The sequence below is a fragment of the Onychomys torridus genome, chromosome 15, assembly GCF_903995425.1.
Source record: "Onychomys torridus chromosome 15, mOncTor1.1, whole genome shotgun sequence".
Classification (NCBI taxonomy): domain Eukaryota; kingdom Metazoa; phylum Chordata; class Mammalia; order Rodentia; family Cricetidae; genus Onychomys; species Onychomys torridus.
The window spans coordinates 77,959,905-78,031,993 of record NC_050457.1 but is presented as its reverse complement, the minus strand read 5'-3'; the positions used below and the strand labels follow the sequence as shown (position 1 = coordinate 78,031,993).

Genomic DNA, 72,089 nt, shown 5'->3' with positions numbered 1-72,089 from the left:
TCAAATGTTGTGAGGCTGTAGGTAGAGAAAGGCATTCTGGGAAATGAAGTCCATATGTACTAATGTTCTAGAGAAAGGCATTCTGAGAATTGAAGTCCAGAATGTTGGGATGCTCTAGAGAATGTGAGAAATGAAGTTAAATAATGTAGTGATGCTATAGAGAAATGCATTCTGGGAAATGAAGTCCATACATATTGATGCTCTAGAAAAATGCATCCTAGAAAATGGCCTCTAAATGTAGTGATGGTAAAGAGAAAGGCATGCTGGCAAATGGTGTCAGAAATATAGTGATGCTGTAGAAAAAGGAATCCTGGGAAATGAAGTCCAAGATATAATGATGCTCTAAAGAAAGTCATTTTGGGAAATAAGTTCCACATTAAGTGATGCTGTAGAGAAACGCATAAGGGGAAATGAAGTCCAAATGTACTGATGCTGTAGAAAAAAGTGTCCTTGAAAATGAAGTCCAGAATGGACACATGCTATAAAGAAAGGCATCCTGGGAAATGAAGTCCAGAAAGTACTGATGCTGTAGAGAAAGTCATCCTGGGAAAAGAAGTCCAGAATGTACTGGTGCAGTAGAGAAAGACATCCTGGGAAATAAAGTCCAAATGTACTGATGCTAAAAAAATAAATAAATCAAAATAAAGAGGCATCCAGGGAAATGAAGTCCAGAATTTGTTGATGCTGTAGAGGAAGATATCCTGAAAAATTAAGTCCCACATGTAGTGACAGTGTAGAGAAACAAATCTTAGAAAATGAAGTCCTACATGTAGTGATGCTGTCAAGAAAGGCAATCTAGGAAATAAAGTTGAAATGTAATGATGATGATGTAGAGAAAGGCATCCTGGGAAATGAAGTGCTTATGTAGTGATGCTGTAGAGAAAAGCATCTTGGGAAATGAAGTCCATATGTACTGATGCTATAGAAAAAGGCATCTTGGAAAATTAAGTCCATAATGCAGTGGTGCTATGAAGAAAGACATCCTGGGAAATGAGGTCTATATGTAATGATGCTATAAACAAAAGGCAATCTGAGAAATCAAGATAGAGTGTACTCATGCGATAGAGGAAGGCATCATCAGAAATGACGTCCAGGATGTCCTGGTGCTGTAGAGAAAGGATTCCTGGGAATTGAAATCCAGAATGTAATGCTGGTCTAGAGAAAGTCATCCTCAGAATTAAAGTTGAAATACATTGATGCCATAGAGAAAGGCATCCTGGGAAATGAAGTCCAGCATGAAAGATGCTGTTGAGAAAGTTTTCCTGGAAAATAAAGTCCAAATGTACTGAGGCTGTAGAGAAAGGCATTCTGGAAAATCCACTCCTGAATGGACTGATGCTCTAGAGAAAGGCAACCTGGAAATGAAGTCCTACATGTAGTGATGCTGTGAGAAAAAGGCATCCTGGGAAATGGATTCCAGAAGGTACTGATGCTCAGAGAAAGGCATCCTGAAAAATGAAGTCCAGAGTGTACTGATCCTATTCTATTGCCATGATGTGTATGTAGCAGTGAGAGGACAACTTAGGTGTCTGCTATCTATTCATCCTATGTGAGTTCTAGAGATGAAAGCCAGGGAATCACTTGGTTGCCAGTTACTTCAATGGCACTTTTTTATGTTTGAAATTATTTATGTATGTGCTGGCATGTGAGTGGCCATATGCCACACCAGAGGTGTAGAAATAAGAGAAAAATTAGTAGTAGTGATATGTGTTTCTAGAGCATGAACTCAGAACACTAGGATTAGCAGCAACCACTTTTACTGACAGAATCTACTCTCTGACATTCATTTGTTGTTTGTAGAAAGTGTTATGAAACTAACTCATTCAACATGCAAGAAAAAGACAAAAAGATATCAATATATCATTTTAATAGTATTCATTAGTCAGTGTCTACTTTCCATTATCTTTAAAAGAAAATATGTTTTCAATCAGAAAAAAAACTGTTTTAATATTTCAGCTAATCTTATTTCAACATCAATGAGACAGCTCTGTTAGAAATGTCTGTGTTGCACAAGGCTGTGACCTCATCTTAATCACCATATGAAGATGGACACAAGTAGACCCCACAAAGTTGTCTTCTATTCTTCACATTTCTGTAATTGCCTAAAACCCCATAGTCACATTACACACATACACGGAGAGTGTGTGCACGCACACAAACACACATACACACAGAGACACACCAGAATATATTTAAAGTAAATGTCACTACTATTACATTATCTGGTATCTCTATTGTAAAGGCTCCATTTTAGGCTCTATCCCAGTAGAGAAATGTATTTCTGCTTAGTGGAAAAATATTCCTGCTTAGCTCGTACAGAAGGCTTCCACGTTGTAAAGCTAGCTCGCAGCTCTTGGAAAAACAAGCCGGATGGCTGAACTCTGAGAGACCCTCACTCCCCAATCCATGTGAAACAAGCCAGATGGCTGAACTCTGAGAGACCCTCACTCCCCAATCCATGTGAGCCAGCCGGATGGCTGAACTCTGAGAGACCCTCACTCCCCAAGCCACGTGAGCCAGCCGGATGGCTGAACTCCGAGCGACCCTCAACTCCCCAATCCATGTGAGCCAGCTGGATGGCTGAACTCTGAGCGACCCCACTCCCCAACCCATGCGAAACTGCCCTATAACAAGCCTGCGAGCTTGAGCTTCGGGGTCTTCAGTCCTAAGCTTGACTGATTGACCCGTGCGCAAGTAAAAAAGAAATAAACTGTTTCTGTGTGACCCGATATCGGAGTGAAGCTTCTGGTTTCAGTGCCGACTCTAACATTGGAGGTCCCACCGAGATTGTCTTCACGTCTGGTGGTGAGTCGGCTTGGGAGGGTGAGCAGCTGTCCAGGCTGCCCGTGAGGACTCCTGGACGGTGGGGGACAGACGTGTCCGGAACCCACAGGCTGCAACTCTGGAGGACGCTCTAGAGTGTGGGGATCCTGTAAGAAGGACCCCTTCGGACACCCTCCTGCCTAGGAGATTTTTTAGAAGGCCCGGGCCGCTAGATACTCTTTTGGTTTCGTTTTCTGTACCAATTTGCCGGCTTGTCCTGTCTCTGTGTGTTGTGATTTCGTTTGTGTCCTTCGGTGTCTTACTCTATCTGTTCGGTATGGGACAAACTGCCTCTACACCACTTTCTCTCACTCTCTCTCATTGGTCAGAAGTGACGGCTCGTGCATCGAACCTGGCAGTTCGAGTGAAAAAAGGAAAGTGGCAGACTTCCTGCTCATCTGAATGGCCCACCTTCGGTGTGGGGTGGCCCGCTGATGGCACTTTCGATCTGAACCTTATTAGGGCAGTTAAACAAAAAATCTTCATTCCAGGTTCACATGGGCATCCGGACCAACAAGCCTATATTTGGATTTGGGAAGATTTGGTACTGGACCCGCCTAAGTGGGTCCGGTCATTTCAGGTCGGCCCGTCTGCACCACCTACTGATCATACCTCTCTCCTTCTAACCAAAACCTCTGATTCGCCTAAATCTTCCCCTCCCTCATTGATCCCGACACCTGCACCCCTGCCAGAGTCTCAGGCTGATCTCATTTCTCTTGACCTAGACCCCCCACCACCTTACAGATCGCCGCCGCCGCCGCCGCCGCCAGCGGGGGCAGGATCCGGACCGGTCACAGTCTCCCCTTCGGGCCCCGCACAGGGCACCCGCCAGAGAAGGGCACGCCCTCATGATGAGGCCCCACCGGCAGTCACACTGCCCCTACGGCCCGTTGGGGGAACTATTGATGATGGGGCTGGAGGAGACATGCCTGCCCTCCAATACTGGCCATTTTCTTCCTCAGATTTATATAACTGGAAGAACAATAACCCACCCTTTTCTGAAGACCCCTCCCGCCTAACTGGACTCCTAGAGTCCATCATGTTTTCCCACCAGCCTACGTGGGATGATTGCCAGCAGCTTCTGGGGGTCCTTTTCACCACAGAAGAAAGGGAACGCATCCTCCTGGAAGCTAGGAAGTTGGTCCCTGGACCGGACGGGCGGCCAACTCAGCTCCCCAATCTCATTGATGAGAACTTTCCCCTGCGGCGCCCAACGTGGAATCCGAACACTCCGGAAGGTAGGGAGCATCTGTCCCTCTATCGCCAGACTCTAATGGCAGGTCTCCGTGCAGCGGCCAGAAGGCCCATTAATTTGGCTAAGGTAGGCGAGGTTCTTCAAGGGTCTGAAGAGACCCCCTCTGCCTTTCTTGAGAGACTCATGGAAGCATATAGAAGGTATACACCCTTTGACCCACAGTCAGAGGAATTGAGGGGGGCAGTGAGCATGGCCTTTATAGGGCAGTCTGCCACAGATATACGGCGGAAGCTGCAAAGATTGGAGGGGTTACAAAGGATGAGCCTGAGGGACCTGGTTAAAGAGGCAGAAAAAGTCTATTATAAGCGGGAGACCGCGGAAGAAAAAGAGGCTCGGTTAGAAAAACAAAGAGAGGAAAAAGAAAAAGAGCAGCGGAAACGCCAAAACCGGGATCTAACACGGATTCTTGCAGCCGCGGTAAGAGACGGGCCGGGGCCGCGGGGGCGAGGAGGAGGAGGTCGGGGAGGCCGTCCTCCTTTGGGACCAAATCAATGCGCCTACTGCAAAGAGGAGGGTCATTGGATCAGAGAATGCCCGAAGAAGCAGAAAGGGCGGGGCCGGCAGGTCCTCGCCCTTGGGGACTGAGGGAGTCAGGGTTCGGACCCCCTCCCCGAACTCCGGGTAATGTTTGAAGTGGAGGGGACCCCAGTGGACTTTGAGGTGGACACGGGGGCAGTCTATTCAGCCATCAAGCATCCACTAGGCCCTCTGTCTACCCGAAAGTCACTGGTCCGAGGAGCAAATGGAAGCAGAGAGAGACCCTGGACCACCCAGAGAACAGTCAACTTGGGAAAAGGTACTGTGCAGCATTCTTTTCTGGTCTTACCTGACTGTCCGGCACCCCTATTAGGTAGAGACCTCCTGACAAAACTGGGAGCTCAGATCTCCTTTACCTCTCGGGGCCCGGAATTAAAATTTGCCCACCCGAAAGTAGGGGACCTCCATCTCCTCACGCTAGAACTTCCAGCTGCTGAGGAATACCGTCTGTATGGAGCAGTGGCAAAAGCCTCTGTAGCCACTGTTTCACCGTACAACGAGGAATGGATTCATAGGTTCCCTAATGCGTGGGCAGAGACGGGGGGCCTCGGACTGGCTAAGGAGCAACCCCCGGTGGTGGTCACCCTCAAACCCACTGCGGTACCCGTGCGAGTAAGACAATACCCGCTTAGTCGAGAAGCCCGAGAAGGCATAAAACCCCACATCAAGAGGTTTCTGGAACTGGGCATACTGAAACCATGTCAATCAGAGTGGAATACTCCGCTCTTGCCGGTAAGAAAGCCAGGAACAGATGACTACAGACCAGTCCAGGACCTGAGAGAAGTAAACTCCCGGGTAATGGACATTCACCCTACCGTGCCCAATCCTCATAATTTCTTGAGTACCTTACCGCCAGGGCGCAACTGGTATACTGTTCTGGATTTAAAGGATGCTTTTTTTGCCTCCCCCTCCACCCTGATTCTCAAAAGCTCTTTGCCTTTGAATGGTCAGACCCTGAGGGAGGGGGGACAGGGCAACTGACATGGACCAGACTTCCGCAAGGATTTAAGAACTCTCCAACTATCTTTGATGAGGCTCTACACCGAGACCTTCGGGAGTATTGAGAGACCACCCCTGATGTCACCCTCCTCCAGTATGTAGATGATCTACTCCTGGCAGCTGAGACTCGGGACGCTTGCAAACAAGGGACTGAGAAACTTCTGGATACCCTGGCCAGCCTGGGGTACAGGGCGTCCGCCAAGAAGGCGCAGATCTGCCAAAACAAAGTCATCTTCCTCGGCTACTCCTTGGAGGGAGGCAGGAGGTGGCTCACCGATGCTCGTAAGCGAACCGTAGCCAGCATACCTGCTCCAACGGACCGCTGGCGGTTACGTGAATTCCTGGGTGCAGCTGGGTTCTGTCGGCTCTGGATTCCAGGGTTTGCTGCCATCACAGAGCCTTTTCTTCCCTTGTTAAAAGAAAAGACCCCCTTTGTCTGGCAGGAAAAACACCAGGCTGCATTTGAAAAGTTAAAGAAGGCACTCTTATCTGCTCCAGCACTCGCTCTCCCGGATGTGAGGAAGCCATTCACTTTGTACTTGCATGAAAAGGGTGGGGTGGCGGTCGGCGTCCTAGTACAAGCCCTCGGTCCATGGAAAAGACCAACTGCTTACCTATCCAAGCGGCTAGATCCTGTGGCCAGGGGATGGCCAATCTGCCTAAGGGCGGTGGCCGCGGCAGCCATGCTGGTGCGGGACGCGGACAAATTAACTTTGGGACAGCATCTGACTGTTATAGCTCCCCATGCATTGGAGAGCATTGTCCGCCAGCCGCCTGACCAATGGCTTAGCAATGCTCGGGCCACATATTATCAGGTAACTCTGCTGGGCCGGGACCGCATCACCTTTGGGCCCCCAGCTATCTTAAACCCGGCCACCCTCCTCCCAATTGCTGAACAAGGAGAGGAGGGAGTGCCGGTTCATGACTGTGGTGCCATTCTGGCGGAAGAAACAGAGGTCCGGACAGATTTAACGGACCAACCGCTGGCCAACCCTGACCTGATATGGTATACAGATGGCAGCAGTTTCCTAAATGAGGGCCAGCGGAGAGCGGGAGCGGCAGTAGTGGACAAAAATAAGGTCATCTGGTCTAGCAGCCTCCCAGAGGGAACCTCGGCTCAAAAAGCCGAATTGATTGCACTCACCCGAGCACTTACCATGGCAGCCGGAAAACGGGCTACCATCTACACAGACAGCCGGTACGCATTTGCAACCGCGCATGTGCATGGGGCCATATACAGGGAGAGGGGACTGTTAACTTCAGCCGGAAAAGAAATTAAAAATAAACAAGAAATCAAGGCATTATTAGACGCTGTCATGCTGCCTCACGCACTGGCCATCGTGCACTGCCCAGGGCACCAGAAAGGTGACTCCCCAATTGCGGTCGGAAACCGGAGGGCTGACCAGGAAGCGAGGGAAGCAGCTCTCCGAGGCACCAGGCACCTGGTAGTCCACCTATCACCCCCTGAAAGCCCGGTCTCTGAAGAACCCCCGTCCCCCGAATCCCTGAAGGACACGCTGGAGCGAATCCACAAGCTGACCCATCTGGGTAGCCGAAAGTTAGTTCAACTCACTGAAGAAAATAAAACTCACTCCCCGTCTGAAAGGAAGCGGATGGCGGAGAAAGTGATAGCGGACTGCCAAGCCTGCCAACAGGTTAATGCCTACCCTAGTCGGTTGGCTCCTGGAAAAAGGCTACGAGGAAGTCGGCCTGGCCAACATTGGGAAATAGATTTCACTGAAATACAGCCGGCTAAATATGGCCTAAGGTATTTACTAGTGTTTGTAGACACCTTTACAGGATGGGTAGAAGCCTACCCCACCAAAAAGGAGACTGCAGCGATAGTCGCTAAGAAAATCCTGGAAGAAATCTTCCCAAGATTTGGACTGCCTCAGGTAATTGGGTCAGATAATGGCCCAGCATTCGTGGCTCAGGTAAGTCAGGGACTGGCAAAAATATTGGGGATCGATTGGAAGCTGCATTGTTCATACAGACCCCAAAGTTCTGGACAGGTAGAAAGAACCAACAGAACCATTAAGGAGACCTTAACAAAATTGACCATGGAGACTGGCTCTAGAGATTGGACGATGCTCCTACCGTATGCCCTCTTTAGAGCTAGGAATACCCCTTCCCTTAAGGGCCTTACCCCTTTTGAACTACTCTTTGGTTGTGCTCCCCCAGTTAAGGACCTAGCTTTCCAGAAAGGGAAAATCATGCCTTCCTTCCTATCTGACAGACTGCGAGCCTTGGCGGTGGTCCAGCACACCCTGTGGAAACAGTTGTCTGCTGCGTACCAGCCCAGTGGAGATGGTCCTGCCCACCGGTTCCATGTAGGGGACTTCGTGTACGTCTGCCGGCACCAGCATCAGACCCTAGAACCTCGGTGGAAGGGTCCCTATCAAGTCCTGTTGACCACCCCGACGGCAGTTAAAGTTGACGGAGTTGCTGCATGGATTCATGGCTCCCACCTTAAGCCCGCGCCTGCTCCAGATGTGGATTTGGACTGGACTGTGGAACGGACTGACAATCCCCTCAAGCTTCGGATCCGATGTGGAAATCAGCCGAACTAATCCGCACCAACCTGTGAGCCAAACATGGCAAGTACTGTCGGGGGCAGGGGATGTGGTTTGGGAGAAAACCGGTAGGCACCCTCTTTGGACATGGTGGCCTGCCCTGGAACCCGACCTCTGCCACATGCTGGCAGGAGCAGAAGACTTTGACATCCCAACCACTGACCCGGCAAACCCAGGTGAACCAGAAGTGTGCACCCAAAGTGGACGCTGCCCCTGTTCGCGTTACCCGGCAGGGTGCCGAGACCCGAGGGCCCGGGCGGCCCTGACAAAGAGACCGTTTTATGTGTGTCCGAGGGACGGGAGAAGCAGGTCGCTAGCGCGCTCTTGTGGGCAGCATGAAAGTTACTATTGTAAGTCATGGGGATGTGAAACTACAGGAGACGCTTGGTGGAAGCCGAGCTCATCCTGGGATCTGATCCAGGTAAAGAGGGAGACAGGTGGGAATGAACCCCCACTCTCTCAAGATTACTGCCGGAGCACACCTAGGACAGTCACGACCCTATGGTACGGGTCGGGACCTTGTACAGAGTTTGCCTGCAACCCCTTGAACATCACTTTCACCCAGGCAGGAAAAGCATCAAGGGATTGGATCAAAGGTAGACTGTGGGGCCTGAGGGTGTATCACCAGACGGCCTATGATCCAGGAGTCCTATTCAAAATCAAGTTAATAATAAACGCCAACCCCCAGCCGATAGGCCCTAATAAAGTATTACAGGACCAGAAAGCTCCTCCTCCTAAAACAAATAATAAACGGGTACCCCCAAGGCAAATACCCCCATCTAACTCAACCCGCCAGAACCCCTCCATCCTCCCGCTGACCACACCGGCTGTCACGAATCCCACTCTCCCAGGGTCAGGAAAACGGTTGATAGACCTAATCGAAGGGGGATACCAAGCCCTCAACTCTACTCAGCCCAACCTTACTGAATCCTGCTGGATTTGCCTCCAAGCAAGCCCCCCATACTATGAAGGGATAGCTGTTAATGGGAGTTTCACCTATAACACCTCCAAGAGCTGCGACTGGGGAACAAAGCATATGCTAACCTTACCTGAAGTGACCGGTTTAGGAACATGCCTAGGACACTCCCAAGTGCTGGGAAGCAAGCTCTGTGCACGTACAGTGAGTGTGTCCTCTTCTGACACATCCCAGTACATAATCCCCTCATCAGGTTTATACTGGGCATGCAATACTGGGATCACACCGTGTGTCTCAATTGCTAGCTTTAGCCAATCTAAGGATTTTTGTGTGTTAGTCCGAATTTACCCAAGGTTAGTTTATTATTCAACAGAAGAATTTGAAGGACATTTTCTGGGCAGAACTCGGTTCACACGAGAACCTGTCAGTGTCACCCTGGCTGTTCTATTAGGAGCAGGTATATTGGCGGGGGTCGGGACTGGAACTACAGCTTTGATTGAGGGCCCTAGACAGCTAGGGATTTTAGAAGCCGCAATACAGCAAGATCTAAGGGCAATAGAAACATCCATAACTGCTCTGGAAAGGTCCTTAACCTCCCTGTCAGAGGTAGTCTTGCAGAACAGACGCGGCCTAGACTTACTATTTTTAAAAGAAGGAGGACTTTGTGCCGCCCTAAAAGAAAACTGTTGTTTCTATACTGACCACACAGGGGTGGTAAGGGAATCCATGACAAAACTCAGAGAGAGACTAGATGCAAGGGAAAGGTCCATACGCGGCTCCCAGAGCTGGTTTGAGGAATGGTATGAAAAATCACCCTGGATGACTGCCCTGCTCTCAGCCCTCACGGGGCCCCTGATTGTCCTGCTCCTAGTACTAATGATTGGACCATGTGTCCTGAATCGGATTTTAGGCTTTGTTCGGTCCCAAGTAGATGGGGTTAAAATGATGGTCCTGAGACAAAGATATCAGCCTATACCAGAGACCGACCTTTAGGATTAAAGGTCAGTACAAGGAGAGGAGGGAATGTAAAGGCTCCATTTTAGGCTCTATCCCAGTAGAGAAATGTATTTCTGCTTAGTGGAAAAATATTCCTGCTTAGCTCGTACAGAAGGCTTCCACGTTGTAAAGCTAGCTCGCAGCTCTTGGAAAAACAAGCCGGATGGCTGAACTCTGAGAGACCCTCACTCCCCAATCCATGTGAAACAAGCCAGATGGCTGAACTCTGAGAGACCCTCAACTCCCCAATCCATGTGAGCCAGCTGGATGGCTGAACTCTGAGCGACCCCACTCCCCAACCCATGCGAAACTGCCCTATAACAAGCCTGCGAGCTTGAGCTTCGGGGTCTTCAGTCCTAAGCTTGACTGATTGACCCGTGCGCACGTAAAAAAGAAATAAACTGTTTCTGTGTGACCCGATATCGGAGTGAAGCTTCTGGTTTCAGCGCCGACTCTAACACTATAATTCCCTTAGCAGGCAATACTTCAACATAGTATGCCAAATGGATACCTGTTGAGGACCTGAAGATGCATGGAACATCAAATTATATATATATATATATACTTATACAAAGTACATCAAGTTCTATTGTGAAATATTCAGTTGAATACTGATTAACTTAAATTATTAAATCTCTTCCAAATAGATGAAAATATTTCTTTGGATACACACAAAAGTACTTAACATTTTTATATTCTCTATTAGGTATTTTAACATTGACATTGTTAAAATATTTTGAGAAAAGAATTACTCTTGGAAGTAAATCATCTACCCTTTGACTTATACTCAGGAGACTGACACATGAAGATCATGAATTCATATATATATCCATAACTAATAACTAACATTCAAGATATTCTTTCATATTCATTTATTGATCTTAGCAACTGCTATGAACAAAAGTTTGGTCCTCAGAGTAAACTAAATAATTTTACACAAAATAAAAGTAAAAACAAAAGAGATAGCAATATATCATTTTCACTTGCAGATAGGATTTATCATTCTATTTCTCATAATTTGCTTTATCTTTCAATGAAAATATGTTTACAATCTGAAAAGACAGTATTTTATTGATTCAATATTGATGTTAGGGTCGGCGTACAAAACAGAGAGCTTCACTCCGATATCGGGTCACAAATGAAGCTTTATTTTTTTAGGCACGAGGCTCATGGGACACCAGCGCGAGGAGTAGCTGGTGACCCCGAGTTTAAGGCTCACAGGCCTTTTATGAGGCAGTTCTACCAGGTCAGGGGAGTGGGGTCCCTCAGAGTGCAGACACCTCGACGCCAGATGTCTTCACGGTCTTTTCTCAAAGTCTGGGTAGGTAAACGAATTCCAAGCTTATCTAGCAAGGGGTTATTTGGCAAGCATTCTTCTTAAGCAATTCATCTTGCAAACACAACCCCAGGGGTTATTTGGCAAGCATTCTTCCCAAGCAATTTATCTTGCAAACACAACCCCAGGGGTTAATTGGCAAGCATCCTGTTAGCACAGCATGGTGGGCTAACTTTTCTGATATGGGGCGTGGGGGCAGAGTGCAGTATTTCCCACTGAATCTGCAATTAGCAGAGCTAGTGGAGGGGGGGCTTATTTCCCTTACAATGGCCTTTCATTACAACTAATCTTATTTGAGCATCAATGAGACAGGTGTATTGGAAATGCCTTTCTTTGTTTATGTGGAGCTGAGGATCGAACCCAGGGCCTTGTGCTTGCTAGGCAAGTGCTCTACCACTGAACTAAATCCCCAACCCGGAAATGCCTTTCTTGTACAAGGCTGTAATGTTATTTTGATGACCATATCAAGTTGGACAAAAGTAGACCTCACAAAGTAAATCTCTTTGCTATTACATTATCTGGTATCTCTGGACAATTGCCTTAGAAGACAACACTTCAGGATGAAGTGCCAAATGCATAACAGATGATGACATTAAGATGTATGTAACTTTAAATAAGGTATACATATTCCTAGCACATCAAATTTTATAGTGAAATATACAGTTGATTACTAACTTAAATTTCTATATCTCTTTCAGATAGATGAAAATGTTTCTTTGGATACATACATGAAGTATTTAATGATTTTTATATTCTCTATTAAGTATTTTAATGTTAACATCCTAAAAATGTATTTTGGACGTAAATTGGTTGCAACAACTCTGGGATTGGTCCAAGACTATGGCACAAAATCATGAGTTTTGCAACTCCAGGGAAAGATGTTTTGACTACTTGGGGAGTCAGGCAACACCTTCAGCTGCTTAGGACAGCTCTGACAGCTGGAACTGCAATAAGACAGTTCAGCACTTGAGGGCGAGTTATCCTGGAGACCTTGAGCTGCTTTGCCCTAAAGGTGTCCTGGAAACCTGGAGATGTTTAGCCCACCTATGATGGCTTTAACTGCAAGGAGACAGTTCAGTCCTGGAGGGCATGTTAATCCAGATACCTCAAATTGCTCAAAACATCTCTTCCCTGAAGGTGTCCTAAATGCCTGGAGCTGTTTAGCCCAACCATAGAGGGAAGTGTAGATGTAACCAGCTTGTTAAATAAGAAACACAGAACCAATTGCAGAGTTAAAAACCACAAGGTCAGAGCAAGAGCGGAAAACCTTACCCTTCACTGCTTCTGCTGTTCTTCCTCTCCACAAGAGAGCTACCACTGTGTGTCCTATCTTTTTTTTTTTTTTATAGATTTTCTGTTCTGTTTTCTCATTGGTTCTCAACCCAGCCACATGACCTCCTCATCACTGCCTGTTTGTACAGACCTCCAGGTACTCTATGGTTGAGATTAAAGGCATGTGTCACCATGCTGGCTGTGTCCTTGAACACACAGAGATCTACCTAGCTCTGCCTCCCAAGTGCTGGGATTAAAGGTGTGCACCACTACCGCCCAGCTTCTGCTCTGGCTTGCTCTGACCTCAAGGCAACTTTATTAACATACAAATAAAATCACATTTCAATACAAATAAAACATTACTATATTTCCCCTTTTCTATTTTAATAAAAAGAAAAACAAGGAAAAAGTTATAACTAATAAAAGAAAAACTATATACAAAAGTACAATAACTATATATACCATATATACAAACAATAAATACCTTAAAAATGTCTAGTCCATTTGCATTTGACAAATTCAGAGAAAATAATTCCATTATCTATCCTATTTTGGTAAGTCCAAAATGTACCTGATTCACTTTCTATCCTAACTTATATTGCTAACTGAACTGTCTTTCAAATTTATACACTTACAACTCTTAGTGAGTTTTTCTGAAATCCTTAACAAAGATAATTATAACTATAACTAACTGATATTCAACTCCCTTGGAGACCCAAGAAGGAAATAATACTACCTAATTAAAAATAAAAACAGGAAATGCATGCAAGTAACTTCAAAAAAAAAAAATGTGAGTTGAAACAGCCAGCTGCCTGGACAGTCACCTGAGGTTTCTCTGCAGTGTTGGGGCATCATCTTCAGCCTATAGGCTCAGCATACTCTTTTGTGAACTAGGATATATACAAGGTCAACAGTTTGACCTCACATTTGGTGAGAGCAGTCCATGTACCAGAAACACCTGAATTCCGTTAGTGTCATGTCATGATTCAGGATTTTAAATTCTGGAAATTATTGATGTTTTTTCAATTCAGCTGTCCATTTTTCTTGGCTGTGTATATGTGGCTTCATCTTGGCATCCTGTTCTTCTCCACATCCCTCTATTAAATGCCAGTCTACTATTGAGAGGGGTGAGCTTAGTTATTCTTCAAGAAAAACTGTTTCCTCTGCTGTTCCATTGCACATCAGATGCCATCGGCCCACTCCCTGTTCAGCTGCCTTCTAAGTAAAGGGCACGGTACCTTTTACAGATTGAAAAGGCCACTCACTTCAGGGATGGTTCCTTATTGTCCTGGCTTCAGAAAATGCCTTTTGTTAAAGCCACAACCACACTTGTTTTGGCAAGAATCGGTAGTCCTTTGTTTCATGTCCTGTCTGTCCTGTTTATCAGCAGTTGATTCGAGGATACTTTGTTGTCCAGTGGCTAACTTTTGCCACAATGAAAATTAACTCCATATGCAATTTCTTCAATGCCCATATTTTCTCTGAAGTAGATTGGTCCTGCCAGGAGCCGACATGTCTCATAGTCATAGCAAAAAAGAAAAATTCCCAAGTTATTAAAACATTTAAATGCCATATTCTGTAGATCTCTGAAGGGTTTGAAGATGACCTGTCTATCTAAAATATATCTGTTTGATCTTGAAAACACACTTAATATGACTACAAGTTCAATTGTAATGTCTAACGACTAACTTTCATTTCTATATATTCTAATAGTTGGTAATACTAACATTCAAGGATTAGCAAATTGCATTACATTGTTAAATGAATGGTATAAATACAATATCTTGAGCAAGATTAGAAATATGTATATGTCATATTCTAACAATCTCAATCTAAATAATAATAATAATAATTTGTATAAAATATAAAACAATCCAATCCAATGTAAAGTATTTAAAACTAGTAATTGTCTTTCTTTGTCTTTTCTTTTTTTTTTAATAAGCACCTTTTGCCTACCCCTTTTCCTAACCCTTAACAACTTGTAACCAACCCTCCTAAACAATGAAAACTATCCCAGACCCAAAACCCATAAAAAGACCAAAAAACCACCCACCCCACACCACCCCTTTGGGAAGGTGGGCGTCGTATTCTTAAAATTGCTTCCTGCTGGGTATGGGCAAAGTTATCTTTATTCTGAAAAGAAAAATTTTGGGTTAATTGACAAATTCTAGGAAAGGTAACTATATTCTTTGTTATCCATAATGCCAAAGTTCAGGGTTTATCTCAAGTCCTTATTCAAATAGTCTTTGAAACTGGATCATCTCAACTAGCCATCTCAGAATTGCTCTAAGCACTTTGTAGTCCAAAGCTGATTTGTAGATGATGTTTGTCAGCTTAGTGATATTATTTTCCATGTGGAATTGTCGTTGTGGGGCCCCATCTTCTTCCTGGAGATTTCAGTTGATGTTAGGCCTGGCCGTGATTTCCTGCAGAAAACTGAAAAGAGACTCAACACAAAGACATGTATAGGCAGCTAATCGAAAGCCTTTTTTCTAGAATTAATTAGTACTCTATATGATCATTATTATCTTAACAAAGTTTAAAATATATATATCTTGTAAATTTTGATATAAAATTCATACTTTAAGAAAAGTTTAAAGAATCAGAATAGAATCAAAGAATTGAGATTAGTAATAGAATAGTCCCTTCATTAATTTGGTTTTTGTCCTGTCCCATGTCAGAAGATGGCTCTTTCTTCTGGTATGATACAGGGAGTTTTCATTTTCCTTTTAACAACATGCTGGAGATTAAAGGACGAGAGAGCCATACTCCAACTCCAAAGGCAGCTTGAAACTTTAATTGAACTGGGACTACAAGAAGACCAATAGTATTAATTTTTTAGAGAAGAGCAGAAACAAACATTTAGGAAGATTTATGAAATTTTGTAGATGATATACCAATAGACCATTTTACTCTTTTTCGTGGGACAGATGATTTCTCCTTTTTCTTCAGTTGTCTCATTTGTCCAGTGTTCTTCATATCCCTTAGCCTTCATTCTCCTAAAAGACAAAAACAAAAACCTTTCCCCAAGATTAATTTTGGGGAGGTTCCCTTTTGGCAAGTTACATCTGATTAAATGAAAAGGCATGTATTAATGGTATAAGTGAGTTTAAACTGGATGGTCATGTTGGTTGATGAACTATCACCTCCTCTAATTAAGAGGTCTCTCTTGTTCAAATTGAACCTTTATCAATTTTGATGGTACCCACAGCTTATCTTTTCCTGCAGAAACAAAAGCAAAACCTCGTCCCCAATGTAACACATACCTTGGTTTCCATTCTGAGGTCAGCACATCCTTGAAGTATATAGGCTGATCTAATTCTGTAGTTTTTTCTATTAACCAATGTCTCTCTGCAGCTGTTGTTCCTTTCTCATTAGCACTCAGAAAATTCAAAGTTAATAGAGCATTGTGCAGTCTATTTCTGGGGGATTTTGTTACCCCTTTCTGTTTATTTATCATGTACTTTAGAGTTCTGTTGGATCTTAATATAACTGCTTGGCCTGTAGGATTATGTGGTATACCTGTAATATGCTTTATATTATAATAAGCAAAAAACTGTTTCATTTTAATGGAGACATATGATGGAGCATTGTCAGTTTTAATTTGTGCAGGTATACCCATGATGGCCATAACTTCTAGCAAATGAGCGATTACAGAATCAGCTTTTTCAGAACTCACAGCAGTCGCCCATTGAAAGCCTGAATAAGTATCGATAGTATGGTGTACATATTTCAATTTTCCAAATTCTGCAAAGTGAAACACATCCATCTGCCAGATTTCATTCCTCTGAGTACCCTTTGGGTTACATCCTGCTTTTAATGGTGTCTGATTGTGGAAGGAACAAGTAGGACATTTCTTTACAATTTCCTTGGCTTGTTGCCAGGTTATGGAAAAATCCTTTTTTAAACCATGATGTTTCTTATGACATTCTGAGGCATCCAGCACATTTCCTAACATTAACCATAACCATAACCCTAACCCTAACCCAAGCTAACCCTAACACTAACACTAACACTAACACTAACACTAACCCTAAAACCCTAACACTAACCCAAAACCTAAACCTAACCCTAACCCTAACGCTAACTCTAAGCCCTTGTCTAACGGTAACCCAAACCCTAACCCCCTAATGCTAACCCTAACCCTAACCATACCTCTACACCTAAACATAACCATAACCATACCCTACCCTACACCTAACCGTAACCCTAACCCTAACCCTATGCCTACCACTAACCCTAACACTAACACTATCCTACCCCTAACCCTAACCCTACACCTAACCCTAACCCTAACCCTACCTCTACCCCTACACTTAACCCTAACCAAAACCCTAACCTAACACTATCCCTAACCCTAAACCTAACCCTAATCCTAATTGCTAATCCTAACCCTATCCCTAACCCTAACCCTAACACTCTAACCCTAACCCTAACCCTAACTCTAACCCTAAAACCCTAAAACCACAACCACAACCCCTAACCCCTAACCCCAAACTCCAAACCCTAAACCCTAACAGCCACCCTAACCCTAACCAGGCTCTGCCGTCTTCCTGCACTCCATAGTCATTTCCCCTTTTTCCTCCTGGGCACGATGTAAGTAACTAGCTAGCTTGTATAGACCACTAAACTATGCTATGATTTCCTGTCCCACAGGTGGAAGGGTATCCAGAATATTAACAAGTAAAAAGAGATTTAAGGACACAAAAGGAAATATTTTTTCTGTGGTTTCACATTGAGATCAGATGAACTGTCAATACTTTTTTAACTGGTTGTCACAGGGACTTCATACAACCAGGAAAGATAATAGGTCTTTCTCCAATCAGAAGGCTGGGTGATGGCTCCATTGCTTTAGGAGTTTTTTTTCCTGAAATTCAGAACAAACTCTTGGCAAATGTATAATAATAAAAAGAGTAGGCTTTATAAAAGCTGAATACTTAGAGAATAATGGAGCTAGGAAAATGTCTTTACAAGCGCTACTGTATGCCAACATGTGAGCAGATTAAAAAAACAAAAACAAAAACCAGCTGCATTATTTAAGGTTCTCTTCATGAACAAGACTGGTAGAATGAGTCTTTCCATGTACGTAGAAAGTGAGTTTATTATAATGTCTCACAGGTACAGGTAGTCCAACAATGGCTGCTTACCAATGGAAATGTGAAGAATCCAGTAGTTGTTAAGTCTATGAGGCTGGATGTCTCAGCTAATCTTCAGTATACACTGGAATTCCAAAGAAGTAGGCTCTAATGCTAGTAAAGGAATGAGCTTGGTAGTCAGGGCTGGGGCAAGCAGGCAAAAAGAGAGAGCTTTCTTCTTCAATATTCTTTATTTATGCCAGCTGCTACCAGAAGGTGCAATCCAGATTAAAGGTGGATCTTATTCCTTGTTTGTTTGGGTTTTTGTTTGTTTGTTTGATTGGTTAGTTGGTTGTTGTTGTTGTTGTTGTTTTCCAGACAGGGTTGATCTGTATAGCCCTGGAACTCATTTTGCAGACCATACTGGCCTCAAACTCAGAAAATATGATTGCCCCTGCTTCCTGGGTGTTGTGATTAAAGGTGTGCACCAAGCAGCTAAAGATGGATCTGATCACCTCAAATGATTCAGATTAAAGATGAGTCTTTACCTTCAAAATCTTTAAGAAAGATCCTTCACAGGTGTACCCAATTCTTTGGGTTTTAGTTAATTACAGTCAGTTTGACTACCAAGAATAGTCATCAAACAGCTAAGACAGAAGAAATGAAAAACATTTCTTACCTGCAGGAGGCAAGGAAAGTATGGGAGTGATTTCCGAAACAATGCTTTTCCTGAATGAAACATAGGAAAACTTTCAGCTACACCAGGTCTTACTATATTGCCAAAGTTGACTCTAAATTTCTGGCCTCAAAGAATCCTTCGGCCCCACTCAGTTTCCCAAACATGGGACTTAAGGCTCCAATCTAAGTATCGCAATTTTAAATCTTATGTCTCAGAATGTCAGCACCAGGACAGCAGTTAGCAATTTTTACTCAAGTCCTTTCTATCTTGAGGGAAATTGAGATTACAAAGGGCTCCTCTGGAGATGTCAAAACTTTAAATCCCAAGATGTCACACCTTTCACTTTGTGCCTGGACTCTGGAACCTCAAAAATGACTCTACTTTAAGGCTGCAGAGATAGCTCAGAGGTTAAGAACACTTGCTACCCTAACCTTAGCCCAAACCCATCTCCTACCTATTGTATTTCAATGTACATACTAAAATTGTTTCTCTTCGTGTGTGTGTGTGTGTGTGTGTGTGTGTGTGAGAGAGAGAGTGTGTGTGCACGCGCACATGTTGTGGTATGTGTGTGTGTGTGGATGTTTTATTTGAATGCATGTCTGTGCAAAACTTTCTTAAAATGTCTGAGGAAGCAAGCAGGTGATTATAGTGATATTTTATTTTTATTGAAATGTGATTTTATACTATAGTGATATTTTATTTGTATTGAAATGTGATTTTATTTGTATGTTAATAAAGTTGCCTTGAGGTCAGAGCAAGCCAGAGCAGAAGCTGGGCGGTAGTGGTGCACGCCTTTAATCCCAGCACTTGGGAGGCAGAGCTAGGTAGATCTCTGTGTGTTCAAGGACACAGTCAGCATGGCAGACACATGCCTTTAATCTCGATACCAACCATAGAAGACCTGGAGGTCTGTACAAACAGGCAGTTACGAGGAGGTCATGTGGCTGGGTTTACAACCAATGAGAAAACAGAACAGAAAAACTATAAAAAAAAGATAGGACACACAGAGGTAGCTCTCTTATGGAGAGGAAGAACAGCAGAAACAGTGAAGGGTAAGGTTTTCCACTCTTGCTCTGACCTCGTGGTTTTTAACTCTGCAATTGGTTCTGTGTTTCTTATTTAACAAGCCAGTTACATCTACAATTGGTGCCCAATGTGGCAAGATTCACTAAAAAAACCGCTTGCCTTGGCAGTGGGTCCAGCTTCCCGCCTGGGCGGGGCCGGCTCCCTAGCTCTGGAGCTCCGGCCTAACCTGGGCCTAGCCCTGGCCTAACCCAGGCCTAGCTCACCTTAGGACTCAGGCCCAACCTACCTTAGCTGCAGAGAGACATTGGTTAATAGAAAAAACTACAGAATTAGATCAGCCTATATACTTCAAGGATGTGCTGACCTCAGAATGGAAACCAAGGTATGTGTTACATTGGGGACGAGGTTTTGCTTTTGTTTCTGCAGGAAAAGATAAGCTGTGGGTACCATCAAAATTGATAAAGGTTCAATTTGAACAAGAGAGACCTCTTAATTAGAGGAGGTGATAGTTCATCAACCAACATGACCATCCAGTTTAAACTCACTTATACCATTAATACATGCCTTTTCATTTAATCAGATGTAACTTGCCAAAAGGGAACCTCCCCAAAATTAATCTTGGGGAAAGGTTTTTGTTTTTGTCTTTTAGGAGAATGAAGGCTAAGGGATATGAAGAACACTGGACAAATGAGACAACTGAAGAAAAAGGAGAAATCATCTGTCCCACGAAAAAGAGTAAAATGGTCTATTGGTATATCATCTACAAAATTTCATAAATCTTCCTAAATGTTTGTTTCTGCTCTTCTCTAAAAAATTAATACTATTGGTCTTCTTGTAGTCCCAGTTCAATTAAAGTTTCAAGCTGCCTTTGGAGTTGGAGTATGGCTCTCTCGTCCTTTAATCTCCAGCATGTTGTTAAAAGGAAAATGAAAACTCCCTGTATCATACCAGAAGAAAGAGCCATCTTCTGACATGGGACAGGACAAAAACCAAATTAATGAAGGGACTATTCTATTACTAATCTCAATTCTTTGATTCTATTCTGATTCTTTAAACTTTTCTTAAAGTATGAATTTTATATCAAAATTTACAAGATATATATATTTTAAACTTTGTTAAGATAATAATGATCATATAGAGTACTAATTAATTCTAGAAAAAAGGCTTTCGATTAGCTGCCTATACATGTCTTTGTGTTGAGTCTCTTTTCAGTTTTCTGCAGGAAATCACGGCCAGGCCTAACATCAACTGAAATCTCCAGGAAGAAGATGGGGCCCCACAACGACAATTCCACGTGGAAAATAATATCACTAAGCTGACAAACATCATCTACAAATCAGCTTTGGACTACAAAGTGCTTAGAGCAATTCTGAGATGGCTAGTTGAGATGATCCAGTTTCAAAGACTATTTGAATAAGGACTTGAGATAAACCCTGAACTTTGGCATTATGGATAACAAAGAATATAGTTACCTTTCCTAGAATTTGTCAATTAACCCAAAATTTTTCTTTTCAGAATAAAGATAACTTTGCCCATACCCAGCAGGAAGCAATTTTAAGAATACGACGCCCACCTTCCCAAAGGGGTGGTGTGGGGTGGGTGGTTTTTTGGTCTTTTTATGGGTTTTGGGTCTGGGATAGTTTTCATTGTTTAGGAGGGTTGGTTACAAGTTGTTAAGGGTTAGGAAAAGGGGTAGGCAAAAGGTGCTTATTAAAAAAAAAAGAAAAGACAAAGAAAGACAATTACTAGTTTTAAATACTTTACATTGGATTGGATTGTTTTATATTTTATACAAATTATTATTATTATTATTTAGATTGAGATTGTTAGAATATGACATATACATATTTCTAATCTTGCTCAAGATATTGTATTTATACCATTCATTTAACAATGTAATGCAATTTGCTAATCCTTGAATGTTAGTATTACCAACTATTAGAATATATAGAAATGAAAGTTAGTCGTTAGACATTACAATTGAACTTGTAGTCATATTAAGTGTGTTTTCAAGATCAAACAGATATATTTTAGATAGACAGGTCATCTTCAAACCCTTCAGAGATCTACAGAATATGGCATTTAAATGTTTTAATAACTTGGGAATTTTTCTTTTTTGCTATGACTATGAGACATGTCGGCTCCTGGCAGGACCAATCTACTTCAGAGAAAATATGGGCATTGAAGAAATTGCATATGGAGTTAATTTTCATTGTGGCAAAAGTTAGCCACTGGACAACAAAGTATCCTCGAATCAACTGCTGATAAACAGGACAGACAGGACATGAAACAAAGGACTACCGATTCTTGCCAAAACAAGTGTGGTTGTGGCTTTAACAAAAGGCATTTTCTGAAGCCAGGACAATAAGGAACCATCCCTGAAGTGAGTGGCCTTTTCAATCTGTAAAAGGTACCGTGCCCTTTACTTAGAAGGCAGCTGAACAGGGAGTGGGCCGATGGCATCTGATGTGCAATGGAACAGCAGAGGAAACAGTTTTTCTTGAAGAATAACTAAGCTCACCCCTCTCAATAGTAGACTGGCATTTAATAGAGGGATGTGGAGAAGAACAGGATGCCAAGATGAAGCCACATATACACAGCCAAGAAAAATGGACAGCTGAATTGAAAAAACATCAATAATTTCCAGAATTTAAAATCCTGAATCATGACATGACACTAACGGAATTCAGGTGTTTCTGGTACATGGACTGCTCTCACCAAATGTGAGGTCAAACTGTTGACCTTGTATATATCCTAGTTCACAAAAGAGTACGCTGAGCCTATAGGCTGAAGATGATGCCCCAACACTGCAGAGAAACCTCAGGTGACTGTCCAGGCAGCTGGCTGTTTGTCAACTCACATTTTTTTTTTTGGAAGTTACTTGCATGCATTTCCTGTTTTTATTTTTAATTAGGTAGTATTATTTCCTTCTTGGGTCTCCAAGGGAGTTGAATATCAGTTAGTTATAGTTATAATTATCTTTGTTAAGGATTTCAGAAAAACTCACTAAGAGTTGTAAGTGTATAAATTTGAAAGACAGTTCAGTTAGCAATATAAGTTAGGATAGAAAGTGAATCAGGTACATTTTGGACTTACCAAAATAAGATAGATAATGGAATTATTTTCTCTGAATTTGTCAAATGCAAATGGACTAGACATTGTTTAGGTATTTATTGTTTGTATATATGGTATATATAGTTATTGTACTTTTGTATATAGTTTTTCTTATATTAGTTATAACTTTTTCCTTTTTTTCTTTTTATTAAAATAGAAAAGGAGAAATATAGTGATATTTTATTTGTATTGAAATGTGATTTTATTTGTATGTTAATAAAGTTGCCTTGAGGTCAGAGCAAGCCAGAGCACAAACTGAGCCTTTAATCCCAGCACTTGGGAGGCAGAGCTAGGTAGATCTCTGTGTGTTCAAGGACACAGCCAGCATGGCAGACACACGCCTTTAATCTGGATACCAACCATAGAAGACCTGGAGGTCATGTGGCTGGGTTTACAACCAATGAGAAAACAGAACAGAAAATCTATAAAAAAGAAAGGACACACAGAAGTAGGTCTCTTGTGGAGAGGAAGAACAGCAGAAGCAGTGAAGGGTAAGGTTTTCTGCTCTTGCTCTGACCTCATGTTTTTTAACTCTGCAATTGGTTCTATGTTTCTTATTTAACAAGCTGGTTACATCTACAGGTGATTGATACCCTGGAATTGGAATGAGCTGACATAAAGGTACTGTGACTGAAATACAGGTCCTTTGAAAGACAAGCCAGTACTCTTAATCACTGAACAATTTCCATTCTTAAAACTTTTCTAACCATAAAATATGACCCACTTATGGGCCACATATTTTACTAGATAAGATCAAGATTTGTTTATAATTTCATTCGATTTTATTTCTTTTAACCTTTTAAAAATTATTTATTGTATGTGTACAAATGTTTTGCCTGCATGTACATATGTGCCCCATGTGTGTGCCTAGTGCTTGCAGAGGTCAGAAGAGGACATTGGATACCTTGGAACTGGAGTCAAGAATATTGTAAGCCACAATGTAGGTGCTGGGAATCAAACTCTGGTCCTATGCAGAAGCAACAAATACTCTAAAGAGCTGAGTCACCTCTCTAGATGTATTTTTTTTTTTTTTTTTTTTTTTTGTACCTCCTGCATTGTAGGCAAGTGTCCTATCACTAAATTATCTTCCTATCACTTTGTACTTTTCACTGAGGGAAAAGTCTTACTAAATTGTCCAGCTAGGACTTGAAGGCGTGCCTTTGGCCGGCATTCTTGCTGCAGGCTCCTGTGTAGTTTGAGTGTACAGGCCTTCACCACCATGGCTGGCTTCAAAAATCATTTTTTAAAGGGTTAGGAGTGAATTCCCATATTTTTTATTGTTTACTTTCAAGAAAGATTGAGTTGATGTCAATTTTCCATGCTATAATAATCATATGTAAGTAGGCATATGGTTGTAAACCACAATAACCAGAAATAATAAGTAAAACGAATAAAACAATTATTGTCAAAGGTTTTAATCACATTCAAATATTTCAATCAGTTCATTTTGTCATTTGGGGAATTAAAAATAAACATGATATTTATCTGTAGTTATTCAGTGTGGGGAGACTGGTTGCTTGTATGACACCCTCAATCTCAAGAAGCAGAGCTAAAAACCCAGGAAATACTGAAATCTTTACAAGCATTTCCTGAAATTCACTCTCACAGACTTGTGGGAAATGTAGTCTTGCCTGGTGTGACGTCACAAGCAAGGGCCGCGGAAATCTTGCTTTGTATTCTTTGTGTTCGCGTAAGTCCCAAGGGTCTTTCCTCGAGTTCCGGCCTCTGGATGTACTGTTCGCTGTCCCACAAGCTTGGGTTTGATTATTTGACTTGAAGGTATCTGCCAGCGCGGAGAGGAGCTCTGCAAGCCGGAGGCACTCTGCAGGTCGGGGGAGGTTCCAATGCTTACAGAGAGCGGAAATGTGGGAGGATATAAGGCAGATAGAACCCGTTTGGGAGGTTTTTGCGGTGACCTAGGCTGAGTTACCCAGTCAGGAAGCACAGGTCAGGAGTGGGGAAGAGGATGTTTGGAACAGTGCTATCTTTCAGTAATCGCTCCGTTATAATGTAGTGTGCTTCTAAGAATTGGACAGATGGCTCCTGTAGCCGAATCCGACACTGCTCTCCTCCTCCCTCCAGGCAGGGCTGTCTCAGCTGACTACCTGATCTTGGGAGGTATATAATGTGAGTTCATTTTCCAGCTTTGCTGTGGAGAGGTCACGTTACCAGCTTAATGAGACTTAAATGACTATTGTATTTAAGAGGTTCTTGGCGTATTTAACCAAGTGGAGTCTCTAGCCTGCCTAGTACTCTTTGTTTAACAGTTTATAAAAACAGTTTCTGGGGGCAGAGTTATATGAGGGAAGTTAATGTGTTGGAATGTCGTTCCATTTTCTTTGGAATAAATCATTACAGATTTTAAAAGCCAAGCCCCCCCCCCCCCCCCCCCCCCGCCTTTGAAGACAAATCCTCCAGGTACACTACCCTCTGACCTGAACTCTCATAACAACCCTTCCATATAGAGATAAAAGTTCCAGAAAGAGGACCACCTTAAATTTGCTTAATCCAAGCAATTACTGATCCAACACTCTAGAGTGAAAAAAAATTTAAATACTTCTCAGGGACTGTGTGATGTTGGAAGCTTTGGACCAATTTTCAGGAGAGGTGAGTTGGGCTGAGAAAGACAGTCACAGTCTCAGGAATTTTAAGTAATGCTGGAGGAGATTTAAGGTGTGGGGGGAGGGGCATGACCTGGTGTGCCTGATAAGTCTCTGTCTACAGTCTCGACTCACGCTTCTTTACATCTATCTATCCCCATTATCTATAGAGTATACGCTCTAAAATGACTCATCACCTAATGTGGCATCTAAGTACACTGATGCTCCATGTACATGACAATTCTTCCTGGAAAGGTGTGCCAATATATTTATACTTTATCTAAAAGGTGAAAAATCAATTAAAAGAGATCTGACTTGCTCAGGGTCCCAAGATTTGTACATAGTAGATTCCTAATGTCTTGTTCTGGTTTTACATATTTTGCCACATTTAATTAAGTTATGCCAAGTGTTCATTTGTCATGAGTCTGTTTTGTAGCATTAAAGTACTTATAACCACCTTATCTTTATTACTAATATTTTCTATGGATTATATAATTTTTATAAGGAAAATAACCCTGACACCTATCATTTACTATATATCTCTGATACGCAGGAAAGTAATAGTATCCTATTATACATTATTTAAATAAGGAAAAATATATTGCCTGATGCATATGAAGAAAACAAGTTTCTTAAAATCTATTACAGTAACATTCTCTCCAGTTACAAACCCGTTTTATGGGTTTTTTCTGCATAAGTAAAATTTGTGTGCAGCCTGACAGCAAGACATTTGGGAGGCAGAGGCAGGATAATCAGGACTTTAAGATCATCCTTGGCAGGGCTGAGGTGTAGCTCACTAGTGGATCCCTTGCCTAGACCATAACTCTAGCATGTGCAAGTCCCTGGGTCAATCCCTAGCACTGTGGAAACAAAAACAAACAAACAGAAAAACAGCTATGGAAGTGTCCTAATTAAAAACTATCTTTGGCTATGTAGTAGGTTCAAGGACATTTTGGACTATAAGAGACTAGCCCAAAAGCGAAGAAATAGCCACATCCATGATGTACATGCCTTGCAATGGAATATATTTAAATCATATTTTCTAATGTTTGAGCAAACCTAGTCAAAAGACAAAGTATAGTTCATTGTTGAAGCAAATTGTACAAGCATTCAGACACAGGAGAAACTGACATTGGGTAACATTACTGAAAGACTATTCTGTAAGAAATCTATATAATCATGTGTTACAAGACACATACTTTCCATGATGCTTGGGAAAATGTGTTGCAGTGAGGTGTGGAGTCCTATGTAGAATCCCTGCACTAACAGAACAAAAAGTACAATGTATTTTTATAACATTAAGTTTAGTAAAGACAATATTTATTTTGTTTAAATTATTAAACAGTATCTTTTTTTTTCCTCTTTGGGTGTCTACCACGCAGCTCCCAAATAAATACACAGAGACTTATTCTTGCCCAGCCTTAGCTTGTCTTGTCTTGCTTCTAGCTAGATTTTCTAACTTAAATTAACCAGTCTTTCTTTGTTAATGTTTTGCCTCTGGACTTTTCTTTATTCTAAAACCTTTCTTTATTCTATGTCTTTCTTCCCTTCTTACTCTGTGGCTGGTTGTGTGACTGAGTGGATGGCCCCTGGTGTCCTCCTCATCTTCTCCTTTTTTCCCTCCTAGCTTTTCTTTCTCTCCAGCCTAGATTTCTTCTCCTATTTATTCTCTCTACCTGGCAGCCCTGCCTATCCCTCTCCTGCCTAGCTATTGGCCATTCAGCTCTATATTAGACCAATCAGGTGTTTTAGGCAAAGTAACACAGCTTCACAGAGTTAAACAGATGCAGCATAAAAGAATGCAACACATGTTTGTATCATTAAACAAATATTCCACATTATAGGCGAATATAACAATCTTAAACTAATGTTTCACAACATCTTTAAATAGCATGGCATACTATTCTCCATTATTATACTCATAGATGCATTTTTAGTGAGTCCTCTTTGCACCTCCTTCAGCTATATTTCCCCACACAAGGGCATTTTGGTGCTTTCCAGTTAATGTATGGGGAGAAGCAGGGGATTAAGGCCAAACAAGTTCTTATTCACTCCATCTAACTTTTCTCTTAGTTATATTTCCAGATGGCTTTTGAAATCTCCAAGAGTAACAAAAGTTGAACAAACCTCTGAGGAATTGTTATTTTTCATCTTTTTTCTACATTTATGTGCTTTTAATTGGATCTATGATTTAAAATTAAACCTAAGAAATAGTAAAACAGAGCTGGGTCAATAGGACAAGGACAGGATGGCTGTGGTGATGCATGCCTTTGATCCTAGGATTCTAAAGACAGAAGCAGGTGACTTTATAGCCAACATGGTCTACATAGTAAGTTCTAGACCTGCCAAGCATGCATAATGAGGCCCTGTCTCAATAAAAAAGTTTATCCTCAGCTACAGAGTGAGTTTGCAGCCAGTTTTGCCTATATGAGACCAGCCCTATCTAAAAAAAGAAAAGAAATTGTGAAATACTTAAAGTTCATGTCTATAAGGGAGTCACCACTGACATGTAATCATAAGCAGGTGTTGTGCCACAATATTTCTGGGGAGACTAAATGCCTCTCCACCCCAGATAGTGAACTAATGAGAGATCAAAGTAAGAATAACACCAAAACCCAACTTGGTGAACCAATGAGTTTCCCTTGAGTTAGTTACTGAAGTGTAGGTTAAAGGTTACTTACAGGAGCAGAAATAACTCAAATACAGCTGCATCACCAAAACCCTATCCTAGCATGGGTAATGCCTCACAAAAGCTGGAAACCTTGAGCCCACTGCACAACTTGTAGGCAGTTCAACAGGGTGTTTCTTTCAGGTAGCTTAGGTGGTCTGAGCCAATTTCAGGTGACTGGGATGGTCTCTGCTTCTTCCTGGCTAAGTGGCTCAGTTGCTTCTTCTAAGCAGCTTAGTTTGTCTGAGAATGTCTCTCAGCAGCCCTTATTGCTTTTATATATGCCTGGGACAGAGGGGCCTAGTGTATCTGATGACTCTGAGGGACTTCCTAAAGCAGTGGTTCTCAAACTTCCTAATGCTGCAAGCCTTTAATATAGTTCCTCATGTTGTGGTTACCTCAATCATAAAATTATTTTTGTTGCTACTTCATAACTGTAAGTTTGCTACTGATACGAATAATAAATATCTGTGTTTACCAATTGTTTTAGGCAATCCATATGAAAAGATCATTTGCCCTCCCAAAAGGATTGTGACCCTCATGTTGAGAACCATTGTCCTAAAGCTTTTGTTTACGTACTTAACTTAAGGAGCTTCCCTGCAGGGTAGACTTTCACCTGTGTCTGAATGCTTGTACAACATGTTCCAACAATGAACTATACTGTGTTTTTTGCCTAGGTTTAGTCAAACATACATCAGTATATATGGTTTAAATATATTCTTCCATTGTTGGTTATACCCTTGAGCATAGATAGATTGTGTAGAAACCCATGGCCAGGACACATGCCCTAGGGAAGAGTACGCAGAAGCCACTACATACATTAGGAAAGCCATCTTAAACCAACCTGTCTCAGTCAAGCACCAGACGACTAAAGCATTAGTTGTGATCCAACCAGCACTAGCACAGGAACTGTCCAATGAATGCACTGCAAAATGTGCACAGCATGCTGAACAAAACAGGACTGATTGAGTGATTGAATTTTTCAGACAGGGTTTCTCTGTGTAACAGTCCTAGCTGTCCTGGAACTCACTTTGTAGACCAGGCTGGCCTCAAACTCACAGAGATCTGCCTGCCTCTGCCTCCCAGGTGCTGGGATTAAAGGTGTGTACCACCACTGGCTGGCTCCACACATTTTCCTAAATTCATCTCTCCATGCACAACATACAGCACAGTACTAGAATATATATAACATATATTCTCCTCACTCCTTTGCACTTTAATTCAGTTCATTCTTTAAAGACTTACCAGTAGCCTAAAATATATTCAAACCCAATGATTACTTTCTAGTCTTTGCTTGAATTTTCTACCATATTTAATGATATATTTATCATTTTCTTCTACAATACCATCTTAATTAGTTTTTGCCATGAGACACTATGGTGGCTAGTTTTATGTCAACTTGACATAAGCTAGAGTTATCTGAAAGGAGGAAAGCTAGATTGAGAAAATGCCTCCATAAAGATCTGGCTGTATGGCATTTTCTTAACTAGTGATTGATGAGGGAAGGCCCAGCACATTGTAGGTGATACCATCCCTGGGCTAGTTATCCTGGGTTCTATGTACAGGCTGAATAAAGCAGACTGATTAAGCCAAGATGAGCAAGTCAGTAAGCAGCACCCCTCCTTGGCCTCTGCATCAGCTCCTGCCTCCATGTTCCTGCCCTGTTTGAGTTCCAATCCTGACTTCCTTCAGTGATACAGTATGATGTATATGTGTAAGCCAAATAAATTCTTTCCTCCTAATTTGCTTTTGGTCATGGCATTTCATCACAATAGAAACCCTAACTAAGATAGCCACCATACAAGGCTAGGCCATTCTATTATAATGTTTTTGGGTTTCTTTTTGTTTTTGAGACAGGGTCTTATTATGTAGCCCTGGCTGATCTTGAACTCTATGTAGACCAGGTTGGTATTAACTTCACAGCTTACTTCCTAACTCTGTCTTCCTGAGTGCTGGAATGAAGGTATGTACCACCTCACTTAGTTGTTTGTTGAGACAGGGTCTGTAGGCAGTTGATGATAACCTTGAATTTCTGATCCTTCCACATTGCATATATATGTAATCCCACCATTTTCTAATGTTTTTAACTCAATTTCACAGGTTTGTATTCCTTACATATTGAATCTAAGATTTCTATCATTTTTCTATTCTGCAGTTCTTCCTGACTGAAACAGCCCTCTAATTTTGCATCCCTATCCCTTTATTTATAGCTTGAATGCCCTTTTTTAAATTAAAACTTATATATTATTTATCATTTGTAGTTAGAGTTTTCCTGCCTGGCCCACAGTCAGGACAAATCTCTCTTACCCGCCAGTCCCACACTCGCTCAGACCCAACCAAGAAAGCACACAGAAACTTATATTGCTTACAAACTGTATGGCCGTGGCAGGCTGCTTGTTATCTACCTTTTCTATCTTAAATTAACCCATTTCTGTTAATCTATACTTTGCCACATGGCGTGTGGCTTACCAGTGTCTTTACATGTTGCTTCTCATGGCGGCGGCTGGTGGTGTCTCTCCCCAGCCTTCTCCATCCCAGAATTCTCTTTCTTCTCTCTTGTCCCGCCTATACTTCCTGCCTGGCCACTGGCCAATCAGAACTTTATTTACACAGAGCACTATCCACAGCACTTCCCCTTTTCTTTTTTTTTTAAGGAAGGCCACTCCACGTAGTTAAAAGGGAGGTTTATTTTGTGGGGTAACTTACAAATGAAGGGGTAGGTTGCAGGGTCTGGCAAAGGTATAGGGTAGTCCGACGGTGTTCTCTGGAGAACTCTGCTCGGTCCACCTCCAGCGTCTGGCGTCCCGGAACCAAGAGAGCCACCTCCTCCTGCTCCTCTGTCTTCCGCTCCCTCCTCTGCCCCGCCTTATGGACGTGATCATTACTGAAGCCTCAGTGGAGGTTGGAACTTACAGGCCAATGCTGGGATGGCTATCCACTACAATCATTAGTGTTTTGTGAGCATGCATGTGCATGTAAGATGTCTGTGTGTGAGTGCAGCCATACATGTGCCATGGCATGCATGTTGGAAGTCAGAGGATAATTTTTGGAAGTTGGTTCCACTGTGGTTATTGGGGTTAGAACTCAGATTGTCCAGTTTATACAACAAACACTTTTTTTTGCATGTTATACTTTTAAATTTATGTTTAATTAGTTTATTTTTATTGGAAAATATTTCTCATATATTTTGATCATGATTTCCCCTCCCCCAACTAATTCCAGATACTCCCCACCCATTCAACGCCACACCATTTTTCTTTCTACTTTAGGAAAAAAGAGAAATAAAAAATAAAAGAACAATGAAACACACACACACACACACACACACACACACACACACACACACACCACAAAGACACAAAATCAGAAGCCAAAATATGTAGGCAAAAAACCAACAAGACAAAATAATGCCCAAATAAAACAATATGAGAAAAAAGTCTACAAAAATACCATTGAGTTTGTTTTGTGTTGGCCATCTATTGGTGGGCATGAAACCTACCCTTAAGTATGTTTAATATACCCGGTGAGACTCCATGGGAGAAATCTCATTTTTCCTTTGTAAGCAGATGCCATTTGGAGATATCTCCTTGGTTGCAGTGGGAACCCATGTCCACTACCCCTTCTCCACATTGGAACACCATCAGGTGTTGAATTTGTGCAGGGCCTGAGGATGTTGTGTCTGGAAGACACTGTTTCTTTGGAGTCATTCATTCCCTTTAGCTCTCACAGTCTTTCAGCCTCCTTTTATGTATAGCTTGGGCCCCGAGTGGAGGGATTTGATGAAGACATCCCATTTATGACTGAGTGTTCCAAAGTCTCTCATACTCTACACATTGTCCACTTGTGGGCCTTTGTGTTAGTTCCTATCTACTGGAAGAGGAAGCTTCTCTGATGATGGCTGAGTCAGACAATGTCATTAGGAGTCATTTTATTGCTATGTTTAGCAGTATAATATTTGGTTTCCCCCAGGTTCATGGCCTAACCTGTCTCGGATTCTTCTCCAGAGCAGAATCAGGTATAGGTTCCATCGCATGGAGTAGGCCTTAAATCCAATCAGAGAGTAGTTGGTTGCTCCCACAACATTTGTGCTGCCTATTGTACCAACATATCTTACAGGCAGGTCAGTTTTGTAGATCACAGGATTTGTAGCTGGGTTGATGGTTACCTTTCTCCTCTGGTTGTGTGCAGAGTACCTTCCAGTACTAATGAACACTAGTCAGTAGGGGTGAAACCTCTAGTTAGGTACTGGCTAGACTTCTCTGTGTTCAATGAGATATGTAAGTGTTGTCTTCAGCAATAAGGCCTTACTTTCAGTTTATGGAGAGCAACCAATAGTCCAGGCAATATCCTGAGATGTTAGGAAGTTTTCATAGGGCCCCTTTGTCCAGCAAATAAACTGGATATAACCCATTCTCAGCAATGGCTGTTTCACTTAGTGGCAAAAGATGTCTAATTGGGGTATAATCTCCCACATTATTTAGATTTAGACTCCATATATATATATATATATATAAAGCTTCTACATTGTTAGATTTCCAAATAGCCCCTCGAGTAGCCTTAGTGTTAGTTGGTCCTCCCCATATGTCCTCTCTTACTCCTTCCTTCTGTCCCTCTCCCCATTGAAGCCCCACACTCCACTCTTTCCTCGTCTTTCTGTAACTGTTTATTCCATTTCTTCTTCTTTGGGAGATCCTGTCCTCTCCCCAGCCCCTGACTCAATACCTAATCTCTGTTATATGTATTGAAGCATGCATATCAAGGGCTTAAAAGATAACATCCATATAAAAGAGAAAACCTACAATATTTGTCTTTTGGAGTCTGGGTTACCTCACTCAGGATGATTTTTTTTTCTAGTTCCATCCATTTACCTATATTAGTGAAGGTTCTCTAGAGTAACAGAACTTCTAGAATGAATCTCTCTCTCTCTCTCTCTCTCTCTCTCTCTCTCTCTCTCTCTCTCTCTCTCTCTCTCATATACATATATACCTCACAGGTATGCCTATATTTTTGGGTTTTTAGTTAATTCCAGATATAATCAAGTTGACAACTAAGAATAGCCATCACAAGTTCACCCCTTGTCAACTTGACACACAATCATATCTCCTTGTGTTGTGATTAATTTCCAATAACCAGGACATAATAACACCTAAACATACTGTATCCTACATATAATCAAAACACATTATATATTTAGCCAGGTCATAATTATATGTAGCATGATATAACCATCCCTCATACAACCACAAACACATTATAAATTTAGAATAGATGGCAATGTCCCTTGAGGGACATTCTTTTAGTATCTCAAACTTAAAGATGATAACCAGTGATAGTCTCTTAATTGATGTTACATCATATGATAACTAAATAGAGGAAAAGAAAACACAAATATCTGCACAAACACGCTGTTAACAAAATATGACAGAAACATGTCAATTATAATCCTCTTTTCTGCAACTGGTCGCATGGCCTCAGCTGGTATTTATAATTACCTTCCTCTGTGCCCATTCTGTATTTTTTCCACCTCATCATGTCTTGTCTCTTTTCCTGGAGGGGAGACCCATAACTTCATTTCTGATGGTTCTGTGCCCTTTGTTATCTTACCTGGATTAGGATGTTGTAGTTTCCCATTGACTTTAATCACAGGATATGGTAGTATCAAGAGGTTCCCTTAAACAGTCTCCTGCACTCCAAACAAACTTTTTTATCTCCCATTATGGAGAAGCAATTCAATTTCCCCATGGTAATTCAGATCAATCACCCCTCCCAACACTGTTGTTCCTTTCTTAGCCTGATGGTTTAAGGGCATCAGAAGCCCAAAGTGGCCAGAGGGACATCTGAGTTTCTAGTACAATGGAAAGTTTGTTATGGCTCCTGGCACGAGTGCTCCTCCTTCTGGAACCAAAACTTCTAGGCCAGCAAAACTTAAGGTTGAAGGAACAGGAAGCAAAAAATTTCCTAGTGGGTCATGAGGGGTGACAGTGAGTGAAACCTCCTGTTTCCACCCCTTGATTTCTGATCATATATTAGACACTGATTCAGAATATATACTGTCTCATAGAAAACCCCACCCCAGCCATGCAGGCTGCTGCCACCTAATTGGCACTGGGACTGTGTCTTTAAATTAAGGCCATTACATCTTTCTGTCAGGCCATCTACTTCAGGATGGTAGGGAACATGGTAAGAGCAGTGTATTAAATGCTCTTGGGTTCACTGTTGCACCATGACAGTAGATAAGTCATTCTATAAGTGCACACATGGTGGGTTTGGCAGAAGCATTACATGCAGGAAAGGCAAATCCATAACCAGTTTATCTACTCCAGTAAGGACAAAGTGCTGTCCTTTCCATGGAAAAAGTGATCCAATATAGTCAATTTACCACCAGCTCACTGTTTGGTCACCCTTAGGAATGGTGCATATCTGGGACTCAATGTGAGACTGTTATTGTAAGATCTGGCACTCCACAGCAGATGTACACAGGTCAGCCTTGGTGAGTTGAAGTCCATGTTGTTGAGCCTATGCATAACCCCCATCTCTGCTACCATAGCTACTTTATTCTTGTGCCCACTGGACAATAACAGGAATGGCTGGGGAAAGAGGCTGACTGTCCAGAGAATGGTGCTGTGGGATAATGCCCTTGTACACTGGTTTAATAAAACACTGATTGGCCAGTAGCCAGGCAGGAAGTATGGACAGAATAAGCAGACGAGATTCTAGGAAGAGGAAGGCTGAGTCAGGAGACACTAGCCTGCCGTCCAGGGAGCAACATGTAATGACACACAGGTAAAGCCACGGAACACGTGGCAACATATAGATTAACAATGGTCTTCTTGTTTACTTAGATAATATTATATTCTTCTTAGGTCTTTGATGTAGTTGAAGACTAAATAGTTATGATTATAATATTCTTTGGTTATGATAAAAGATAAATATAAAACTTTAGACTCACAAATATATGGTAGATAAAACATTTTCTTTAAATTTACTAAGTACAAATAAACTAGTTATTATAGTTATAATAATATAATTCTTGCTTGATAACTGTTTTGTTATATTAGTCTTACTGTGTTAAAGTTAAAACCTTCCTTTTTTATTGGACAGAAAAGGGGAAATGCTGTGGGATAATGCCTTTGTACACTGGTTTAATAAAATGCTGATTGGCCAGTAGCCAGGCAGGAAGTATAGTCGGAGCCAGCAGACAAGGAGAATTCTGGGAAGAGGAAGAGCAAAGTCAGGAGATGCCAGCCAGACACTAAGGAAGCAAGATGACAAGGCAGAACTGAGAAAAGGTACCAAGCCACATGGCTAAACATAAATAAGAATTATGGGTTAAATTAAGTGTAAGAGCTAGTCAATAACAAGCCTGAGCTAATAGCCAAGCAATTATAATTTAAAACAATGGCCAAGCAGTTATAAATAATATTAAGCCTCTGTGTGATTATTTTATAAGCAGCTGATTGATTACGTGGCCATGAAGGACCCAAAAAAAAATTTTCAGCTACAGAATGGGTCATCCTATCAACTTGATTATTGACCTCCTCCTCAGCTGAAATTGCCTTTTGATGAGCATTTACATGGGACACAAATATCTTCACATCCTTTGTCATTTGGAGAGATCTATCCACACACTTCTTCTCCAAATACCTTTCTCACTAATTTTCTAATCATGCTCTTTAAAAGTCCCTGACCATCCAGCCATTCATTGACTAGAGCCCATGAGTCAGTGAACAATCACACATTTAGCCATTTCTCCTTCCAGACAAAATGTATGACAAAATATACTGCCTAAAGTTCTGTCCACTGTGAAGATTTCCCTTTGCTAGTGTCTTTCAGGGTTGTTTCAGAAAGGGGTTTTAATGCTGCAGCTGTCCCCTCCTGGGTGATGGCTGCATAATGTGCAGAACTATCAGTAAATCAGGCCTTAGTCTTCTCTTCCTCAGTCAAATGATCATGGGGCATTTAATGAGGTTATAAGTACATGCTTGACAACAGATGGAATTATAATGGGAGAAGAAACAATAGGCATTTGGAAAACTTCTTCCTGTAACTTATTTGTGTCTTCAGGACCTTGCTAAGCCCAATCATGTATATACCACTTACATTTGATAAATAGATTGCTGCTTTGCACATCCTACTTTATGACTTGGTGGGTCAGATAACACTCAACTCATGATGGGCAACTCAGATCACATGGTAACTGGGTGGCTCATTGCCAAACATTCAGTTTCCACTAAGGCCCAATATCAAGCTAAGAGCTGTCTTTCAAAAGGAAAATAGTTGTCAGCAAATAGTGATAGAGCCTTGCTCTGTAGTTGAACTTTCTTTGGACTGCCAGCTCCCAAATAATGATACAGAGATGTCTTACTATGAAAGCTTGGCCTTAGCTTAGACTTGTTCCCAACTCGCTTTTTTTTGTTTTGTTTTGTTTTGTTTTGTTTTTCGAGACAGGGTTTCTCTGTGTAGCTTTGTGCCTTTCCTGAAACTCACTCAGTAGCCCAGGCTGGCCTCGAACTCACGGAGATCCGCCTGCCTCTGCCTCCCGAGTGTTGGGATTAAAGGCATGCGCCACCACCGCCCGGCCCCAACTAGCTTTTTATAACTTAAATTAGCCCATTTATATTAATCTACATTCTGCCACATTTCTCATTACCTCTCCTCTATACTGTACATTCAACTTGCTCTGTGTCTCACTGGCAAAATCCCCACCTCTCAGATTCTTCCCAGAGTTTCTGTTTCTGCCCAAAAGTCCTGTCTATCCTCTCCTGCCTAGCTATTGGCCATTCATTTCTTTATTAAACCAATCAGAAGGTGCCTAGGCAGGCAAGGTAAAACAGCAACACAATTTCACACATTGTGTTCAGATATCCCACAACTTGCTCCAAAAATCCCAAAGGTCTCTTCTGTGACTCACCTATAGGGGCCTGCCAAAGGCTCCAAACAGCATCCCCATCTGCCACTGACACCTGAAATATCATCAGGTCTTATGGATAATGTGATCCAAGGGGTAGAACAGCCTGCACAGTGGCCGTGACCTATTGAAGAGTTTTTGTTCCTGGCCCCACACAAAGCTAGCAGCTTTCTGAGTCACTTGGTATATGAGTAGAATAACACACCCAACTGAGCAATATGCTGTCTCCAGAATTCAAATAGGCCCACTATATGTTGTGCTTCTTTCTTGGTAGTGGGAAAGACCAGGTACAATAACTTATTCTTCACCTTGGAAGGAATATCTCTGCATGTTCAATACTGCAGGACTCCAAGAATTTTACTGAGGTAGAAAGCCCTTGAATTTTGGTTGGATCTATTTCTCATCCTCTGATGTGCATATGCATTACTAATGAGCCCAAAGTGATTGCTACCTCCTGCTCATTTGGTCCAGTAAGTATAATGTCATCAATATTGTGCACCAATGTGATATTTTGTGAAACAGACAGATGATCAAGATCCCTTGTACGACACAGGGCAGGAGAATTAATATATCCTTGAGGTAAAGCTATAAAGGTATACTGCTAGCCTTGCCAACTGAAAGGTGGTCCTTATGGACAAATAATAATTAATAACTGCATGCTGTGTACCTGGAGATACGTTAATTTGCTCAGGTAATGACACCACATCTGGTATAACAGCTACAATTGGAGTCACTATTTGATTGAGTGTTCAGTAGACAATTGTCATTCTCTACAATCCACGTCTTCTGCACTGACCGGATAAGAGAGTTAAAAGGAGTGTGGTAGAAACCACTGATAGGTTTTCTGTATCATGATAATAGGTTTCTCTGCTGACAAAATAAGCCAGACCAAGCCAAACTGAAAAAATAAAAGAACATTTGAGCAAAACACCACCCAGGTTGTTGCTTGATTCTAATGGCTTCCTCAGGGGAGGAGGTGAGAAGGCAGAGAAGGTGAGGCATCAATGGCATCAACGGCAAAGATACCAGTCGAAGGCAAAAAACCAAACTGGTTTATTTAATAACGCGGGGGTGGGGGAGGCAGTGTAGTTGGTGAGCTTCTCTCCAGGTGCCACCAAGCCCCCGCGGTCCCATAACCCACGTATAAAATAAACATATAGACACTTATATTATTTAAACTGCTTGGCCATTAGCTCAGGCCTACCATTGTCTAGCTCTTACTCTTATATTTAGCCCATTTCTATTAATCTATACTTTGCCATGTGGCTCATGGCTTACCAGTACCTTAACATCTTGTCATGGCCGCGGCTGGCAGTCTATCCCCTCCGCCTTCCTGTTCCCAGCCTTCTCCTCTTCCTTGTCCTGCCTACCTTATCCTTCCCGCCTGGCTACTGGCCAATCAGTACTTTATTTATTTAACCAATCAGAGCAACACATTTGACATACGGAACATCCCACAGCAGGGCAGCTATAGGAGGAGGCCTTATATACCCTCTTCCCAGCACCCAGTCTGTGTTGCAATCTGGTGGCATTGTGTGGTCATCCTTCATTGGCTGGGCACAACCAGGAACTCAGTGCTTGTTGCTAAGCCCTCAAGTAGACTGCAGGATCAGGAACTCTTGACAATGACCAGGAACTCTGACAGTGCCTGTTGCTAGGCCCTCAGACAGATTCCAGGTTGGCTCATAAGGAAGTACATTATGTGCATGCCCTGGTAACTGGTCTGAGCCAATTTCCTTAACTCTATGGACCTGTCCTACTACACAGGGTGAGTCTTCCAGCCACAGATATTGGAGCCAGAGAAGTCACGCAGCAAAACTAAAGCAGGGAGCTCATATACCCTGTAGATGAGTAGTGATAACTTATCCTCCACAAGATAGGTTTGTGCCCAAGTATGGTCAAAAGCTGAGCACTTTAGGCAGGGACTTGGGCTGCTGGCAAATTCAGGGGAGGAGCTGCCATAGCTGCAAAGAATGCAGAGACAGGCTTTTTGGCACCTTTTCATTGTGGAGATTCTCTAAGAGTGTAGGGTTTGGAGAATGAGAGATGGGCCTTTCTGGATTGAGCAAAATGGGCTGCAGGTTCTAGCTGAACAACCACCACCCCTGCATCTTTTAAGTGCTTGATGGTGACACTAATTTCTGCAGTTCCTTCAGGAATGTGATTCTATTTTTGGTTCACTATTTTCCTTGGCAGAGGTGACTCTAAAGGCTTCCATTTAGCCTTTCCAGCTATAATAGCCAGTAGTGGGAATTTGGTCTGATAAGCCAATGGTATTAGGATGACTAAGCCCTATGGGTGTGGTCTTCTCTGGGTATGTGACTGGATAAGAACTGAGGATGAGAGCTGCATGTACTCTGGGAAGTTTGGCTTGGCTTGGAGTTTCCCTTTGGCCCTTTGGGAAGAGGTTACAGTGCTGTGGCAGAGAGCAGGAGATGTGACCCAGATTCCTCCTTCTGACTTGTAATCATTGTGCTTGGATTTGATTTAATAAAAGGTAAAACAGCCCCCAGAGTTCCCATTATAATAGCCCACACTCCACAGGTCAGGGAACCAATATGAGAATTCTGTTAACTTCAAATATATCTATCCCAATTATACATTTTGGGACTGGGAAAATAACCACAGGGTGAGTTATTTTCCCCACTGGACCTACTGTGACTCAGACTTCAGCCAAAACTCCATTAATCACCTGACCTCCATAAGCCCTTACTTTAATTGGAGTGCCACAATGTTTCTTGGGATTTCCTGGAATCATTGTTAATTCAGAACCAGTCAGAAAGTCTGACTATTTCCTAGGCCATAGGTCCCTCTGGAGAAGGAGTGGAGAAAAGCTAATAGTGAAACTTTTAGATATTTTATAAAGGTCCTTCCTTGGGGGAACCTGGCTGTCCTTTCATTCAAGGAGTTCTGGATCAGCAAACTGTCTCATCTGGAAATTGATTCATAGGCCTTTTGCCGTTATCCAATGCAATGTAGCCTTTCATTTGTTGGAGAATTTTTCTGCTGGTACAGATCAAACAAAAATTCTGTAGACCTCTTCTCTGTTTCATGCCTGGAAACACCATGATTGATTAGCCTGTACCTAAGGTCCACATGAGTAATGCCACCAAAAATTCACTTTGTCTGTGCTGTCCATTATGATTCCTACAATCACCTTGTCTTTGGTGATTCAGTGCTGACACCTGGCCCCTGCTACCTCTGGGCCAAATTAAACCCATTGTATTTAATTCATCCAACTGAGCAGCAGCATCTTCAACCCTAAGATTTGGCACAAGAAAAAGGGCAACAGCAAAGCTCTTCAAATGTGCTGGTGCCTCTCTCAAGTTTTTGCATCTTATAGGATTAGTGAAGGGTATGTCTTCTGGGACTTTGCATTGAGGAAGATTAAGTTTTACACAACATTCCCAATCTAGCATTTCAGTTTCCCTGAGTCATAAAATCCATTAATCAACACTAAGCCAAGGGATATCAGGCATCTCCAACTCCTTTTCATTAGGCCATCTTTTGACAAATGCCTCAGTCAACCATTGAAACAAACTTTTGACACCTTTTTAAACTGTTCAAGCTTTCGTATTAAACCTAGAATCTCCCCTCAGAAGGCCCAATAAACTCAGCCTGATGCAGTTTTACATTATACTTAAAAGATTCATCCTTATACTTCTGTTGTTCCAGAACTACTTCTGGCACCAAAATCTGTATTAGTCGGGTTCTATACAGTAACAGAACTTATATATGTGGGAGATTTATTAGGGGCTGTAGAGATGGCTCAGCAGTTAAGAGCACTGGCTGCTGTTCCAGAGGTCCTGAGTTCAATTCCCAGCAAACACATGGTGACTCACAACCATCCGATATGAGATCTGATGCCTTCTTCTGGCCTGCAGGCATACATGCAGGCAGAACACTGTATGTATAAACAAACAAATAAATCTTTAAAAATAAAAAGAAAGGATTTATTAGAATTACTTACAGACTGTAGTCCAGCTAATCCAACAATGGCTGCCTGTAAGGGAAAGTCCAAGAATCCAGTAGTTGTTCAGGCCACAAGGCTGGATGTCTCAGCTGGTCTTCAGTATATGCTGGAATGCCAAAGATGTAGGCTTTAATGCCAGTGAAGGAATGGACTTGCTAGCAAGGTGAGAGCAAGCAGGTAAAGAGCAAATTTTTCCTTCTTCCATGTCCTTATATAGGCTTCTAGCAAAAGCCATGACCAAGATTAGATCTGGATTAAAGGTGTGTCTTCCTATCTCAAAGGTCCAAATTAGAAGATCTTTCTATTTAAAATTAATCAGAAATCCCTTATAGGTATGCCCTCTATTTTTGGGTTTTAAATAATTATAGATGTAGTAAAGTTGGCAACTAAGAATAGTCATCACACCTGCATATTGTATAATTTCATTTTTGAACAGCTGAGTAATAATATAATAAATATATATAATATATAATATATAATAATAAACAACTAAATAATAATATAATACTGTGTAATCCACATTTTCATTATTTGTTCATCAGTTGATAGGCATTTGGAATGTTTCCAATTTCTGCTTGTTATAAATATAGCAGCAGTGAACATGGATGAGCAGGTATCTCTGAAATCCTTAAGGTATATGTGCAAGAATGGTATAGCTGGATCTTGAAGTAGGTCTATTCCCAGCTTCCTGATGAACCACTGCAACACTGATTTCCATAATGGCTGTAAAAGTTTCCACTCCCACCGGCAATGAATAAGTTTTCCCCTTTTCTCACATTCTCACCAGCATGAGCTGACATTTGTTTTATTGATCTTAGCCATTCTAACTAGTATAAAATAAAATTGTAAAGTACTTTTGATTTGCATTTCTCTGATATCTAAGGATGTTGAACATTTTTGAAAACTCTGCTTAATTTTATACTCATTTTTAAATTATGTTGTTTTTTGATTTTCAATTTTCTTAGGTATTTATATATTTTAGATACTAATCCTCTACTGGATGTGTAATTGGTGAAGATTTTTTCCAAATATATGTGAACATATCCAAATATAGAAAAGGTACAGTAAAAATGGTTCTTCTGGGGCACTTGCTGTGAACATTGCATGTACTAGTAGTTGCTCTGTGAAATAGTGAAGGATTGGTGAATGAATGTGTACGTAATTATAGACTTTTAAGGTACTGTACTAGAATAAATTTATTAAAAGCTACAATAAATTTGTTAAAAACATTTTCTTATAATATATGATTACTGTTTTCTTTTGTTCTCATTACTTCTCTTGTTGCTTTGATAAAATATAAGACAAAAACAATTTAAAGAAGGAAAAATTTATTTTGACTCATAGGTCTGAGATACAGACCATCCTGACAGGAGACTCATAGTATCAGGAATCTGGTCACACTATATTCTCGGTCAGGAAGCAGAGAGCGCTGAATGTTGATACTCAGCTCACTTTTTTCTTTTCATTTGGTCTGAAACCTCAGCCTAGTAAATGATGCCACCTACATTCAGGTTTGGTCTTCCAGCCTTAATTAATGCAATCTAGATTCATAGATATTTCCAGAGGTTCATCTCCTAGGTGAGTCTAAATCCTGTCAGGGTGACAATATTAACCATCACATCTTTTAACTTTATTATTTATTATTTGTGTGTGCATGTGCCAGAGTATAAAGGTCAGAGGAAAACTTTTCTGTAGTTATTTTTTGCATGTGTTCTGGAGGTGGAAATCAGGTTGCCAGTCTTGTGCAGTACCTTCACCCACTGAGCCATCTTGCTGGCCCACCTTTTTTCTTCATAAAACTTTTAATTTTGTTTTATTTTGTTTGTTTTAAGACAGGGACTTACCATATAGCTCTTGCTAGAACTAAGAGATCCACCCACCTCTACCTCCCAAGTGCTGAGATTTAAAGGCATGCACCATCACACCAAGATAATTTAATTTTTAACTTCCTGGCACTTTGTAATTATACTTACAACACAAATGTTGTATAGCTATATAAAATATTTCATGTATTACCTTCATTTTTTTCTTATTCTTTTTTTAAAAACTGACACAAACCTACACTTTTCTTAAGTCTCTACATCTTCATACCTGTAAATTAAGAACTTGGAAAGCTGAGAATCACCATAAGTTTGGAGCCACCAGGGTGCTTATCATCTTGCAAATACATTTTCACTAACTTCTGCTTTTATTTTTCACTACCTGTAAATAAGTGTTTTATCTATTAGACTGTGAAAGATTAGCAAACACTTCCAAAGTTAAGGTGTGCTTCAAAAAAATAAAAGAAAGAAAGAAAGAAATTGTATTGGTTATTTTTCTGTTGCTGTGATGAAACATTATGACCTACAGAAGAAATATATTTTAAATTAGAGTGCAAGAGAGATAAAAGTCTGTTATGGAGGGGAAGCATGGCAGAGGAATCCAAAGATGAGAGGTCACATCTTTTACCACTAGCATAAAGCAGAGTGAGTTGATGTAGGACAAGGCTATATAATCTAAGGTTGCACCACCTCCCCAAACAGCATCACCAAATGGGAACCAAGTATTCAGATACCCAGACCTGTGGGGGATATTTCTCACTCAGACCACCACATTCAATTTCCTGGCATTTATTCCCCATAGTCTCTTACAGTTTCAACAATGTTTAAAAATCGAAAGTTTCTTTTGAGACTCAAGGTAACTTCTTAATTGTAACCTTCTGTAAAATCAAAAGGCAAATTACATACTCCCAACATTTTATTTTATTTTATTTTTATTTTATGTGCATCAGTGTTTTGCCCATGTGTATGTCGTGTGAGGGTCCCATGGAACTGCAGTTACAGACAGTTGTGAGTTGCCATGTGAGTGCTGGGGATTGAACCTGGGTTCTCTGGAAGAGCAGTCAGTGCTCTTAACTCCAAATCATGTAGCTCCATTCCAGGTGTAAGAGGGCTTGGATAACTCTGCAACAGCTTTGCTGCCTGCAACATGCATCTCTCTCTTGGGCTAGTTGTACTTCTTGTATGCAACTCTCCTTGTATGCAGATTCAGTTTCAATCTCCAGTGAAACCCAGGCTTCACTTTCATAGCTTCACACAACGACCTCTCACAGCCTCTTGATCTCTCAGGGCCTTCACACAGGGGACTCCTTTGCAACACATGGCATGGCCTTTGCACTCTGAGACCATTGATAAAGAATGCATGACCCCTTCACTTCAGGACTCTTAAAGCTAGCACCATGTGGGCAATACTGCCAAATTCTGCTGCCAGCTTTGGATGGACCCTCATATGGAACCATATAAGCAGCTTTTGTTTTCATTTGCTTTCTAGGAGCTAAAAACTTTTGCTCTCACATGTTGGAAGCTTAGCTGCATAGGGTCTTGCCCTGAGGAACAGTCTTCCTTTTGTTCCAGTGTAAAGGAGGCATCTCTTTAATGGCATTCATCTCCTGAAATTAGAGTGAGTTCAGAAGTAGACCCCTGAAAATCTGTTTCCCTTTCCTATTGTACAGTTATCCTGGTGTAGTTAGAGTTTTCCTGCCTGGCCCACAGGACAAATCTCTCTCACCTGCCAGGCCCACAGTCACTCAGACCCAACCAAGTAAGCACAGAGACTTATATTACTTACAAACTGTATGGCCGTGGCAGGCTTCTTGTTACCTACTTCTTTTATCTTAAATTAACCCATTTCTATTAATCTATACTTTACCACATGGCTCGAGGCTTACCAGTACCTTATCTCTTTCTTGTCATGGTGATGGCTGGCAGTGTCTCCTCCCCTAGCCTTCCACCTCCCAGAATTCTCTTCTCTCTTGTCCCACCTATACTTCCTGCCTGGCCACTGGCCAAACAGCATTTTATTTATACAGAGCGATATCTACAGCAATCCTGGTAAAATACTTTAGGTCCTTCTGGTGGGGAGGATGGGAGGAAGGGTAACAGTAAAACTCTTGGGTACTTTAACAAGATCCTTCTTTAGGGATTGTACTGGTTTATGTCAACTCAACAAAACTAAAGTCCCCTGGAAAGAGGGAACCTCAATTAAGGAATACCCTCCATCTGATTGCCCTATGGACACATCTGTGGGGCATTTTCTTGATTAATGATTGATATGGACTGGCCTAATCCATTGTGTCCAGTGCCATCATCCCTGGTCAAGTGGTCCTGGGTTATATAATACACCAAGCTGAAGAAGTCATAGACAGTAAGCAACATTCCTCATGATCTCTGCTTCAGTTGTTGCCCCAGGTTCCTGATTTGACTCCCCTCAGTGATGGAATGTAAACTATAAGCCAAATAAAGCCTTTATTATCACAACAGCAGAAAGCAAATTAGGACATTGACTTTATATTCCATCAGTAATTAGTAAATGACTTTCTCAGATTATTATTCTTGGCAGGTGACTTTGAATGGAATTTCAATGCTTTACTGGTAATGCCACCAGAGAAAATAAATAGAAAAATCTCTATTCCATTATGACTGCAAAATGTGTGTGTGGGGATTTAAGAAAATAGAGAAGATAACTTATAATTGAAATTTATTACAATGATTCAAAAATACAATAAGTCCTCTTTTGAAGGCTGCTGATGGGTGATCCTCTATCTTGTTACCTGGATATTGAAGTTTAATAGTAAGTCATATGGGAGGGAATTGGCAATTCTAGAGTGTTTATATATGATTTATTGGTCACTTCATAGTTGTTGTCATTGAAAAACAAGTAAATTCATTTATTTTCTGAAAGTTATAGATAACTTTTTCTTTCTTTTCCTTTTTAGGTATGAAATATCAACGCCTCATAATTTTTCCCCTCCTTATGTAGATAGAAACACTGATCTTGAGTGTTTTTCTGGATTTAAGCTGAATACTGTCTTATTTAAAACTATTAGTAAAAATGCCTCAACACCTGAGTGAAAGCTAACATCAATCTTGAACCTACAAAAAGAGGTCTGTGAAAGTCTACATGATCTGCCGTCTTTTGAGTCAAATTCAGGAAGAAACACAGGGAAGAAAGAAGAAATGGCTGGTTCTAAGGTAAATGTGACCCAAGACAAGGGCTGTCTTAATCCCCCCCTCCAAGTACATTGTATTTAAAACAAATCTTGACCAAGTGGTGGTGGCACACACCTTTAATCCCAGCACTCAGGAGGCAGAGGCAGGTGGATCTCTGTGAGTTCAAGGCTAGCCTGATCTACAGAATGAGTTCCAGGAAGACTCCAAAGCTACACAGAGAAACCCTGTCTTGAAAAAAAACCAAATAAGTAACAAACAAACAAATAAATAAAACATGTTAATCTTTACTTTTATACACCTTGTAATCATTTCAAATGCTTATTTTCTCCTTCCTATGATAGCCAAAGTTATCTCTGTAAAATATATCTTTCTTGTATTCAGAATCTTCTCCCATTCTTTCACCCTTGTCCCCCAAGCCATGAATAATTCTTACCTTCAATTACCTTGAACAGTTGTATTGAAAGTATTTTCATTGAGACAACTGTATATGGGAAAGCATTGATATACTACATTCCCATTGAGAATATATGGGCCTTTATGTACTCCTGAGGAAGTTGTCAATGTTATTTTTATGATCCATTGTTGCTCCATCAGCTTGATGCACATGAGACAATAAAAGCACATTGAAGAGAAAGCTACTCATTTCCCAAACTAACTTAGAAAGGTTTGGAATAGAGTCTCTTCCTTTACAGTACCAAGGAAAAGTAAATTGCACTATGAAAATTTTCAGAAACACAGCTTCAGGCTTGCAGAAGACTCATGAAAGAACCTAACTATAATAATGAGTGATGATAAAGATTGCAAAGAAGAAAACAAAGCAGCTCTAAGGTTGAGATGATGGCAGTGACGTAGGCGTACAACTTCAGACCTGCAGTAAACCAATAAAGGGACTTAGCCACTGAAATGAGTTCTATATGTCAAGATAAATAACCAAATATTAAATATTTTTATCTACTATTGGATTTGATATGAACCAACATAGTTCTTGTCATTGATAGAATCTTATGTTTATGTGTACATTATTCACATTCTTCTCTGTTAGGTTGAAAAATGAATTTTACTCTTTTCTAACTGTGATTCAATTTCATGATACTTGTTTACATTTTTTAAAGGTGTCTCACTATGTGGCTCTGGATGGCCTATAACACTGTTTTGTAATGTAGACTAGGCCAGCTTCAAACTCATAGAGATCTGACTGTCTCTACCTCCCAAGTGCTGGATTAAAAGTATATGCCATTATACCAGCATTTGTTTTCATTCTTAGCCTCTAAAAATTACTAATATTTTTGCCTAGAATTCTACATGCCTAGGAGCCTTCTGTCAAGGCAATTATGTTCATCAGTTTCCTGACCTTAACCAACCATCACCAAACATTGTTAAATATTAATTATCATTTTAATCATACAATAAAGCCCTTATTAATATTTTTAACTGAGGTTCTTTAGCTATTACTGAAACTTAGAATCTCTAAACTTCAATCATAGCAAATGGCTATGGTGTAGTGTAATGCCATCATTGCCCACCTGGAATGCAGACTGAAGAATTATTAGTCACCCATCAGCCGGAGATCTAGATACAGGTTTGACTCTTTCTGTATGTTGTAATCAAAAGGAGCGTGGCATTCATCCTACTGCTTGCCTGCTAAAATGAGCCTCTGCTGGTCATGGAGGGATGCCCTCATTATTCTGGATCGTGGATTTCACATGATTCAGATGAAAGTGTGCTTTCACATACTGTGCTCCATCTCTAAGTCTTACTGCTTAGGGTTTTCAAAAAGATTTGCATTTTGACACATTAGGAGTGTGATGAAACTGCAGACCTCCACCCATATCAGAACACCTAAATGCAAAAGCTACTCTACCTGACAAAGCCTCTTGCCATTCTTACCAGTGTTTTAAATAATTCCTCAGCATAATGTTTAAGGATGGAATTTCTTCTGGGGCAGAAGCTAGAAACTAATTCCTAGATACATAATAGTAGTATATTTAAGGTGAAATTAAAATCACCTTTCAGGCCAGGCAGTGGTGGCACATGCCTTTAATCCCAGCATTCAGGAGGCAGAGCCAGGCAGATATCTGTAAATTCAAGGCCAGCCTGGTCTACAGAGCAAGATCCAGGATAGGAACCAAAACTACACAGAGAAACCCTGTCTTGGAAAAAAAAATCGCCTTTCCACCTTGAGGTTCTATGTAAACTTTAACCATAGTTCAATATTTAGTCTATATTAGCAATAGATAGTTGTCAGTTTATATTTCTCAAAGTTCATATTGTTATGCACTCAAACTGAGTTTCCATATATAAATTTAGTGAATCTTTTTGTGTCAACTTCCGCTAACTACTTATGAAGGACACTTTACACTTTAGAAATAAATTCAGCAGCAGACCCATGGAAATGAGACAATGCATTCATTGAGTTCTAAATATAAACTTTTATTATAAACTATTTCTTTGGGAACCAGAATTAGAATAGTTTCTTGGTTATCCTCTAGAACATGATGGTAAGATCCTATTGCTAAAAACACCACACACTTAAGTCATAGGACTTGGAAAAATGTAACTAGTACTAAGCAGAAAGCTTCATCCTTATTTAGTTTTCATAGTTCTAGAAGGTATTAGGTATGATATTGAGAGAGAAAGATAATCAAGAGTCTTTGTAAATGGACGTTTCCTGTCCCAACTGGCCAATCCCAAATAACCAACTCAGAGACTGAATATGAATTATAAATGTTCAGCCAATAACTCAGGTTTATTTTAACTAGTTCTTACAACTTAAATTAACCCACTCCTATTAATCTATATATTGCCACAAGACTCATGACTTTTACCTCTGTCCCATTTTGTGTGTCTGTCTTGTTCTCCATCTGGCTGACAACTCCAGATTCCATCCACCTTTACCCAATCTCTTCCTGCCCAGCTATCAGCCAATCAGCTTTTTTATTAACCAATGAGAATAATACATATTCACAGTGTACAGGATTATTCCACAGCAAGTTTTACCCAGCTGTGAACTCTGTGACCTACAATAACTACTTGCCTGGAAAGATATGCTTTACTTGTGTGAGTGTTAGGGGAATAACCAACCACTTTCTGCTTGGATTTAAAATATGGGACACAAGATGGAACTCATGCCTGGTACTATAACTGAAAAAAAAAAAAATCCATGGCTGCCTAAGTCATAGGGGAGAACATACTACTGTTACTCTCTTAAATGGATATAAAATTCCCCCTTAAGTTCTTAGCCTTAGACCAAGTGTATAGATAGGGAATCATCAACCCTCATCTGAGAAGTTTCTTTTATAGTAGATGACAATTAATATGGGGATTCAGTCTGTGATATGCTTAGCTCTAAATGTGACATCTATGTCACACCCCCTTATCACAAAGCTCAGGAATCATTACAGAAGAGGGGGAAGATTTTTAAAAGCCAGGGGTAGTAGACATCTACAGAAAAATTTTGCTGTGCATGTAAGGGTTACTAAACACATGAACTCTCAGTGGCTATCACTGCATGTTTAAGTTCTATACAAGATGAAATCAGCCAAAATTCCAGCAGGGAAGGGGAAAGGGTAAATTAATCCACACTTCCTAGCTAAGAAGCTATTGTCAAGTGATGTCTGCTGGTAGAGTAAGAGTTTTTTCCAGTGATATGTTCATAAGGAAACAACATATACTTTAGTAAATGTTGTATATCCATGTCTATAAGTTAGCACAAAGTGAGCTCAGTGAGTTTGAAACAAAGCACAGGAAGTGACAGGAAAGGAATGGGGGGATTTTAATCAAAATGTCATATGCATGTATGAAATTATAAAGCAATAAAAATAATTTTAAAAAGTAGTGCCAGGCGTTGGTAGTGCACGCCTTTAATCCCAGCACTCGGGAGGCAGAGGCAGGTGGATCTTTGTGAGTTTGAGGCCAGCCTGGTCTCCAGAGCGAGTTCCAGGAAAGGCGCAAAGCTACACAGAGAAACCCTGTCTCGAAAAACCAAAAAAAAAAAAAAAAAAAAAAAGTAGAATAGGTCACATTTGTCCATAAACCATTATTATGTGCATTATTGTTGCTCTTATTATAATATGTTTTTATGCTACCTTGTATTATACTAATACCTGTAGTTAGTGTTGAGCTGGCCCAGATCTTTTGCCAAGAGGGAATTACCTAAGACACCAAGATGGATGACCCATATGGGACCCAGCGCCTTTGGGGAAATGGAGACTGAACATTCTGTAGTTGTCAGAAGTCTTCTTGATGCCTTATCTCAACAGAAGAGTTTGACCATGACCTCCTTCCTATCCTAATGGCCAGAGCCCCCGCGCATATAACATTTTGCATACAGCAGCCGCCTTTACCTGCAACAGTTCCTTTTCCCATAGTGTTCTCCTGCCACTCTCCCACCCAACTTAAACCACCCCATAAAACTCCCCTTTTTGCAAGGAAGCTCTCCTTCTTCTTGGAGACAGCCTGGCAGTTCGTCCCTTAAAGCTTTGCCTTTACAGGCAGATCTCTGTAGGTTTGAGGCCAGTCTGGTCTACAAAGCAAGTTCCAGGAAAGGCGCAAAGCTACACAGAGAAACCCTGTCTTGAAAAACCAAAAAAAAAAAAAAAAAAAAGCTTTGCCTTTAGGCCTTAGCACAGCTCTGGTGGTTTTATTCATTAAGCCTCACAGTTAGTTTATATTTTATCAGTTCTATTATATTTATCCTTGGAACATCTTTCAAATACTTTAGGTTTGTAATTGAAAAGTTTACTATAAAAAAATATCAAAACCAAAAATGTGTTGCTTTACAAAATGAGTTTATTAGAATATGTGATGGGTGTCAACTTTGAGTTTTATAAACAACAGTGATATTTGGCTTCATAAATGTACTGTGAAGTAGTAATGTTATGTATAATATTAAAGCAAAAAATAGTTATCAGCAAGTTGACAATAGAAAAATTGTAAGATGTAACTCAAAATGAATAATAAATGAAATTAAATAACCAAGAATCTATGATTGAGAAACTATAGCATATTTATAGTTGCTTTTCTTAAATATGTCTAGTGTCATTTATGTTTTCATATTTGTAATTTTTTAAAATTAGCATACACAGTATTGGGTGTCATTATGGCATTTTCTTTTTTTGATAAATTAATTTATTTCACATTTTGGCCATAGCTTCCCCTCCTTCCACTCCTCCCAGCCCTCCCACCCCCTCTATTCCCTCTCCCTAATTCACTCCCCCTCCATTCCTGTTCAGGAAAGGGCAGGTGTCCCATGAGTATCAACACAACATGGCATATCAAATTGCAGTAAGACTAAGCACTTCCCTATGTATTAAGGTTAGTCAAGGTGACCCAATATGAGGAGTAGGGGCTTAAAAGCAAGTAAAAGAGTTGGAGACAGCCACTGTTCCACTGTTAGGAATCCCACAAGAGGACCAAGTTACACAACTGTAACATATGTGCAGAGTGCCTAGGTCAGTCCCATGCAGGCTCCTTGGCTGTTGATTTGGTCTCTGTGAGCTCCTATCAGCCCAGGTTAGTTGATTCTCTGAGTTTTCTTGTTTCTTTTTTCCATCAATTGCTAGATGAAGCCTCTCTGATGACAGTTGGGCTAGGTATCAATATGGTCACAGGAGATGGCCAGTTCAGGCTATATCTCCGCTATTGCTAGGAGTCTTAGCTGGGGACATCCTTGTAGATTCTTGGGAGATTCCCTTGAACCAGGTTTTTACCTGACCCTGAAATGTAGCCCCTTTCTAGTAGTCTCTTCAAGTAGTCTCCTCCTCCATTCCTCTCCCTAACTTGATCACTCATGTTCCCATTCCCACCTACCTTCAGTCCACTCACAAAACTCTATTTTATACTCTTCCCAAGGAGATCCAGGCATTCCCCCCAATGAACCCTCCTTGTTACCTAGTCTCCATGGGTCTGTGGATTATAGCATGTTATTCTTTATCTTACAGCTAATATCTACTTATGAGTGAGTAGATACCATGTTTGTTTTGTCTGGGTTACCTCACTTAGGATGATTTTTTTCTAGTCCATCCATTTGCCTTAAAATTTCCTGATGTAATTGTTTTAACAGCTGATTAATACTCCACTGTGTAAATGTACTACATTTTCTTTATCCATTCCTTGGTTGAGGGATATCTAGGTTGTTTCCAGGTTCTGACTATTACAAATAAAGTTGCTATGAATGTAGTTGTGCAAGTGTCATTATGGTATGATTGAGCAACCTTTGGGTATATGCCCAAGAGTGGTATAGCTGGGTTGTAGCTGAAGTTTTTCTGTGTCCCACCCAGCCAGAAAAGGGGAGGTGCTGTGGGATGTTCTGTATGCTGTGAATATGTGTTGCTCTGAATGGTTGACAAAATGCTGATTGGCCAGTAGCCAGGGAGGAAGTCTAGGCGGGATAAGCAGACAAGGAGAATTCTGGCAAGAAGAAGGCTGAGTGAGGAGACACCAGCCTGCCCTCCAGGGAGCAGCATGTAATGGAACACAGACAAAGCCATGGAGTACATGGTGACATACAGATGAACAGAAATGGGCTGAGTTTAAATATAAGAGTTAGTCAGTGGTAAGCCTAAGATAATGGCTGAGCAGTTTTAATTAATATAAGCCTCTGTGTGTTTACTTGGGTCCGAGAGGCTGTGGACCGGGTGGAACACAGGAAAACTTTAAGATACACTGGGTCTTGTGGTAGATTGATTCCCAGTTTTCTGAGAAACCACCACACTGATTTCCAAAGTGGCTGGTGGTACAAGTTTGCACTCCCACCAGCAATGGAGGAGAGTTCCCCTTGCTCCACATCTTTTCCAGCATGAGCTGTCACTTGTGTTTTTGATCTTAGCTATTTTGACAGGTGTAAGATGGAATTGTAGAGTCATTTTGATTTGCAGTTCCCTGATGGATAAAGATATTGAACATCTTAAGTGTTTCTCAGCCATTTGAGATTCTTCTGTTGAGAATTCTCTTTATATCTGTACTCCATTTTTAATTGGATTATTGGTTTGTTGATGCCCCTTTCTTCTTCTCTTCCTTGTGCCCTTACATGCACCTACCCCATATCATCCTATCTCCTTTTATGACATATTTCTTTTTATTAACATTTATTTATTTGTTTGTTTGTTTATTTATTTATTTATTTATTTATTTATTTAGTGTTGAGTTCAAGTGAGAGAGAGAGAGAGAGAGAGAGAGAGAGAGAGAGAGAGAAGAAAAAGAATACAGTACATGTAGAGGTCTAAGGGCAACTTGCAGGAGTCTTTTCTCCTTCCTTCATGCAGGTATGAGGGATGGAACTCAAGCTGTTCTTTACCTAGTGAGTAATCTCTCTAGCCCTTATTATCATATTCCTTGTTTTCAAAGACATTAAAATTTTTTCCTAATATTTAGCTCTATTTTTATACATGCTATATCAGCTATAAATATTATTTGAGCAGTTTTCTTTGTCTGACTTTGTAATAGGTTTTCTTTAATCTTTTTTTGCTATATAATTATTTTAAAGATTATTTTTGGCACAAACACTTGACTTTTTGCTCTTTTTTAAATGTTCCTTTTTCTATACTTTTGAGGTCATATAAACTTAGTTGAATTGTTATTTTTATAACTGTCTAAATTTTTAGCAAAATGATGTGAGAAAAGAAAAATATTACCAAGAAGTTGTGGTATATATGTATAATGGAATACTATTCACATATGAAGCAGAATGAAATCCTGTCATTTGTAGCAAACTGGGTAAATCTTAAAATAATTCAGGCAGATAAATGCCTGAAAGAAAGATAAATGCCACTTTGTCTCAATCAAAATTTGATCTCAGAAATTGAAGGTTAATGATATTTCCCAGAAGCCAGTGATATCAGGGAATGAAAATTGGTACTAGTATACTTTTAGGAGGAAGCAAGACAAGAGTACTGTCATACAGAATGGTGACCACAGGTACTAGTTACATACTTTTCAAAAAGATTGAAGGTATGGTTTTAGACTTTTGATCATAAAAAAGATAAATGTTTCAGGAGATAAATGACATGCAGTGTATTTTAATATTCTAAAGGTATTATTGCTGTACTTTCTATGTTTTTAATGTCTAACTTAGTTAAATTCTTGAAATTCAATTTTATCATGGCTATTCAGATTAGTCACTGATATCAATACTTAGATCTGTACGTATTCAGAAACTCAGAACTTAGCCCAGAGTTGTTGCATCTGAATATGCATTTTAATTACATTTCCTATTCATGATTATATATATTTTTTAAAAATTTAGTGTTCTAACTTATCACTAATGTGCTTCCATGTGAAAGATATACAATTTATATAGTATAATACAAATTTAGCACACACTATATATAGTGTGGATTCTTCTAGTTTACATTATATTTCACTAAAAATATGAGTTTTGGTGGATCTTATATCATTTTTTCATTAAATACATAAGACAACATTCCTACATATCAAAGAATTTTATTGATTAATATTACTTAGATTTGAACCACTTCTAGCTCTCCTTTCATCTTTGGTAAAATTAGGCACTCAGCAAGTATATAACTTTATTGATTGATAATTACTTACCTTATGCAAATAATTTATTTCTGTATCGGGGCAGTTGTCATTCAGAGATGTAGCCATTGATTTCTCTCCAGAGGAGTATGAATGCCTGGGCCCTGCACAGTGGGATTTGTATAGTGATGTGATGTTAGAGAATTACAGCAACCTTGTCTCTCTGGGTGAGTATCACTCCCCTATTGAATTCTTAAATCACTGTCAATATTTCAATGCCTTTCTTTGTAGAATATTTCATGGGAGCTTATGCTTTATATTGATGAATTTCATATTTCTGCTTTTAAGGAAAAATAGAAGGAAGGGTGGCTAAGAATAAATTAGATAAGTTTATTATATTCCTTCTATTTTTAACCCTTTTTGTTTTTAAATTATGAATCCTTCACTCTAGTGGTAATTTTAGAAATTAAGTTGCATGAGACATACCATACAATCTTAAAACAATACACCCTTTAATGTTAAATTTTCTGTATTTGTAAATAAAGCTCAAGATCTTCAAATTGTAAAAATCTTCCTTTGTATTCTACTATACATATCACGAAAGATTTAGAGGAATGGATTTTTTCCTACATGCTTTCATTTATGTCATCTTTTGTTATAAGCAAATACTAGGATAGAAATGCTGATTTTCCAGAGACCAACACAAAGCAACATTTTTCTACAAACAGGTCTTGCTTTCTCTAAGCCATATCTGATCACATTTCTGGAACAAAGAAAACAGCCTTGGCATGTGAAACAACAAGCAACAGTAACCATGTACCCAGGTATGTAGGAATGTATGAGTGAGAGGATGCAGATGAGAGGTTCAGAAATCCAACAGAATGCTTTTATAATGTGGACTGAGAAGCTGTTTCATGGAAATAATTTTAGGAGTCTCCATTTATTTCTCTTAACTATCAAACAAGGACATTTCATATGGATCTCTATCATACTTTGAAGTCCTCTGAGTCATGTTCTTCCCCTCCAGTGATCTCTACCCACATTCATAGTGACTAACAAAGTATTCCCTTTTGCCTATGAAGAGCTACATCCTGATAGAGGTTTCATTGCTGTGTAGAGTTCAGACAATTCACAGATACTTCTAAAGACCACTGTGTCAAATCTTTATAATATAGTAGCCGCAAATAGGTTTTGATATGGGATGTCTTTCTGTGTGCTGTGAATATGTGTTGCTCTCATTGGTTGATAAATAAAGCTGCTTTGGCCTATGGCAAGGCAGGATAGAGCCAGGTGGGAAATCCAAGCAGAGATACAGGAGAAGAAGGGCAGAGTCAAGGGAAATGCCAGCCAGCCACCAAAGAAGCCAGATGCCCTTATATCAGTAATGCCACAACCACATGGCAATACATAGATGAATAGAAATGGGTTAATTTAAATGTAAGAGGTAACTAGTAATAAACTTGAGCTATCAACCAAGCATTTCCAAGTAATATTAAGCCTCTGGGTGATTATTTTAAAAGTGGCTGTGAGAATGGGTGGGACAGAAAATCCTCCACTTTCAGAGTTTCTCTAATTTTATCTATATGCTCATTGATCAAAATTGTCTCCTCCAAGCTCTCTGTGAATGTACAATTATTTTTCAATCTCTCTACACCAATGATTTAAAATGCATGTGTTTTCATAGTCCCAGCCAAAAAGGATACATAATTGGATGAACTTTTTAAATAATTTTTTTTGTATTCTTTCAGGATTTTATGGGTTCAAGATTCTCCTTGTCTTATTTGGAAATCTGTTTTCTGTGGGTTGTTGGGTTTTTTTTTTTTTTTTGGTCTAGCTTTTCACAAATAAGTTGATAATATGTTTAGGCATATTCTGGTTGTATTACAGTTAAGAAAATATAAGACAAAGAAAAATATCTGTTAACTGTATATTTCCAATAGAACTTAATTTTCATTTACCTGTTCCTATGTTTTCATACTATACAATAGTTGCTTCCTACTGCCAGATAGAAATTATGCTATATTTATCATCTGTTTATGAACATGTTGCCCTTACTGAAATTTTCCATGATTTTCAGATAAATTATATAATTATAAATTAATACTTTTGAATTTATTCCAATTGCATAAAAGTATCTTGAATACTTTGAGTATGTTTATTCAAATTGTTTTGCAATATATTTTTTAGAAAATGTTTTTGCTTTTGAAAAAACTCTATACTTATGAAAGAAACTGTACTTTTTTCTCCATATAATTTATTACATTCAGCATTCTACTGTCAGTTTTATAAGTTTTATTACTATAGAATCTTCAAGTAATTCAGGTCATATGTCTTTATGTAATAGGTTTTATTTCATTTTTCATAGCACCTTTAAGATTCATCCTTATGGTAGATAGTACATGATTACCTTTTAAAGGGTAGAATAGTGTTCCATTGTTTGTATATTCCATATTGTCTTCATCTTTTTGGTACAATGGAAATTTAGGTTGTTTCCAACTGTGGTATTTTCTGAGTGATGCTGCAATGATTTGGGGTATAGAAATATATTTTACATTCTATATTTTATGACTCATGGGAGGGTAAATGTCATATAAAAATGTAACTGAATAAAATTATCCAATGTTAACAATAAACATTATAAATATAAAGATTATTGTTCTTATTGATACCTTATTATTTATTCAATAGTAACAAAACCTTATAAATGTAAAGAATGTGACAAGGCCTTTGTTCGGAATTCACTCCTTATTCAACACCAGAGAATTCATACTGGAGAGAAACCCTACAAATGTGAACAGTGTGGCAAAGCTTTTAGCTGTTCTTCAAGCCTCATCCCACATCAAAGAATTCATACTGGAGAGAAACCCTACAAATGTGAACAATGTGGTCAAGCATTTAACTGTTCTTCACACCTGTATAAGCATCAAAGAATTCATACTGGTGAGAAACCCTATAAATGCACAGAATGTGGTAAAGCTTTTAACTGGTCTTCAAGCCTTACCCAACATCAAAGAATTCATACTGGAGAGAAACCCTACAAATGTAAAGAATGTGACTTGGCCTTTAATTGTTCTTCACACCTGTATAGGCATCAGAGAATTCATACAGGTGAAAAACTTTACAAATGCAAGGAATGTGGCAAGGCCTTTAACTGTTCTTCATACCTTAATTATCATCAGATACTTCATACTGGAGATAAACCCTACAAATGTAAAGAATGTGGCAAAGCCTTTACCATGGTCTCTTATCTCACTCGACATCAGAGAATTCATACTGGAGAAAAACCCTATACATGTAAAGAATGTGACAAAGCATTTAATAATTGTTCAGCCCTAATTCAACACCAAAGAATTCATACTGGAGAGAAACCCTACAAATGTGAAGAATGTGGCAAAGCCTTTAATAATAGTTCAAGCCTTACTCATCACCAAAGAATTCATACTGGAGAGAAACCCTACAAATGCAAAGAATGTGGCAAGGCCTTTAACTCGTCTTCACACCTAAATTATCATCAAAGAATTCATACTGGAGAGAAACCCTATAGATGTGAAGAATGTAGCAAAGCCTTTAATAATTTTTCAGCCCTTATTCAACACCAAAGAATCCATACTGGAGAGAAACCCTACAAGTGTGAAAAATGTGGCAAAGCCTTTAATAATTGTTCAGCTCTTAGTCAACACCAAAGAATTCATACTGGAGAGAAACCCTACAAATGCAAAGAATGTAGCCAGGGCTTTAACTGTTCTTCAAATCTTAAACAACACCAAAGAATTCATACTAGAGAAAAACTCTACAAATATGAAGATTATGGCAAAGCTTTTAATAATTGCAAAGCCCTTACTCAATACCAAAGAATCCATACATACTGGAGAGAAACCCTGTAAATGCAAAGAGGGTAGCAAAGTATTTAACAATTGTTTTATACTTATGTAATATCAAAATTTTATGCATAGTAGAAACACTGCAAGTTAAAATCATGTGGCAAATCCTTTATTCTTCATGCCATAATCAACACCAGAGATTTTTGTATTGATGAGAAACCTTGCACATATAAATAATGTTGCACAGCCTTTAGCTGAAGCTTGATCTTCATTAACCATCAATGAATTCATATTAGATAGAAACTTTATACATGTAATGACTGGAAGGAATTTAGTCTAATATTTATAGCTCAGAAAAACAAAGTATACTACAAAACATGTAACTAATAAGAAGATAGCCAAGCCTTTGCTGACACCTCAAATCTTACTGAATGTAAGGAAATTATTATAACATAAATCCAATGAATACATGGAATGTCACAAAAACTTGAAGGAAGCCAGGCATGGTGGCACACACCTATAATTCCAGCACTCAGGAGACAGAGGCAGCTAGATCTCTGTGAGTTTTAGGCCAGCCTGGTCAAAAAGCAAGTTCCAGGACAGCTAGGACTGTTACACAGAGAAACCCTGTCCGGAAAAGAAAAAGAAAAAACTTGGGAGTGCTTATAATTTAATTTATAGAGCTTCATTATTTGATATAATGAAAGAAATATCACAGACATCAGAATCTTCAAATAACTTTCCTCTGTAAGGATATCAATTTGTTATAAAACCAAATTTACTATGTAGCCTCACTTTTCAAAACTGAATGAAGCATAGCTCTCGAATGATTGTATCAAAAGAACAAAACTGGTTCTTGATAGTTACTTTTTTCCAGAAACCATATGTTAGATTTGGAAACATAGATTGTGAAGTTTAATTGTCTTAATAAAGGTGTTTCTTAATGTATTGTCACTGTTATATATTGAATAACATATTATTCTATCTTAAATTAGAATATTCTATTTTATTCAGGGATACAGATAGCAGATTTTAATTCTGTATTGCTAGCAATTAGTAGAATGACATATCATTCTTTGACCAGTGTTAAAATTATCCTTCAAGTAATTGGGAAGTTATTGTTCTATTTGGCATATTTTTTCAATTTTTTTTCATAATTACTTGGAAATTTTTTTTGTACTTCTATTTCCTATACTTGCTCCTCCACCCATTCCTCTGAGATAGTACCCTCTCTACCTACCCAACTTCATGTTCTTTAAAAAAACAAAACAAAAAACAACTAAGAATTTGTTAAAATAAAAATCACTTTTCCTAAAGGACTTTTGTAGATGAATTTCTAAACAGTCTCATTAAATAAAAAACACAGAGTCAGAAATTGGGGTTAAAACCTGAGAGAGATCAGAGGAATAGGAACAGCCACAGCTAACCTCACCTCACCAACTCTACAGCTTCCAAAAGCGAAATACTTCCTGTCTACCCACACCTATATTCCTTTGCTGTTCTTCCATCTGATTTGCTCTCTGTGTAGATACATCACTTCCTCTTCCTGCCCAGCTCTGTCACTTCCTGTCTGTCTGTACAGACCTCCATGGTTAACTAATTAAAGGCATGTGCCACCACATCTGCTTCTGTTCCCAGTGTGGCCTTGAAAACACATAGATCCAGACAGATCCCTACCTTCCAAATGATAGTATTAAAGGTGTGTGCTAACATTGTATAACTTTTGTGTTTACTTATAATGGCTGGCTTTTTCCTCTAATCTCCAGGCAAGCTTTATTTTTTTAGAGCACAGATGAAATATCACCACAGCCTTTAGAAGTTTAAAAAAAAAAAAAGGTCCATCTAGATTAACATAGCCACTCAAACAAGCACTTTCCCAGACCCAAGGTCTTCTGAAGTGGTGGAAATTAGCTTTGGATTTTACACTTTCACTATAAATTACATTATTTTATACATTTATCCATTACACACACACACACACACACACACACACATCTTGTCTGTCACTGTGTCTCCTTGTGTGTACCTAACAAAGGCTTTGCTCTTTTATTGAACAGCACAAATGGTGTCACATGAGGAAGGAATGAAGGATCCTTTATAGAAATCTTTAACAGAGTTGATTCCAATTGACCTCAACTGACCCAGCTAACAAACAAATGCTATCAAGCAATATCCATATGCTATTTCCAACACTTTTTGTGGGTATTTGTTTTATGATGTTGCTCTCAACCTATTTGCTGTTTTCAGCAAATCATTATCACCGTGCACATACAAACACATGCATTGCTCTCTGGATCAAGGGAATGGAAGAGTATTTTAAGATTACAGTTACGCATTGCCTTAGATTGTAAAAGTTGTTTACATGGGAAATCCAAGGCAAGAACGGTTGGTTGTTACATTGTCCTCTTAAAGGCAGGTCAAAACAAAACAAAAACAGGCTGAGTGAGCTATCAATCTTAAGTCTTTAGGGTCCTCAAAGTATATTACTAACTTCGGCAGTGGTCTAGCACAAGTTCCAGTCTCTCATAATGTAAAAGATATTTTAATAATGTATGATGTACATGTCAGATTTTCTTTATCATTTGTTCCAAGAACCATTCAATAAAGAGGGCATTTTTCCTCTAGTGTACATTTTTAAAGATGTATAAAAAAAATTAGGGGGATGGAGAGAGGACTCATAAGTGGTTAGGAATACTTAATGCTTTTGCAGAGGACCAAGGTTCTATTCCCAGCACCCATATCACATGGCTCACAACTATTTGTAACTCCAGTTCCAAGGGATCTGATCCCCTCACTTATGACCTACATGGGCACGAGGCATGCACATGTTGCACATTCATACATGAAGAGAAAATACACTGAACACACAAGTAAATCTAAAAAATTTTTCTCAATTAAGTGGCTGTAATTATATGGATTTACTTCTAGACCGTATATTCTATTCCACTGGCCTACAAGTCTGTTTTTATGCTGGTGCCATGTTTTTAGTGCTATAAGTATGTAATATAATTTAAGATTATGTATTATGATACTACCATCATTGTTTTTTCTACAAAGGATTGCATTAGCCTTTCAAAGACTTTGTGTTTGTGAATTTTAGGATTCTTTTTTCTAGGTCTATAGAAAATGTCAACTGAATTTTGATGGGGATTGCATAGATCTGTAGATCATTTGGGGGCAATACAGCCATTTTCACAATTAGTTCATGACGGTTTTTTTTTGTTGTTGTTTTGTTTTTTGTTTTTTTGTTTTTTGTTTTTTTTTGTTACTTGACACAAGACTAGAGAAGAGGGAACATCAATTGAAAAAATGCCCTCAACAGATTGGCCTGTAGGCAAGCCTGTGGAGCATTTTCTTGATTATTGACTGAGGTTGTAGGGCACAGCCCACTGTTGACTTTGCCACCCCTTGGTAGGTAGTCCTGAGGTGCATAAAGAAGCAGACTGATCAAGTCCTGAACAGCAAGCCAGTAAGCCACATTCTTCCATGATCTTTGCTTCAGTCTCTACCTCCAGCTTCCTGTTCTGAGTTCTGCCTTGACTTCCCCTGATACACTGTGACCTATGAGGTAAAATAAAACCCTTCCCCTCCAACTTGCTCTTGGTTGTGGTGCTTTCTCCACAGTAATAGAAATCTAAGACAATATTAATCTGACTCCTAATAACATATCACTACACCCATAGATTAATATCTCAATCCTCATTAGCGAAAATTTTTATAAAGTAGATGTCAATACAAAGTCCCCCTATACTCTAGTCGTGTCCAGAGAATAAGAGACTGCAGAATGCTCAGTCTAAATTTGGACAGCTATATCACACCTCTTCTCAAGGCACAGGAGCATTGTGGATGAGGTGCCAGAAAGATTATGAGAATTAGAGGCAGTGGGTGAATCTAACGAAACTTTTCCAGACACAGTAGGTAAACCATTCATACTCACTTCACAGTGGTTGTAACAGCATGCACAAGACTTGTATGAACTCAAGCCAACATATAAAAGGGAGGTAAACTTGAAGTCCCAACCATACCTAAGGAGCTATTGTGGGGAATAAGGTATTGTGAGCTATTGGACAGTGTGTGGATCTGGTTTAGATGAGCGGAGGGAACTGTTCCCACACAAAGTCCTTTACCCAGTACTTGCTGGAGTATAAGGCATGCTCTGGGGTTCCAGTGACAAGAAATTGAATCAATACTACTTATAAAAGAGCTCAGTGTTGCTATGCCCTCATAATATGGTGGGCCTGTATCATAACAAAGCCAGCAAGAGGTGGTTATATTAGGCATAAAGGATTTTAAAACCCTGTAGGCTCTCTCTACCAGAGTTACCTAAGAGTAAGTGTTAGAGGCTTCTATAGAGATTCTTTCCAGGTGAGAGATTTTGGGGGGGTTCTGTGGTATAGTGGTGAGTGTCTCTGCCTGTTATGTGGGAGACAATGATAGAATTCTTATCTACTGTGATTAATAATGTGGTAGTAGTGCTTGGAGGGTGGGAGGTTGTTTGCGAGGGTGGAGGTGGGGGACAAGGATGGTGTTAGGTCCAATTGCCATTCTTACAGGCTTGTGGAGGTGTCTTATGGTAAACAATAGCCCGGGATTATACCCTGAGTGGTATAATCGCAACCCCCACATTTTGCCTGCTGACCAGTCATGCCTTTTTTCCCAACTCCATGAATTTGATGACTAGCAACTTCCCTTTTGAGTGGCCCATGGGTGATAGGGGAACCTCTCTTCATCATAGCAGGGGCCACAATCCACTCATTTTCCCCCAACATGCAGGTGCCAGTACCCAATGTTTTCATGTTTCCTGCACATTGTACAGTAATGAAGTCCCCTTTAACAGGAGATGTCCAAGCTATCCATCCTGTGGACTCACATCACCAGGCCTTGCAGAAATAGTCACTCATGCCACTGCATTGTGTCATTTTTTGTTTTGGTTTGTGAGTTCCTTGGACATACATAGAACCGAAGACCTCTGGTTTTACCTCAACTCCCAGGGGACTTTAACCATACCCTGGGGATGGCTCCTGTATGGTGGTATTGTGTTCCCCGAAATATTGTGTGTTCCCCAAAATAAACTTATCTGGCATCAGAGAATAGGACGGTCACAATATTAAACATAAGGATAGGCAGTGGTAGCACACGCCTTTAATCCCAGCACTTGGGAGGCAGAGTCAGGCGGATCTCTGTGAGTTCAAGGCTACATTGGAAATAGCCAGGCATGGTGACTCACACCTTTAATCCCAAGGAGTGATGGCAGAGAAAAGAAAGATATAGAAGGCATGAAAACCAGGCACCAGAGCTAGTTAAGCATTTGGCTGGTTAAGCAGGCTTTGGAGCAGCAGTTCAGCTGAGACCCATTTGGAGTCTTGGAAGTCTGAGGAAACAAGACCAGCTAAGGAACTGGTGAGGTGAGGAAGCTGTGGCTTGTTCTGTGTCTCTGATCTTCCAGCATTCACCCCAATAACTGGCCTCAGGTTTGACTTTATTAATAAGACTCTTTAAGATTCCTGCTACACTCCTGATCAGAGGTGTCCCAAACTTCTACCAAGTCACATAGGTCTACTTAAAAATCAGTGAACCAAGTCCCTCTAGAATGATTTAAAGAATTGGTTCTATTTGCTATGTCCCCTGTCTCTGTGTTGATGATGAACCATGTCTGGTTGGTTGAGGTATGGGGATTGCCCAAGGTTGTACCCATGATTGCATGAATTATGCCAAGGATACAGGCAATGGAGTGTCTTCCTGGTCCAGTATGTTCTCCTGGTCTGTGGCAGGTCTGACATTTTTGGATAGGCACCCATATTGGTTTAGTCTGATCCTGTGGAAAGACACAAGTGTGTCCACATGTCAACAGGGGACAGATGGCTGCCAGATATTGGTGAAGGAGTCCCTCCATCTTACTAGAGGGAGCAGGGTCTTCCTGGGGAAGGATGCCCTGTGCTTGTATGCTAGGCTAAGGCCTCCAAGAAGTTCCTTTTAAAAAGGATCTCCTGGGGCTGGGATTTAGTTCAGTGGTAGAGTGCTTGCCTAGCAAGCACAAGGCCCTGGGTTCAGTCCTCAGCACTGACAAAAAAAAGAAAAGGTTCTCCACTAAGGCCAAATGTGGGTTTCTCTTAGATTCTGATGGTAATTTAGATAGCTCCTATTTAATTGAGCAGTTTGCTCTTTTTGTGGGTTATGGGGGATCCCTGTTGTGTGCTTGATCCCCAAATCATGCAGAAATTGCTTGAATGATTGGGAGGTATATGCAGGGCCATTGTCTGTTTAAGTGCCCAGAGTACTCCCATTACCATTATGGCTGTTTTGAGAGCTTTGAAGGCCTGTGATGCCTTTCCTCCTGTTTGGGCTATTACAGAAACAAAGGTGGATCAGATATCAACAATCACATGCATGTACCTAAGATTGCTAAAGGGGACATAGTGAGTAATATCCATTTGTCATAGTGTGTCAGGTACAAGGCCTCTGGGGTTTAGTCCCATTTTATTCAGGGGCCCCAAGGGTGCTAAGGGGGTGCATGTGGTGGAAGTTCTAGCTAGGTACTTACAGCTTGACAGGGGCAAGTAAGGCAGAAGTTTGTCGAGGTTGTGAGGCGACAGGTGGAACTGTTGGTGTAAGTGCCTGGCCTACTCCAGTGCTGGCAGCGACACTGTCATGATCATTTTATCTACATGGTGGTTGCCAGTGGCCAGCATTCCTGGCAATCCCAAGTATGATCAAATATGGTATATATACCAGGGGTGTTTTCTATTTTCTAGTAGATCTTGAATTGATTTCATTGTTATAGAGATGGGGTCCCTCAGGATTTTTAATTTGACAAAAGGCAACAGCTTACATGCCTGGGTCAAATAGCAACTATCAGAAAAAATATTTATGGAATTTAATTGACTTAGCCTTAATACCTTGAAAATTGCTAAAAGTTCTCCTAACTGCACTGAACCTGGGTTAGGTTGGGCATATGTTATTTCTTTAGCACTAGGCATGGTTATTATTAAGCTGAAAATTGGTCTTATTAGCATCTGTAAAGGCTATTGCTTGTAGTTGGAGACCTTCTCTCCAGCCTCCGCCAAGCCCTGTTAGTCCAACAACCCACTTGTAAAATAAACACACAGACATTTATATTATTTAAACTGCTTGGTCATTAGCTCAGGCCTACCATTGTCTAGCTCTTACTCTTATATTTAGCCCATTTCTATTAGTCTATATTTTGCCACATGGCTTGTGGCTTACTGGTATCTTTACATGTTGCTTGTCATGGTGGCAGCTGGCAGTGTCTCTCCCCTCAGCTTCCCATTTCCCCTCTGTATAAATAAAACGCTGTTTGGCCAGTGACCAGGCAGGAAGTATAGGCGGGACAAGAGAGAAGAGAATTCTGGGAAGTAAAGTCTGGGGCGGAGAGATACTGCCGGCCGCCACCACGACAAGGAAGATGTAAGGTAATGATAAGCCACAAGCCACGTGGCAAAGTATAGATTAATAGAAATGGGTTAATTTAAGATAGAAGAAGTAGATAGCAAGAAGCCTGCCACGGCCATACAGTTTGTAAACAATGTAAGTTTCTGTGTGTTTACTTGGTTGGTTCTGAGCGTCTATTGGCCTGGCGGGTGAGAGAGATTTGTCCTGACTGTGGACCAGGCAAGAAAACTAACTACAAATGCTGCTCGAGGAACAGGAGTTTTAGAGGGGTTGGCAACATCAGCTCAATGACTGAAAGGGCTGAAAGGGGTCTATCTTGTGAGAAGTGATTGTCCAAGGTGCATGTAAACCCTGTCAACATCTGCTGATAGGGGAGAGAATCTGTGTAGTATTGTGTTCCCAAAAATATTGTGCAGGCTAATAAACTTATCTGGGGTCAGAGAACAGGACGGCCACAATATTAAACATGAGGATAGGCAGTGGTAACACACGCCTTTAATCCTAGCATTCCAGAGACAGAAATACCTCTGCATCTCTGAGTTCAAGGCCACATTAGAAACAGCCAGGCATGGTGACTCACGCCTTTAATCCCAGAAATCCAGCCTTTAATCCCAGGGAGTGACAGCAGAAAGTAGAAAGATATATGAGGCATGAAGACCAGAAACTAGAAGCATTTGGCTGGTTCAGCATTTGGCTGGTTAAGCATTCAGGCTTTGGAGCTGAGATTCATGTGGATGAGGACTCAGAAGCTTCCAGTCTGAGGAAATAAGACCAGCTGCAGAACTGGCAAGGTGAGGTAGCTGTGGCTTGTTCTGTGTCTCTGATCTTCCAGCATTCACCCCAATAACTGGCCTCAGGTTTGTTCTTATTAATAAGACCTGTTAAGATTCTTGCTACAAATCTGCCCATAAGGTCTGGGTATTTTGGAGGGAGAAGTGGAGGACAATCTTATCTGGTTCATGGCCCATGATTCTCCTAACAGTTGCTTTTGCTTTAATGCCCATCTCAAAGGCAATATCAAACTTCGAGTTAATATGGGATAGCTCAGAATGTGATAGATGTATTCAGATTAGGAGGCCTGATTGCCACTGTGACCCCAATATGCTACCCTTCATCCAAAGGACTAGGCTATCAGGGGAAATTTTGGATTATGTCTCCTCAGGGAGGCATTATAGGCAAGTTCACTACCCTTCTTTAAGAGATCTTTGGCCCCCTCTGTCTTCCCCATATCTTTGCAGAGGGGAAGATATGCTCCTTGAGAAGGGAGAACAGTTGTCTCATGTCTTCATCAGGAATTGTTTGAGCCAACTAATGGTGCCACAGAGTTCCTAGAGGTCTGTAAGGAGTAGGACTCCTGTATGCTTATAAAAGGGTTGAATTGTTTGGCTTATCTGATAATCCAAAATGGTAAAGGGAGGCCAGTTTTGGGGAGAGACAGAACAAGCCACAGCTTCTAGTTTTTGGTCTTCACGCCTATGTATCTTTCTACTTTCTGCCATCACTCCCTGGGATTAAAGGTGTGTGTCACCATGCCTGGCTGTTTCTAATGTGGCTTTGAACTCAGAGATTCAGAGGTATTTCTGTCTCTGGAATACTAGGATTAAAGGTGTGTGTTACCACTGCCTATCCTCAATTTAATATTTAATATTGTGGCCATCCTGTTCTCTGACCCCAGATAAGTTTATTAGCCTGCACAATATTTTTGGGAAAAGCTGGGGCAGCAAGCCCTGAATTTTCTGCCTGTCTGAATGAGCAAAGTAGGATATCATTCATATAATGGATAATCAATATTTCCTTGGGGATTCTCTTTTTACCTTGTGGTAATGCCAGTGGTATGGAGAAAAAACTGCCTTTAAGATCTATTACAAGGACATGCCAACCAGGTGGAATAACACCAGGATATGGCAGTCCCATTTTGGGGGAACCTCTCTTTTCCATTTGTGCATTGATTTGTCTCAAGTCTTGTAAAAGTCAGAATTTCTCCAATTTTTCTTAATTACAAAAATGGGGGCATTGAATCTGCTGTGGGAATATTCAATATGACCTGTCAGCAGTTATTCTTCAACTAACTCTCTCAGTGCTAATAATTTAGGTTCTATAATAGGTCACTGATCTACCAGTATGGACTTTTCTGATATCCAGTTTAATGGTATGGGCTCTGGGATGTCTACATGGGGGAAGTGGCCATTAGAATTGGTGCTAGAAACTCTTCCTGATTGGCCTGTTACATCATGTGTTACTACGTCCTCATAAAAGGCTTTGTCATCTATACTAAGCACTGCTCCCAGAGTATATGGGGTGCGTAGGCTAAGATGGGGCAGAATCGGTCTTGATTACCATCTATGTCCTTCCAATGAACTGGGTGGCTGATGGTTTTAGAGGGCTTAACACCACCTACTCTGGTGATGGTAAGGCCATCCTTAAGTTTCCAGTGAGGAAATGCCTGGACATCATTAGTAGATGTTACAGTTGTGTCTGCATCAGTGTCTACTAGACCATTGGTGGGTCTGCCATCCAGACAGATGGTCATCATGGGAGAATGGGGGAATATGGGAAGGGTCCAAAATAATCTGGGTTTGGGGGGAACCCCTCTTACATGCTGGACTGAGGGTTGCCCCTCCTCAAGTTGAAAGGAACCTGGGGAGAGCTCTTGCAGTCATGTACCCAATGAAACTGTTTTTTGGCATTTGGGGCATTTGGTCTTGGGTTGAGCCTTAGAGAAGACTCAATGAAGGGGGCTTGACTCACTACAGCCCCAGCAAGAATGGTGAGGTCAGTTGGGAGAGGACTATCCATGATCATTATCTTTGGAAGCTAATAGTGCATTGAGAGAGGCAGTAAGGGCTGCTATGGGCCCTGCCTGAGGGTGGAAATCACAAATAGTGATCACCCATTTATGGATTCCTCATTATGCACTGCTGCAATTGCATTTCAAGTAGGAGCATTAAGCCCCTCCAATGTTAATTTCTTAATGAGCATCTCACTGGTCGGGCCAGGATCCACCTGTTTCTCCACTGCCTCAAGGTGAGGGACTGCTGTATCAGATTACAAAATTAAGCAGTTAGATCCCAAGGAGTGCAGAATTTGAAAGCTTTAAATGCAAGTTCCAGAGACCTGCTGAAAATAGGCATGTACGCTAATTCAAGCTTGAGTCACGGGATTAACATATTGGTCCCAGCTGGTCAGCACTTCTAGGGATATAGCAGTATTATACTGTATATTGAGGCATGCCAGTATCTCTGCCTCATCATCATACGCCACTCGCCAGTTAAGAAAAACTGGGGGCTCAACCACAGCTTTCATCAAATTATGCAAGTCATAAGTCTGTAAATATATTGTCCATTGTCCTAAGACTTGCTCAAAATACAGGGAGTCAGGACCGATTCATTAGTGGCTTTATGAATCAAGGACAGATCCATAAGAAGAGTGGGCACCCAGGGCTGGTTGTCTGCATCAGGGCCCACATTGACTGGAAAGGCAAAAGGCTTAGTAGAGTGATGTTTAATTGTTGGGGCTTGCATAAGGGGTTCAGATACTGGGGCAGGATTAGTCATAGTATGAGAGATTGAGGGAACAAGCTTTAATTACTGAGGGGGGTTTTGCCTTAAGGGAATCACAGTGAGGCTCTTCAGGGCATGAGGGTGAGGGGAGTTCTGCCCAAGGGTGGAGAGTTGCCTCTGTAGGAGGTGAGACGGGAGGGGATTGTATAGGAGGTTTCTTTGGCAGGCAGTCCTTGTCCTCCAAATCTGGCACTGCATATGGAGGTGGGAAATCAAGCAAGAGGGAATTCATTTTTTGTGTCTTACAGTGGTTATTAAAAGCTCTAAGAACAATGTCCATGGTACCTGGTTTTATACAGGCTATAAGGCTATATGGGTACAAACGCTGAATGAGGGGACTTCTTGAACCTTCCTTTTCTATTGGTGAAATTATTAAGGCCACTCCACATAGTTAAAAGGGAGGTTTATTTTGTGGGATAACTTACAAATGAAGGGATAGGTTGCAGGGTCTGGGAAAGGTATGGCACAGTCCAGCAGTGTTCTCTGGAGAACTCTGCTCGGTCTACCTCCAGCGTCCAGGGACCCGGAACCAAGAGAGAGCTCTCCTCTCCATCCTGGGTCTTCAGCTTCCTCCCTCAGCCCCACCTTGTGGGCGTGACCATCACCGAAGCCTCAATGGGGGTTGGAACTTCCAGGCCAATGCTGGGATCGCTATCCACTACATCTCCCCCTTTTGTCTAAATAAGAAGGTTCTAACCTAATACAAGACTATATACAAAAAAACGGTTATCAAATATTGTCCAGGAGTAATGAGGGATAATGAACTAGATAAGTTGGAATTATAATAAATGCAAACAATATCAAGCAAAAAACACATACTAAAATCCAGGGAAGTCTAGAGCGTGAGTAGGTGGCATGTTACAAAGATCATTCCAAAAGGTGTCCTATCCTAAAGAACCTGAGTCTAATACTTAATATATTCTATCTAAGATTTTATATATACATACATACATATATATATATATATATATATATATATATATATATATATAAAGTTGTAACTATAACTGCTAGTCTTCAGCCTCATCAAAGACCTGAGAAGGAATATAATAATACCTGAGAAACAGGAGAAGGATGCAAGCAACTTTCGGGAGTCTTGCAAGAGTAGATAGAGACAGCTGGCAGCATGGACAATCACCTAATGTTTCTCAGCATTGTTGGTCCATTCAAATTGGATACAGGCTTAGAGTATCTGACAGACCATTTTCAGAAGCAGGAATTCTGAAAGACCATCTTACCTTGTCTTGACAAAGTACAGTGGTCGCTTTCCTTGTGTCCCACTTGTCCAGAAAGGACAGCATTTGTACTGTCAGCAGTTGAGGCAAGGGCAGTTCTTTGCCCAGTAGGCCATTTTGTGCCAAGAACACAAACTTCCAAATGGAAATGTCTTAGAAGCCCAACATTCTCTTGGGATCAAATTGGTGCTGCAAGGAGCAATTGTCTCTCATGTCAACAGAATTCTAAGTTATTTAAATGCCATATTCTCTAGGTCTATGAAGTATTTGAAGATTACCTGTCCATCCGACCTATGTATTTATAAATCTGGATAACTTAACAAACATAATTATAGAGATGACAAGCATAGGTGACAATAAATCTATAAGTCTTATCTACCTAAACAACCTAAGGACTAAAGCTTCATGTAAACAAGGCACACAGTTTGTAAGCAAATGTACAGTAAAAGGACAATGACTTTAAAATTGTGACAATACACAAAATATCTTTAACAGAGGTAGGAATGTATAGTGCAATATGCAACATGATAATAATCCTAAATATATATCAGTATACATAATATCTTAAACAGAAGTAGAACATACATACAGTATGACAGATATAAATTTACATTTGTATCAATATACAAATATTTCAAATAAGAGTAAAAATATGTATACATTATAACAAACAGTTCTGTATTTGTATCAATATACAAATTATCTTAAATAGGAATATAAAAAGTTTATATTTGTATCAACATATAAGAATTCATAACAGTACAAATTACAGTGCAAATTATCTAAGGCTGCTATTTTACTAAATTTGTTTACTAATGTATATGATAGTCTACCATAATATTTTATACCTATCCATTCCATTACTTCTTTTCCCTTTTTTTTGAGACATATTTTCTTTCATTAAGGAGAGTACTGAGTTTAACAGTTTCTTCCACCCCCAACCCTAGAACCATCATCCATAACCCTGAGAAATATGAAACCTTAGGGAGAAGGGTGTTGTTTTCTTAGAACTGCTTCCTGCTGTTTAGGGGGCGATGGTATCTCTGTTGGGTATTGTGAGAAAGCTCAGATAGTTAAATCTCAGTTATACTAATTGTAGATTCTGCAGCAACTCTCAGAGTAATGGGTAAGATTGTCTGAAATTCTGGCAAGAAGTGTAGTATGATGATGATTACCTTGGCATCATTCTGGACTGGGTAGAGTTGTTGTTGTTGTTGTTGGGGCCCCATCTTCCTTCTGGAGACTTCAGAGATTGCTATTGGAAAAACTTATTTTTTATCAGAATGGAAGGTTTGGATTTAAAAATGACATGACATGTAAGAAAGGATTCCAAAAAATCAAGAGTAAGCATAGAGAGAATTAGAATCTTGAAGACAATGGTCCCTTATAATTGGTTTCGTTCTGTCTCACATTGGAGGGCTCTTCTGATATGGGATTGAGGAATCTCTCAACCTTTTCTTTTATCAATATGCTTGGGTTTAGAGAAGGAGTGAGCCAATTCCATCTCCAAAGCCAGCTTAGTTTATAATTGAATTGGAACCACAACTATTCTAGATTGATAGAGATATAGATGTTAGACAGTGATATTTTACCCTGTGTAGATTAGTACCAATAGATTCTTTCTTTCTGCTATAAACATCCGGATATCCAAGGCCTTATGACTTCTGGAAGATGGGTATTTCCATTATCCAGGAAAGACAAAAACAGAACCCTATCCCAACCTTTGATTGTTAAACTTTTCTTACAACTTGAAGAGATGTCACATTGGTGGATGATCTTTTACTTCTCATCATCAAGGGGTTTCTCCTGTTCGAATAGAATTTTTATTAATTTTTTTGGTATCCATAGCT

At 40.3% G+C, this 72,089-nt stretch overlaps 1 protein-coding gene across 1 annotated transcript; it reads left to right on the top strand.

The window, feature by feature from the left end:
* Positions 1–24,248: 24,248 nt before the first annotated feature.
* On the top strand, positions 24,249–58,574 carry LOC118596292 (zinc finger protein 420-like). Its single transcript, XM_036207098.1, has 6 exons — positions 24,249–24,429; positions 41,716–41,809; positions 45,504–45,759; positions 54,320–54,440; positions 54,942–55,037; positions 56,902–58,574. Exons 3-6 carry the CDS (start codon positions 45,745–45,747, stop codon positions 58,095–58,097), a joined length of 1,428 nt encoding a protein of 475 aa, XP_036062991.1. The 5' UTR covers positions 24,249–24,429; positions 41,716–41,809; positions 45,504–45,744; the 3' UTR covers positions 58,098–58,574.
* Positions 58,575–72,089: the final 13,515 nt, after the last annotated feature.

Bases quoted from the DNA above. Each gene is read 5' to 3' on its own strand.
- LOC118596292 (XM_036207098.1), top strand. The intron at 54,441-54,941 runs GTGAGTATCACT...TTCTACAAACAG, and splicing joins CAGCAACCTTGTCTCTCTGG to GTCTTGCTTTCTCTAAGCCA. The intron at 55,038-56,901 runs GTATGTAGGAAT...TTTATTCAATAG, and splicing joins AACAGTAACCATGTACCCAG to TAACAAAACCTTATAAATGT.